The sequence below is a fragment of the Mauremys reevesii genome, linkage group 2 (assembly GCF_016161935.1).
Source record: "Mauremys reevesii isolate NIE-2019 linkage group 2, ASM1616193v1, whole genome shotgun sequence".
In the NCBI taxonomy this organism is placed as follows: Eukaryota; Metazoa; Chordata; order Testudines; family Geoemydidae; genus Mauremys; species Mauremys reevesii.
Window position 1 is genome coordinate 143,924,683 of NC_052624.1, and position 72,089 is coordinate 143,996,771.

The 72,089-nt window shown below is 42.3% G+C and overlaps 1 long non-coding RNA gene across 2 annotated transcripts; it reads left to right on the forward strand.

The window, feature by feature from the left end:
* The first annotated feature begins 27,333 nt into the window (after positions 1 to 27,333).
* Positions 27,334 to 55,494, forward strand: LOC120398943. Of its 2 annotated transcripts, XR_005594841.1 has the most exons (4): positions 27,334 to 27,428; positions 29,544 to 29,622; positions 34,443 to 34,560; positions 35,708 to 37,017. It is a non-coding gene; the product is annotated as an uncharacterized LOC120398943 (long non-coding RNA). The 2 variants fall into 2 exon arrangements; XR_005594840.1 differs by lacking the exons at positions 34,443 to 34,560; positions 35,708 to 37,017 and adding an exon at positions 54,887 to 55,494.
* The last annotated feature ends 16,595 nt before the right edge of the window (positions 55,495 to 72,089 follow it).

Here is a 72,089-nt window from a genome sequence, read left to right on the forward strand (position 1 = left end):
ACATTGCAGGACAGAGCACTTTTTCTCTCCAACGCTTCCTCTTGCCCACCTGCACATGAGGGATATGACCACAGCAGCTCAGTGAAGTGTTTCCTCTACTACCTATGACACCATTATCTGGCAAAAGAGAGTAAGGGGCAATTTATGTCCCTAAAAATTCCTTGTGCCGGCACAGGCAGGCCATCATATGACATTAACTGAGTACAATTAAGCATATGAGAAATACAAAAATAACCACATACATTAAATACGACTGGCTTCTGGTCAACAAGGTCAAAGTGTCCGATTCTGCCTGACCCTTTTGTGGTGTGCAGTCAAGGGAAAGGCTGTGCAAGGAATCTTTCCCATGGCACAGCTCCATAGGAACGGGGCAAAATGTTAGTCCTTGTACTCTTGGGAATCTATGGGCTGGTTCCTCCTTTATCCTCTGGGCATATGCAATGACCCAAAGGAGGTAAGAGAGGGAAGTGTTACTATGTCTTCACACACACACACCCATTCCCCTCCAACCCCTTCATTTTTTGACAACTGAACAGTTTTCGGGCTTGTTTTATTAGGTTTTCTTCTCCTTGTCTTTCTTCCTCCCTCCCTCCCACTCCTTTCCAGGGGAAGTGAGGGAGGAGAAAAAGAAGGAAAAATCCCATTTTTTTTGTTTTTTTTATTGAAAACCTGACCAGAGTTTACATTTTCCACGAAAATAATTGATTCTTTTAAAAAGCCATTTTTTGTCAAAATATTGTTCAAATGGTTCTCTCCACATAAACTTTATCTATTACTATGAACTGAATTCAGTGTAATTAGATAAACACCAGATGTCCAGTTGGGAGTATACCTAACATCTTTGAGCATTCCCAAAAGAATGAGTAATGAGATCTTCATATCTTCTCAAATTTTATTTTAGAAGTATTATCATAAGATTGTAGCACTTAAAATCAGTATATTTGTCTTTGGTTTAGATTATAGAGTAGCTGGGGATTTAAAAGCTGAGTGTTTTTATTTATAGCATCATGTTGTACATGTCACTTGTTATTTTCTTAATGAATAAAAATGAAGTTTGCACAATTATCTAGATTTACCAGTCTTGATTGGGCTAAATGGGGGGAAAAAATCAGATTCTAAAAGTGGCTGTTTTAAGAACTGTTTCATAAACTGTTAAAATCTTGAGCAAATGTTGTTTGAATATATTTTAGTCTCACCAATGATGCTGGAAGTTGGGATGTCCTGGCATGAATGTCTCTGTCAGCAATGGGATTTTCAATGACGATTAAGATCAAGGAGTTAATTCTTAAATACTGGTAACTGGAAATATTTTGCAATCAAATACATTCTTTTATACTTCAGGTAACAATCATTACATTTGTGCAAGTCTAATCTCAACAGAGCATCCTGCTAGTTAATTTAAATTTTAAAATGAATTCTTTAAGAGAAAACAAAAACTCAGGGGGCCAAATTCTGCTCTTAGTTACACCCTTGGAAATTCAGAGTATCCCATTCATTTCCACTGAATTTACACTGGGGTAACTAAGGGCAGAATTTGGCCTATTTCCCCCAACTCAGAAACTACCATAAGTTGGGAAAGAAAGCAGTCTCCTTGCCAGTTTGTGCAGTTACTGGAATTCCTATAACTGTCAAGTGACTTATGTTAATGGTTTGTTTGCTACCTTCCATCCCCCTCGAACTCCCCACCCCAATCTTCTGTTTCTTGCTGAATTCCTGAAGAAACTGAGATTAGAAAGGGGCCTGTAAAGACAAAAGGTAAAGGTACAGGAAGAGCAGGGGATATATTTCAGCATCGCTATTTGATGTTAGTTTGCATTTACTTTCACTTACTTCCATGAAGCAGAAACCTTTATTATTTGTTCAATTATCATTATTATTATTTTACTAATTTAAGCACATAATGCCTAATTCCTCACCCACTGATTGCAGGCACTGAGGGTGGGAGAGAGCATGAGGTTGGGGTCAATGTGTAATTCTAGTGCTGTTGCACTGCACCTTCATCTCCCTTTAATGAGGGCAGGCAAGGGAGCAATGCCACAGTAATAAAAACTTCTGTATTCTTTTTTTAAAAAAGATTATATTCTCTCAGCTCGCCAGTGAAAGTGGATGAGAACTGTTTTGTGCTCTTAGGTTTCTAACACAGAGTGGCGGGAAGCAAAGTGGGCAAAGACATGTGGAGGGAAAAGGCAGTAACTGTTGCTCAAGGAGGATTCAGTCAGAAGTGTACAGGGTATAAACACTCTTCCCCCTGGTGTTCCTGGTAAGTCAATACTCCCACCTGATCTGGGCTTCCAATTCCTTGTTGCTCCCTTTTGCCTTCCCCTCAGAACTCAGTGTAGTGGGGTTCCTTAAAGGGACCATGACCCGCTGTTCCACCTGCCACCCAGTCAAAGCCCCATTCTATTCACCACATGTGAATGTGAATCAGGAGAGCAGTGCTATCTGCTTAGACTTCTTTCTCTCTGACACTTTTGGCTAGACTTTACACCAGTCCCCTGGCATCCTGCTGCGTATTAAAAGAATCAGCACTCATATCCTCATGTCTGCCAGGGCTTATCGTGTGGTAGTTCTGCTTGAGTGAATCTGTGCAACATATGGAGAGGTGCATAGGGACACTTACTTGGTGCCAGGGATGGCCTTACCATGAGGTGTACTGAGGCGGCCGCCTCAGGTGCCAGACTGGTGGGGGTGGGAAACTAGGACCCAGAGTGTAGAAAATTGTGTCGTCTGCTGGTGCATATGTATTCTCTGTGCTCTAGATGCACAGAGATGGTGGAGTGCTGTGCTGGAGGAAGGAGGGCACAAGAGACATAACAGGCAGGCAGGAGAAAAGGTGAGAGGGAATAACAGAAAGCAGCAGGAGGGAGGGAGAGAGAGGAAGAGGAGCCTCTTATGTACCTCTCTAGCACCTCCAGGAGCCTGGACTGATTAACACCAGCTTCTTAGGGAGCTTCCTGTTTCCTGCTGCTTCCCAGAACCTACTTGAGGAGAACAGGCAGTCAACTGAAGTACTAGGAGTCAGTTAGGCCCTTAAGACACTGATATTTTCCCTCACTCAGGCTCTGCTACCAGCCTGCTTATTTGTCCCCTTCAACTGAGCATTGAGAGCCACTATAGCTGGCACAGAACAGCAGTCGTTAGTGAAAGAAGAAAATGCCCCTCTGGGGAAGCATTCAGAAAAAGAAAGAAAGCAAAGGAAGCTTTTCTATCTAAGCAGGAAGGAGCTCTTCTGAGATACATAGACACAAATGTTCACGGTGAGCCTTCCAGCCCCAGTGAGGATGTGAGTGGTGAGGAGATGCCTGATCTTCCAGTTAGTCAGAGTGCAGGTGACCTGGCAGCTGCTGCAGCATCCATATCTCCATCTCAAATGGATGTAACCATGCACATTCCTGAAGAAAAGTGTAGATCAGAGAAAAGTGTGGTGAAGGTGGAAGAAACAGTTGCTGCTGTTCCTTAAGTCTAGAATCCAGGACTGTGGACCCACTTGAGCAGTAGCCTGAGGGACTTCCTTGTACTGCATGGGCCACAGCAAGTAAAAAATTTCATGTTCCTCAAAGACAATGAAAATAGAAGTTTCTATCCAACATATTACTGGTGTGAAATCTCCAATGGTGACAAAGTGGAGAGGCCATGTACTCAAAAACTCACAATGCTGCATACTGGTTTTGTTGCAAACTCTTCCAGTCTAATGTTCCAGCCACATTGGGTTCTACAGGAACAACGGACTGGAAAAATCTGGCTAGAAATCTGGCATGTCATGAGAAGGCAGTAAATCACCAGAGAGCATTCCATAGATGGAAAGAGCTTGAGATGAGACTAAGCTTAAAGGCCATCATAGATGATCAGCACCAAGAGAAGATTGCATCAGAGTCTCTTTACTGGCAAAATGTTCTGAAAAGGCTCATTGCCATTGTGAGAATGCTTGCTACCCAAAACCTAGCACCGTGTGGCACTTCAGATCAGCTATATGTACCAAATAATGGAAACTTCCTTAAAATTGTGGAGCTGATCGCTGAGTTTGATGCTGCACTCCAGGAGCATCTCAGAAGAGTCACCACTCAAGAAATGTACACACACCACTACCTTGGAAAAACAATTCAAAATGAGATCATACAGTTACTGACAACAAAAGTCAAACAGAAGATTGTGACAGATCTGAAGTCAGAAAGATATTACTCTGTTATTCTGGACTGCACACCTGACATCAGCCATACGGAACAAATGACTTTAATGGTGCGTTTTGTAACAACAACAGAACCTAGTGAAAATGTCCCTACACTGGTGACTGTCAGAGAGCATTTTCTAGAATTTATTGACACTGATGATACTACAAGAGATCGTATGACAAATGTAATTCTTAAAAAAGCTGGAAGATGCGGGAATTGTGATAGTTGACATGAGAGGTCAGGGCTACAATAATGGTGCCAACATGAGAGGAAAAAAAAGAGGAGTGCAGACACGGATCCAAGAGTTAAACCCTTGAGCTTTTTTTGTCCCATGCAGTTCTCATTCATTGAACTTGGTGGTCAGTGATGCAGCATCAGCTTCTAGTGAGGCTGCTGATTTTTTTAATCTAATTCAAGCATCTATGTATTTTTCTCTGCATCAACTCATTGATGGCAAATTTTGAAGCAACATCTGGGAACATCCTCTCTGACACTGAAACCACTGAGTGCCACACGATGGGAAAGTCGAGTGGAGGCAATAAAGCCTATCAAACACCAAACTGAGAAGACAGATGATGCCATAGTTGCCATTATGGAGGATAATGCTATGACAGGAACTGTTCGTGGGAGAACAGCAGCAGAGGGAAATGGAATCACCAGAAACATAACTAACTTCACATTTCTGTGTGGCTTAGTGTTGTGGCATGACATACTGTTTGAACTAAATGTTGTAGGCAAGATACTCCAAGGTGTTGACCTTGATATATCTGGAGCAATGGAACAACTGGACAAAGCAAAGTCATACCTACAGTCTTACTGGTCAGATGAGGGATTTCAAAATGTTCTGAAGAGTGCACAGAAGTTGGCAGAGGAACTTCACACTGAAGCTATTTCCCCACTCATTCAAGAATATAGGAGTTATTGAAGAAGAAGACATTTTGATTACGAGGCATGGAATAATCCCATGAGACCCCAAACAACAATTCAAAGTTGAATTCTTTAACCAGGTGCTAGATTGTGCAATACAGTCAGTTGAAGAACATTTTGTGCAGATCAAGGAACACAGCAGTATATTTGGGATGTTGTATGATATTCCAAAACTCCTCACTATACCTGAAGAAGACCTATACCAACAATGCAGGGCACTAGAGACAGTGTTGACACATGATGACATATGCAATATTGATGCGAGTGATTTAGTTGCTGAACTGAAAGCCCTTTCAAGATACATCTCTACCTCGATATAACACTAATTTGGATATAAAGTGGTAAAGCAGTGCTTGGGAGGGGGCAGGGCTGTGCACTCCAGTGGATCAAAGCAAGTTCAATATAATGCAGTTTCACCTATAACATGGTAAGATTTTTTGGCTCCCGAGGACAGTGTTATATCGAGGTAGAGGTGTACATTTCAGCAGGATCAACTCCAAAGACTGTTCTGGAATATATATGCACAAATAAGATGACCACCCTTTTTCCAAATGCTTTTGTTGCTCTGCACATACTTTCTGTAACAGTTGCCAGTGGAGAACGCAGCTTCTCCAAGCTGAAGTTAATAAAAACACATCTACGCTCCACAATGACACAGGAGAGGCTGGTCAGCCTTGCAACCATCTCAATAGAGCATGAGCTGGCCCAGACTGTGGACCTTTGGCAGGAAGCAGTTCAAATCTTTGCAACCAAGAAGGCACGGAATGCACCACTTTGAATAATCAAACAGATAAAAATGCCAGTGTTTACTATGAAGACAAGAAAAGTTACATTTGTTGTTCAGGCGTTTGAAAGTTAAATGTTACTTAAAATTTTTGAACAAGGCATTTTAAGTTGTTAGTTCTCCTTTATTGGGGTAGGTAGAAGAGCAGTGTACCATGAGAGGAGTAGAACAGGAAGAAGGCAGAATTTGGTACCTTTCAAAGTTTTGGCCCAAGTGAGGGGCCATTGGGGCATCATTTGAGCTCCACGCCTCAGGTGCCAAAATGTTGTGGGCCGGCCCTGCTTGGTGCACTGCACCAAGGCTTAGGTTTTGTCCAAAATGAATGAATTTCACCAGAATGTATATTTTTGGTGCAGTGGGCCAGTTTGTGATCAATATTACACAAAGGTAAATCCAGAGCAACAGCACTAAAATCAATGGAGTTATTCTAGTTGTAGACTGGTGTAAGTGAGATCAGAATCTGGCTCCTTGCTGTAAGTTTTCCATTCCTTCTCCTTCATTATTCTCACACTGTGCTTTTCTTCTAGTTTTGTTTAAATAAATTCTTACATCAGCATCTCTCTTTCTCTCTAATGCTCTTTTCTAAAGACATTCATAGAAGAAGGCTGGGGGGGCTCTTTATAAACCAACCTGTTTCTAATACATTCATCCTCTTCAGGAATATTTCAGCTATCTCACAAAGAAATCACTGATATAAAGCAGATGTATATTTGTGAGTGTGCATATTATAGTACATTCACTGTCAAAGAAACACAACATAACTTTCAGTTCAATGCAGCTGAAATGACAAACACCCAGTGTTTTTAAATATACATCTGTCAATATAAGCTTATTGTGCAAATATAATTGAATCTAAATTTATTATGTAATCAGAGAAAATCATTTTGCTCTCTATGTGAGGGGGAGAAATCCCCAGAAAATTGGCTATAAAAATATTGCTCAGTAGGAACTGTATTTTTTATAGAGTGAAATATACAAAGCATAAGATTAAAGGAAAAAATGATTAGTTTTGATGGTGCTCTCTAATGACTGGTTTGTGTCTCAAAGTGTAATTGTTGTAATGCTGTAGAAAATTTCTGGATGTATCATCAGAAGTATCCTATGCCTAATAATGTGTCCTAAATATTATTTTTATCAAATTAAAATGTTTGTGTTGAGGGGTAAATTCCACCAGGTACTCCCTGAGTAAGGCATGTGCACCATCTAAGTCGGGCCTGAGGCCCTGAGACCTATTCTGCGGGTGTAAATCAGGCTTAGGCCCTGGTTCAGCAAGGTATGTAACCACATACCTAACACAAAGCATGTCAGTGGTCCTAGTGCAGTTGAGTCTTGTAATTTTATCACAAGTCACATGATATTTGATGTTCTTCTTACAGCCCGTAGCTCCTGGAGTCATGCGACTGTGCATGAGACTCTCAGCTGTCAAATTTTCTGAAAGGAATTTTCTAGCTCTCATGGTTGCAGAGAAAAATATTGAAAACAAGGTCCCTTTAAGTCTAAAAAACCGGAGGCATATAAGCAGAACCCCAAATGTATTGTTTTTAACATTTTTTGATGCTTATGTAAATCTCATGAGTTTGGGGGCCTCACTTTTGCATGCTCATTGTGGGTGATACTACTCACATGCTTAACATTAGACATGTAGTTAAGTATCTTAATAAATTGGGCCTTAAGTGGTGTATAGGCCTTGTTGCAGGTCCCTCCCATGAATCCAGTAAACCAGGACAGTTGTCCCCAATGCGTCCCAAGTAATGTGTGTTACTGTTAATTTTCCACTTTAGTTCCCTTCTGTGCATTGGAGAGATGTACTGCCAGTGCCCTGTAATTTATATGAAAAAATATGCATCAGTGGAATATAGATTTTCCATTAATATAATCCATACTAACATTGTTTGAACTAAGCTGCCTCTAACCTCCATGCAGCTGCTTTGCAATGTTTCTAGCCTCTAGAGGGAGACATTCTGATCTGATAACCAGAGAAAGAGTCAAGCTGAGAGTCATCAAAGCAAAGCAAAGAAGTTAACAATGATGGCAGTCATCATGCTGTAAAGGATACTGGATCAGAATGTTAATATGTAAAGTTTATTAAATGACGATTTTACAGTACTTTGTGGTTTCTGACCTCAAAGTGAAAAATTGCTCTGTTTCAGAATAAAAGTAATATAGGCTTGAAAAAGGTACTAACTAATAGATTATTTTGCACAACATTAAACCTCCAAATGCTTGCAGGAATATTTGATGCTACAGTACTTTTAAACAACTATGATACAATTAATTTCCCAAAGTACATGCACCAGCAGCTAATAAGCATAAATGTACTACTCAGGCGGATGTACTGATAAAAAAAACATTTTTTTACAGTGCATCCTAATGTAGAATGTACATTTATTTCACAGGAATGGCCCATAAATTCTGTTCATGAACCTTACTATTTCAACTACTGGTGATGTATCATTTTGAATTATCATAAAATCATAGATATTAGGGTTAAGAATGACCTCTTGGTTCCTCTAGCCTATCTCTCATCATCTCTGCAGGATTGTATTCACACATTTTTAGAGACTTTCTCTAGTGCACTGTGAAAACTTCCCGTGATTGCGATACTATGACCTCCGTTGGCAGGTGATTCCATTATCTAATTGACCTCACTGTTATAAAGGCTTTTTACTCTTTGGCCTCCATTTATACCTTTCTTAATTTTTGCCCATTACTTCTTGTTTTACCCATAAAGCCAAATGAAAATAGCCCCTTCCTTTTCTTTTGTATTAATTCCTCATAGATATTTATCATGTCACCCTTTGCTTTACTTTTCTCTAGTCTGTACCAATTCAGTGCTCTTAGCCTCTCTCCATAGGTCATGTTTTCTAAACCGTTCAGCATTTTTATTGCACTTCTCTCTACGTTAATGATGTCGTTTTTTTCATAGTACAGAGCCCAAAACTACACAAAGTGCTCCCGATGTGCCCTCACCAGCGTTTTATATTTTTATATAGAAAAATAATAATAATATTTCCCACCTCAAAGCACTTTTCAGCTGAGGATTTTGAAGCATTTACAAACATATATGAATTGGCCATGCCAAGACTTGAAGTAGGTATGTATTATTGTCTCCATGTTAAAGACAGAGAAACAAAAGCCCAGGGAAGGTTTCTTGATTTTCTCAGTTACACAGGGAATCTGTGATACTGACTACCAGTTGTGTATGTTAACCTCAAGAGCCATCCTTTTACCTCCTGAGTTCTGCCTTTGTTCATATATCACACTATAGAATTTTCCATATTGGGGGAAGCAATGTCACAACCCGTGTTCAATTCATGGGTTCTACCATATCCAGCTCCTATTCTAAAGTGCTACCTCCTAAACCATATCCTTATGTGAGGCACATGGATTCTTTCTTTTGAAGTGAAACATCTGGCTATGGAACACTTGCAGAGCAGCCACAAAGCTCCACTCCCTGTGCAGCTCTCCTGTTGGGGTGGTGATGGTGGAATGGATCTGCACAACTGTAGACCCTTGAGACTTGAACTTTCCTGGCACATGATTGTTCCCTAAGCCCTCTATTTGCTACTGCCCAATGGCCTTGTGTAAAATAGGTATCTCCTGTGCAGTTCTCCCACATCAAGCCCCCTTTTAGTGCAGTGGAACAACACTTGCTGCATTGCATGGAGATTCACTAGGGCTGTGAAAGAGGCCTGCACTGAGGGCTATTTTGATAGGATGGAATTTTAAAGCATTTTTTTAAAGCATTTTAAAGCATTTTTTTAAAGAATTTTAAAGGATTTTAAAGCATTTACAAACATATATGAATTGGCCATGCCAAGACTTGAAGTAGGTATGTATTATTGTCTCCATGTTAAAGACATGCTGCAAAACATCTGTTAGTCTATAAGGTGCCACAGGATTCTTTGCTGCTTCATGTTAAAGACAGAGAAACAAAAGCCCAGGGAAGGTTTCTTGATTTTCTCAGTCACACAGGGAATCTGTGATACTGACTACCAGTTGTGTATGTTAACCTCAAGAGCCATCCTTTTACCTCCTGAGTTCTGCCTTTGTTCATATATCACACTATAGAATTTTCCATATTGGGGGAAGCAATGTCACAACCCGTGTTCAGTTCATGGGTTCTACCATATCCAGCTCCTATTCTAAAGTGCTACCTCCTAAACCATATCCTCCCCAACAGGAGGGCTGCACAGGGAGTGGAGCTTTGTGGCTGCTCTGCAAGGATGGAATAGTGGCTGAACACAGACTGTGCTGCAAGAATGCATCCTTACCAGTAAATCTACCTATCTTAGGTTTAATACAGTGGTACCTGAGGACTGCTTCTGGGTATGAGTTTCATCCTCCCAATCTCTGCTTAGTTCTCTGCAGAAAGTACATTTACCTGGGCAGTGTGTGGGAGGAATGGGTGAATTTACGTTCTCTGCATTAATTTGCATGGTGAACTTTTACTAAGCCTCAGGGGACACTTTTTGGAGGCCTAAGATCCAAAATTATAGGTGAATCAAGGCCACAGTTTCACTTGTAATTACTACACTTGCATTTTTGTTTAATTGAAAGTGCCTAACTACCTTTTTCTTTTTTTGGAGTCACTCAGTTTCCTTGCACAGTCATAGTAATTGCTTATGCAATTGTATGGGTATATTTTTGAACATTACTCCTGGGGGGATTCTGCGCTGACGCAGATGCACAGAATTCATATGGCCCGCATTTTTCTGTGCCCCCTGTGCAGAAAAAATTAAAAAATCTGCTGTGGGACCCCACATGCCTCTTCCCCGGAAGCCCAGGCCGCGCATCTGTCCCAGCATGCTTGGAGCAGCCTCAGAGACAAGGGCTGGGCAGAGCATAGTGCGTGCCAGTGACTTACTTAGGGTGACCAGATGTCCCGATTTTATAGGGACAGTCCTGATATTTGGGGCTTTTTCTTATATAGGCTCCTGTTACCCCCCATCCCCTGTCCTGATTTTTCACACTTGCTATCTGGTCAGCCTAGACTTACTCCTGGGGGGATTCTGGGGGCTGCGCACCCCCAGGCCATCCTTAGCCATAGGCAGCATAGGCAGCTACGTAGGGCACCAGTATGTCTGGGGCACCACTCTGCCGGGAGCCTGGTGGACGGGAAGCAGTGAAGCATGTAAGAGCAGTGTTGGGTCCTAGAGAGAGCCGAATGGGCTGCCTGCAGCACGGTCTGAGAGAGGGGATTGGCTGCTGGGGTCTCTGGGAAGGGGTGGGGGAAGGAACTCACCTGTGAGTGTGACTCTGTCCCCGGCGTAAGGTGAGGCAGGCTGGGCAGCTCTAGCAGTATCCTTTATTGCTCCCTGTAACGTGCATTCTTCCTCCCCTATGAAGAAACCCCCGTTTCCCTCCTCCTCGCACCCCCCCATGGAGTACTCCTCTCTCCCCTCCAGCAGGGCTTGGTTGAGTAAAACTGCTGGGGGGGGGGCAGGGGTGCTGGCTGGCTGCATGCCGAGAAAGTGAAACTGAAAGTGACTCACTTCCTTGGTAGCCTGCCCAAGCAACAGGGACTGGATTGGAATGATCACACACAGCTGGCTGGGCTGGGGATAGGGTGACCAGGTAGCATGTGTGAAAAATCAGGACAGGGGTTTGGGGTAGGGTGACCATATGTCCCACTGTTATAAGGACAGTCGCAATTTTTGAGTCTTTTTCTTATATAGGTGCCTATTACCCCCGCTCCCTATCCTGATTTTTCACACTTGCTGTCTGGTCACCCTAGGTGGAGGGTAATTAGTGCCTATATACGACAAAGACCCAAATATCGGGAGTGGCCCCGTAAAATCAGGATATTTGGTCACCCTAGCTGGGGTGCGCGTCTCTCCCCCAGGTTGGCAGCGATACAGCTCATCCAGGGGGAGCTGCGCAGGGCAGGATGAACTGCTGTGGCTCCGTGGGTGTCCCGTCCCTGAGATCACATGCTGTGCTAACTTCACCATGGTCCGTGGTGCTGGTGGTGGTGCCCAGTGGTGTGTGATTGGACCTGAGGGTTTATTGCTACTGTTGCCACTCTGCACCCCAAAAGGTGGATTTGGGGGTCCTGCAGCTTTCCAGCTATCTCCTCCTCTACTGCAGCTGTTGGACCAGCAGGCTGGGGGTGAGCCAAGCATGAAAGCAGTACTGTTGCCATTTAGATTGTCATTTAAAAACTTTGCCAAAAATGCTTGCTAACAATCCTGAATCCAATTTCAATATTTAAAAAAAAATCAATATCTTAGCCAAAAACAGAAAATTAAGTTATTAACAATTATTTGTGACAAGTTTGGCTTGGGGCAGGGAGTGGGCTTGTTTTCATTAGAGAAACAAAAAAAAATTGACTAGCTTTCCTATAGCCCTGTTACTGCTAAATAGAGCCCTCCAACAATTGTAATATGCTCATCTCCTTACTAGTGTATAGAGCAGGGGTCGGCAACCTTTCAGAAGTGGTGTGCCAAGTCTTCATTTATTCACTTTTATTTAAGGGTTCGCGTGCCAGTAATGCATTTTAATGTTTTTAGAAGGTCTCTTTCTATAAGTCTATAATATATAACTAAACTATTGTTGTATGTAAAGTAAATAAGGTTTTAAAAATGTTTAAGAAGCTTCATTTAAAATTAAATTAAAATGCAGAGCCCCCTGGAGTGGTGGCCATGACCCAGGCAGTGTGAGTGCCAGTGAAAATCAGATCACGTGCCGCCTTTGGCACACGTGCCATAGGTTGCCTACCCCTGCTATAGAGTGACCATATGTTGTACTAAGATTCTCTTGCTTTTTTTTCCAGTGAGTCAGCATAGCTTTTGTCAGCCCAGAGTTTGGGCAGCCAATATCTTACATTTTCACAATGTTTTGTCCAACTTTCATAAAGTATATACATGGTTAGTATGAGTTAAAAAGGCCAGGGACACTTTCTTGTGAAGAATCTGTGCAGCAGATCATGCCGGGGCTGTGAAAATGTCAGGTTTTGATGGAACTTTAGAGACAGTGATTTATCATGTATTTCTGGCAGTGCCCAAAATGTGCTGCTATTGCTAACATCTTTCCAAACAAAAATAAGGCACAATAGGACTTCTGTAACATTTCTGTGCTACCTTAAACTAGATGAGATGATTCTGTGCTGACTTCATTTTGGTCACTTGGGGCTTTACGTAGGAATAAAACTAGGGTTATATTTTCCCACTGCTTGGAAACCCAGCTTATTAAACTGGATAATGCCATTGATCTATTTACAGTATAAGGTTGATATAGAGTTGTAACTAACATTAAGACTGATGCCCATTATACATTTAAAACTAAAAAGTGGCTTTGTAAAAATGACATGGGTTTCCAACTCTACTGTGTCTCAATCAGGGTGGAGCACCTTGCGAGGTGTCTTCACACTAGCTCAAGGTCACAGGTTCATGGCTATCTTATATTAGTTATTTTAAATAATATTTCTGATAATCTGACAATTTAAACAGTTATTTATTTAAAAAACACCCTTATAAGTTATGTCGTATCAAAAACAACTTTCCAGGTCACAAAAAAGAAAACGGAAAGATGAAATAGGATTAGCTATTGTGACAGACCCAGACCAGTGGGGTACAGGAGTCTGGTAGAGGGCAAATATACTGGTCACTGGTTGAGTAGTTTTCTGTTCCCTGAGTGACCAGAGCAGGGGCTGCACTAGAGTAATCAGGAACCTGCTAGAACCAATTAAGACAGGCAGGATAATTAAGACACCTGGAGCCAATTAAGAAACTGCTAGAATCAATTAGGACAGGCTAGCTAATCAGGGCACCTGAGTTTAAAAAGGACCTCACTTCAGTTTGTGACGTGAATGTGAGGAGCTGGGAGCAAGAGGTACGAGGAGCTGAGAGTGAGAAGACATATTGCTGGAAGACTGAGGAGTACAAGCATTATCAGGCACCAGGAGAAAGGTCCTGTGGTGAGGATAAAGAAGGTGTTGGGAGGAGGCCATGGGGAAGTAGCCCAGGGAGTTGTAGCTGTCATGCAGCTGTTACAGGAGGCACTCTAGACAGCTGTAGTCCAAAGGGCCCTGGGCTGGAACCCAGAGTAGAGGGCGTTGAGAAATTATTCCAGCCCAAAAATGGCAATGTTTTGGGCCTGGTACAACTACTGGGAAAATTTGACACAGTGATGAGTGAACATCTCCGAAGAGTAACTGAAAATGAAACACATGACCACTATTTGAGACCAAGAATTCAAAATGAACGGCTCATGCCAATGAGTGATAAAGGGAAAGACAAATTTGTTTCATTGGTTACTTTGGCAAAATATTTTGCCGTAATTCTAAATTGCACTCCGGACATAAGTCATTAAGAACAGATGTCGTTAGTAGTGAGATTTGTCAACATTAGTGATTCAGCACAGATTACAGCTAAGGAATCGTTTATCACATTTTTAGAAGTAGAAACCACTACAGGTTTTGGACTTCTTCAGGCTCTCCTTGATGAATTAAAATGAATGGGATTGTTTGTAATAAATATTAGAGGACAAGGCTATGATAATGGTGAGAGGATGCATTTCTGGCGTGCAAGCTAGATTGCTGGCAGAAAATCCATGAGCCTTTTTTGTTCCAGGTGCATGCCACAGCCTTAATTTGATTTTGTGAGATATGGCCAAGTCTTCTGTAGAAGCTATTTCTTTTTTTGGTTTGCTACAACACATTTACGTGCTCTTTTCAGCTTCCACTCAATGATGGCAAATTTTCAAAGCACATGTCAGTGGTATTACCATTAAGCCTCTATCTGAGACACGCTGGAACAGCAGAGTAGAAAGTGCAAAAACGTTGAGATATCAATCTGAGGACGTTTACAAAGCACTGGTTGCTATTTCGGAAGAAGCTAGAGATCTAAAAGCTAAAAGTGAAGCACAGCCTCTGAAATATCCAGCTTCAAGTTTCTAACATCCATTTTAATCTGGTATGACATTCTTGTTAAAATCTCAAGTGTAAGTAAAATAATGCAGAGTCCAATGATGCAGCTTGATTCAACACTCACCTTACTAAACAACACACAAGACTTTTTAGTGAAATACAGAGAAAATGGATTCAAAGAAACACAGGTTACAGCAAAAGAGCTTGCACAGGCACTTGGTGTAGAACCAAAATTTCCATATCTAAACGTGTCACGAATTTCAAGGTAAAAACGGCAAGCGGAATATGAAGGAGCAGATGAGCCCATAGATGATCCAGAAAATAAATTTGAGGTTGAATTTTTTAACGTTGTGATGGATAAAGCAATATCTGCTGTTGATGAAAGGTTTAATACCTTACGAGTACACCATGAACAGTTTGGATTTTTGTATGACATAACTAAATTTCAACAAAATAGGAAAACAAGAGCAGCAAATGAGAAAGTGCAAGAACCTAGAGAGACTCCTGAAGCATGGTGATAGTTTTGATTTAAATGGACTTGAACTGTATGAAGAATTGAGTACATTGTCGTCAATGTTGCCACATGCAAAATCGGTGATGGACATTGTACAGTTTATTCATACCAGCAAACTTGTTGACATATATCCTAATATGTACATTGCCACTCGTATTCTACTGACAATTCCTGTAACAGTAGCATCAGGAGAACAGAGTTTCTCAAAACTAAAGCTCATTTAAAAACTATCTCCGTTCTACAAGGAGTCAGGAATGCTCGAGTGGTCTTGCTATTCTTGCAATTGAACAAGACATCACTTTGTCTTTGTCATACAATGACATTATTACTGATTTTGCAGCCAAAAAAGCCAGAAAGATTGCTTTTAATTAAAAACAAATCCTTGTTTCAATACCTCTTCATAGAAATTTACAATAAAATGATGACAAATTTAAAAAATTATATTATTTGCATCATTCTGTCAATAAATCAGAATTGTTTCTATAGCACTACTTCTTTAGTGCAAATATAGTCCATCAGCATTACAGTGTGCTTAATTAAGTTAAACTGTTTTTAATAACGTACATGTGGCAAGTTTTCCAATACTGTAAGCTTATGTTTGTGTTGCTAAGAGCAAGTCGGGCACAGGGGCACCAGTTTAATAATCCCGCCTAGGGCACCATAAATCCTACGGACAGCCCTGGCTCTAGGGTGACCAGACGTCCCGATTTTTGCTTGTTTGTCCCACATCCCGACCGAACATGACAAACAAACAATTTTGCCCTCCGCTCCGGCGCACAGGCGGTGCCCGGAGGGGCTCTGGTCCTCTCTGCCCCGACTCCGCCCCCACCTTCCCCCATTGGATCCTCCCCAAATCTCCGCCCCATCACTGCCCCATTGGATCCCGAGCTGGGCCTGGGGAGGAGATGCCCAGGTGCAGCAGCCTGGGCACACAGGCCATGGCCAGCTGGGGCTGGGACCGCTGCAGTGCAGCGCGGAGGCTGCTCCAGCCCTGCAGCCTGCAGGGCAGTGCGGTGGGTCTGGAGGCAGCGCGGAGTGGGCAGGGCCTGGGTGGGCAGTGCAGCCTGGGGGGCTGGGCCACCGGAGACACGTGGCAGAGAGAGGCTGCGGGGACAAGACTTGTCCCAGGTGGGGCGTCTGGCAGACAGGGGCGAGGAGCTGGTCGGGGTCCCCCGAACCGATAAACTTCCCGGTCGCTGCCAGGGAGCCCCGCACCTCTCCTACTCGGCTGCGCTCCAGCGGCTCCTTCCCAGCGGGGTGGTGGCCACCCGGCCGGGAAGGAGCCACTGGAGCGCAGCCGAGCGGGAGAGGCACGGGGCTCCCCGGCAGCAGCGGGACACGCCACTTGTGCCCAAGGTGGGCCAGGGGGCGGGAGGCTCCGCGGGGAGGGCAGTGCGCACAGCTGGGGGCACTGTGTGCAATCCCGTGGCGCAGCCCCTGTGAAACTGGCCCCTGTGAAAACTTCCCTCCCCACACCCCCCGCGTCCTGATATTTCATCCCTGTGATCTGGTCACCCTACCTGGCTTCCTGCACATTTCCTGCCTTTCCCTGCAGAAAACGTTAGGGAAACTGTGTGGGGTGCAGCGGCAGTGGCAACCATGTGTGCAGTTTTTGGGGGGGGGGCAGGATTGCCCGACAAATAGAGGCAAGGCATGAGAGGGGGCACACAGGGTTACATGCCACTGCCCCGCCCCCCCAATTTCTGCAAACGCAAAGCTGCCCAGTCGGAGGCTGCATCTCCTCTCGGGCTCTGCTGATTCTGCAGCTGAACGCAGCCTCCAGGGGCCTAGTGCCAGTGGGGCTCCACTTCTGTGTGCTGGGATTCTTCCTGGTTTTTGTGCAACAGTGAGTTCTGGTGGTGGGGCTGGGTAACAGGGGATGGGAGGAAGATGTGGTGGGGAAGGAAAAGGAATGGAATAGGGCAGGTGGAGGGGAGAGGAGGGGGAAGGAGAAGAAAAGGGGATAGGGAAATCACGGGGCGGAGAGGGATCCTGGCATGCGGCATCCCCTCTGCAGCAGCTGGGGCTCCCCCATTAAGCAGGCCCATCGAAGCCTCACCCTGACAAGCCCTACCCCCCTACACCTGGACCCCTCCCGAACTCCCACATCCAGACCCCCCAGCCAATTCCCATCTCCCCAAATCCAGACCCCCCTGCTGAGCCCAACCACCATCACATGGATTCCCTGGAGAGTCCCAACAAGCCCCTGTGCATCCAGATCTCCCCCTGAGTTCCCCACACTCAGATTGCCCCACACAGAAACCTATCCCCTCACACTAAGCCCCTCCACACTTGGATCCTGCTGGGCTGAGCCTGCCTACCCACACCTGGTGCGCCTGGCACAGAGGGACAGGCCCCCAGGGGGTTTCTCGGGCAGGCCCAGGCCTTGTGCTGTGTCAGGGTCAGGTGCAGCCTCACTGCCCCATCCCTGTACTGGGAGATCTGGGGGTTTCAGGGTGAACTCCCACCTCAATGCAGCCAGTTGCCTGTGCTCCCCACTGCCATGCTGAAGAAACATTTATTTATTGACAAAAATTGAAGAATTTTAAAATATTGTGTGCTTGAGTTTTAATTTTTGGTGCATAATTCCCTCAGGAGTAGAAAATGTGCTTTTAGTGGGTAGACTTTGGACTTTCATTTTCTGTGTCTGCATCATTATGATAGCTAATACATGAACTTTGAGATAACCAAAATGACAGCTGAGGAGACTTTCTTTTTTGTCTCACTTCAGAGAGAATTTGTAAGGGCTTCCATTCTTAAATGTGAAGATTTTACAGTGTGTTTGAAGTGTGAAACCCAGTTCTAAGGATTTACAAATGGGGAGAAGCACATAGATGGCTTTATTCTTCACTGTGTTGCACCTTCTATAGTAATTTACACTAGTGCAAAGTAGGACCTATTAAAATCTGCTTATTATCACTTCAGAGGTACAAAGTAGCTTTAAAGATGGCTTCAGTGCCAAGTAGAGGATCCTCCTTCATTTGGGGATCTCATAGCAGTGCAGATTTATTGAGGTGGCTCCCATACAACCCTGCTACCAGTCCCTTGATGTAGAAGGACTGGATAAGAAAAGAGAGACTGTCTGGTGTGGCCCTGTGCTCCAGTGATCCCGGACTGCTTGGCAACCTACTGGGGATATTGGAATCTGGGCAAAATGTAGAGCAGTCCTGAGTCTGCTTTATGTTGTTCAAAGAACTGAATTGACCATCTCCAGGATCAGGGGATCAGAAACCTCACTTAAACCAACTTTTGATCTCCTTCCGCTTCTCAATAGCACTGAGCCTATCTCATCAACAGCTGAAGATCTATCCCAGAGTATGCAAACTGGATATAAAATGCTACCATTCTCACCTGGCAGCATTTTACACTCATTCTGCACAGGTGTAAATGATTGAGGAATCAAGCACTTAACAAACTTTAGCAAATGTGCACCCAATTCTCCCTAACTTGCACGGTCCTTTACACCTGGGCAAATTGGGTATAACAGGCAACCACCATGTGGATGCTATGTTTTTGTTTGGGTGTATTTTAGATCCACTTTGAATTTGCAAAGTATAAATTCATAGATTCATAGACTCTAGGACTGGAAGGGACCTCGAGAGGTCATCGAGTCCAGTCCCCTGCACTCATGGCAGGACCAAATACAGTCTAGACCATCCCTGATAGACATTTATCTAACCTACTCTTAAATATCTCCAGAGATGGAGATTCCACAACCTCTCTAGCCAATTTATTCCAGTGTTTAACTACCCTGACAGTTAGGAACTTTTTCCTAAATCTCCCTTGCTGCAGTTTAAGCCCATTGCTTCTTGTTCTATCATTAGAGGCTAAGGTGAACAAGTTTTCTCTCTCCTCCTGATGACACTCTTTTAGATACCTGAAAACTGCTATCACGTCCCCTCTCAATCTTCTCTTTTCCAAACTAAACAAACCCAATTCTTTCAGCCTTCCTTCGTAGGTCATGTTCTCAAGACCTTTAATCATTCTTGTTGCTCTTCTCTGGACCCTCTCCAATTTCTCCACATCTTTCTTGAAATGTGGTGCCCAGAACTGGACACAATACTCCAGTTGAGGCCTAACCAGCGCAGAGTAGAGCGGAAGAATGACTTCTCGTGTCTTGCTCACAACACACCTGTTAATGCATCCCAGAATCATGTTTGCTTTTTTTGCAACAGCATCACACTGTTGACTCATATTTAGCTTGTGGTCCACTATAACCCCTAGATCCCTTTCTGCCGTACTCCTTCCTAGACAGTCTTTTCCCATTCTGTATGTGTGAAACTGATTGTTCCTTCTTAAGTGGAGCACTTTGCATTTGTCTTTATTAAACTTCATCCGGTTTACCTCAGACCATTTCTTCAATTTATCCAGATCATTTTGAATTATGACCCTGTCCTCCAAAGCAGTTGCAATCCCTCCCAGTTTGGTATCATCTGCAAACTTAATAAGCTTACTTTCTATGCCAACATCTAAGTCGTTGATGAAGATATTAAACAGAGCCAGTTCCAAAACAGACCCCTGCGGAACCTCACCTGTTTTTCCTTTCCAGCAGGATTGGGAACCATTAATAACTACTCTCTGAGTATGGTTATCCAGCCAGTTATGCACCCACCTTATAGTAGCCCCATCTAAATAGTATTTGCCTACTTTATCGATAAGAATATCATGCAAGACCGTATCAAATGCCTTACTAAAGTCTAGGTATACCACATGCACCGCTTCTCCCTTATCCACAAGACTCGTTATCCTATCAAAGAAAGCTATCAGATTGGTTTGACACGATTTGTTCTTTACAAATCCATGCTGGCTATTCCCTATCACTTTACCACCTTCCAAGTATTTGCAGATGATTTCCTTAATTACTTGCTCCATTATCTTCCCTGGCACAGAAGTTAAACTAACTGGTCTGTAGTTTCCTGGGTTGTTTTTATTTCCCTTTTTATAGATGGGCACTATATTTGCCCTTTTCCAGTCTTCTGGAATCTCTCCCATCTCCCATGATTTTCCAAAGATAATAGCTAGAGGCTCAGATACCTCCTCTATTAGCTCCTTGAGTATTCTAGGATGCATTTCATCAGGCCCTGGTGACTTGCAGGCATCTAACTTTTCTAAGTGATTTTTAACTTGTTCTTTTTTTATTTTATCTTCTAAAACTACCCTCTTCCCATAAGCATTCACTATGTTAGCCATTCCTTCAGACTTCTCAGTGAAGACCAAAACAAAGAAGTCATTAAGCATCTCTGCCATTTCCAAGTTTCCTGTTACTGTTTCTCCCTCCTCACTGAGCAGTGGGCCTACCTTGTCCTTGGTGTTCCTCTTGCTTCTAATGTATTGATAAAAATTCATCTTGTTTCCCTTTATTCCCATAGCTAGTTTGAGCTCATTTTGTGCCTTTGCCTTTCTAATCTTGCCCTTGCATTCCTGTGTTGTTTGCCTATATTCATCCTTTGTAATCTGACTTAGTTTCCATTTTTTATATGACTCCTTTTTATTTTTTTAGATCATGCAAAATCTCGTGGTTAAGCCAAGCTGGTCTTTTGCCACATTTTCTATCTTTCCTACCCAGCGGAATAGCTTGCTTTTGGGCCCTTAATAGTGTCCCTTTGAAAAACTGCCAACTCTCCTCAGTTATTTTTCCCCTCAGTCTTGATTCCCATGGGACCTTACCTATGAGCTCTCTGAGCTTACCAAAATCTGCCTTCCTGAAATCCATTGTCTCTATTTTGCTGTACTCCCGTCTACCCTTCCTTAGAATTGCAAACTCTATGATTTCATGATCACTTTCACCCAAGCTGCCTTCTACTTTCAAATTCTCAACGAGTTCCTCCCTATTTGTTAAAATCAAATTTAGAACTGCTTCCCCCCAGTAGCTTTTTCAACCTTCTGAAATAAAAAGTTGTCTGCAATGCAGTCCAAGAACTTATTGGATAGTCTGTGCCCCGCTGTGTTATTTTCCAAACATATATCTGGACAGTTGAAGTCCCCCATCACCACCAAATCTTGGGCTTTGGATGATTTTGTTAGTTGTTTAAAAAAAGCCTCATCCACCTCTTCCACCGGGTTAGGTGGCCTGTAGTAGACTCCTAGCACGACATCGCCCTTGTTTTTTACCCCTTTTAGCCTAACCCAGAGACTCTCAACATTTCCGTCTCCTATGTCCATCTCCACCTCAGTCCAAGTGTGTACATTTTTAATATATAAGGCAACACCTCCTCCCTTTTTCCCCTGTCTATCCTTCCTGAGCAAGCTGTACCCATCCACACCAACATTCCAATCGTGTATTATCCCACCAAGTTTCAGTGATGCCAACAGTGTCATAGTTGTATTTATTTATTAGCACTTCCAGTTCTTCCTGCTTATTACCCATACTTCTCACATTTCTATATAGGCATCTAAGATACTGGTTTGATCTTGCCTCCCAGTTTTGCCCTGACCCTCCTTTCTCTCTTTATAGCCCATGCTCCCTCTTGTTTCCGACCCATCTCCCAGGTCTCCATGTTCCCCACTTACCTGTGGGCTTTGCTCACCTGTTCCCGTCGAACCTAGTTTAAAGCCCTCCTCACTAGGTTAGCCAGTCTGTGTGCAAATAGGGTCTTTCCCCTCCTCAAAAGGTGAACGCCATCTCTGCCTAGCAGTCCTTCCTCGAATAGCATCCCATGGTCGAGGAAGCCAAAGCCCTCCTGGCAACACCACCTTCGCAGCCAGGCATTCACCTCCATGATGCATCTGTCTCTGCCCGGGCCCCTACCTTTGACAGGAAGAATCAATGAGAATACCACCTGCGCTCCAAACTCCTTCACCCGTACTTCCAGAGCCCTGTAGTCACTCTTGATCCGCTCAGTGTCACACCTCGCAGTATCATTTGTGCCCACATGGATGAGTAGCATGGGGTAGTAGTCAGAGGGCTGGATAATCCACGACAATGCCTCTGTAACATCTCAGATATGGGCCCCCAGCAGGCAGCATACCTCCCAAGATGAAATGTCAGGGCGACAGATGGGCGCCTCCATCCCCCTCAGCAGAGAGTCTCCGACCACCACTGCCCTGCGTTTCCTATTCACAGTGGTGGCAACAGACCTCCCAGCCTCAAGGGTATGAGGCTTCGCCTCCTTTACTGTTGGGGGTTATTCCTTCTCTCCTCTATCAAGAAGAGCATAACGGTTACCTATTACCATGGCAGGAGGGTTCAGAGCAGGGTGGAGCACTGCCAGCTGCCAGAAGTAACCAGCTGCCAGTGTCCACCCTGAGCCATCTCCTCCTCTACCAGTGGTGTGTCAGCAGTCCTGTGTACTGGGACAGCTACCTCGGCTGTCTCCACATGGACACTGTCCAGGAATCGCTCGTGGATTTGGATGCTCCTCAACCTAGCCACCTCCTCCTGTAGTTCTCCCACCTGCTGCCTGAGAGATTCAACCAGTAGGCACCTTTCACATTGGATGCCCCGCCTCAGCCTGGATATCAGTAAGTGGAAATTGCAAGTTACAGTCCCTGCAACACCACACCAGGATCTGGGTAGAAGCATCCATGCTCAGGTGCTCTGTCCGGCTACAGGTGCAGGTGGAGGAGACAGAAGCAGTGCTGGCACAGGTGTTGCGGGTCTTCCTAACCATCGTAAGCCTCCCTCTGTCAAACTCCCTCTCAAACTCCCCTATCTGCAGCTTCCTGTCCGCTCTGTTCCCCTGATCGCTCTGCCTCTGACTTTTAAAGCCTGCTTGCCTAGGTCAGTCCCACCCCCTTGTGAGTCACACTGGGGAAGGCCAATCAAAGGCAATCAAGGGAACAATCAAGGGAACAAGGTCAGGCACTCAGTTCCAACTGCCACAGCAGCTGTAAATGAAACTGAAGTCACCTGAAATCAGAATCACAATTAAAATTCAAACAGTCAAGCACACTCGATGACTATGTAAACTGCAAGGGCATAAAGAATCAAACCAATATAGACATTTTTAATTGTTTGGATGATTTGATCAATTTGAAGCCATTCTAGTTGATGTGGCCATAGTGTGTATTTCAGAACTGTAAAATTTCAGCTATCTTTCTCCAAGGGGAATATAATTTTATTTAAAAGAAAAGGGTATTTTTCCCCCTCTGTTGAACAAGAGCTGTGTCATGTGCCTGGGATTTCTCTATTTCTGTTTCAAATTCTTCAGCAGTGCTGAGTTATTTAAAAAATAATCAAAGACTTTTAAAAAAGTCATTGAACTTGTGTAATCAAAGGGATTCATTTGGGAGATTTTGTGCTCTCTCTGACTCTGTTTCTCTCTATTTTCTCTGACACCATACATCAGACCCCAAAATGAACATTGAACTGTCAAGACTGAAATAATATGAACACTTTTATACAAACACATTTTCTCTTTCCTCAGTCTGGTAGCGTTAATGGAAAATCCCTAAGTGGATTTTCAGTCACTTCCATTAAATAGATGCGTTAATTCTTTGAATAGACATCAGACAGCATTTAAAGCTGAAATGTAAGAAACCAGGAGAAAGTATATGTATTTTTTTTATTTCTTACCAGCTTTTCTTCTTACGTAGTTAAGTAACTGGGTGAAAACTATTTAGATTAGTTGGAAGTATATGCGGGGAGATTATAAGATCACAGTCATGCCATGATTCAAAAAAATCATGTTGCTGATATTACTGCAGGTGGAAATTTTGTAGAATAAGTCTTTGATAATATAGGGCAGGAGGGTGCTGCAGTTATTAATGATACTTCTGAAGATGAGATCAGCAGTGTTAATGCTGCATCTGTTTCCCAAAATATGAAAATTATTGCCATTCTGGAAAAAGCCTGGCAGGGATAATAGTACTTGCTACTGTGCTTGCATAAAGCTGGCGTAATAATGGAATAATGTAATTGAAAATAAATATTTGATGAAAACATTGCCAAAACTCACTTTGAATTATTTCACCAGCTCTACTCTTGCTAAAGATAAAATTGGAAATACTGTGACAATTTCTTGCTCCTTACATGATGCCATGTTACTTCTATTAGTGTTCTATGTACTAATAATTCCTATTGCAAATCACGCAAGATTCTCTCAGGGTCTCAACCTCTGGTGGTGGTTCGGGCTGATTACACAGGCTAGATCAGGGATCTCAAACTCAAATCACCATGAGGGCCACATGAGGACTAGTACATTGGCCCGAGGGCCACATCACTGACACCTTTTCATATAAAGATACAAAAGCCCCCCGTCTTCCCCCAGCTCCGCCCCCACTCCACCCCTTCCATGAGTCCCCTTCCCTGCCTCCCCTCTTCCCACCCCTTCCCTGCCCCCATTCAAGCCCCTTTTCCAAAGTTCCCACCCCAACTCCGCCCCCTCCCAGCCCCTATTCCAACCCCTTCCCCAAATCCCCGCCCCATCCCTGTTCTGCACCTCCTCCTCTGAGCACACGGCTCCCCGCTCCTCCCCCTCCCTTCTGGAAAGCGCTAAGCACCACCAAACAGCTGTTTGGAGGCAGGAAGTGCCTGAAGGTAGGCAGAGGAGTGGGGACATGGCGTGCTGTGAGGGGAGGGGCGGCGGGTAAGGAGAGCTTGGCAGCCACAGGAAATAACTCAGCAAATAGTCAACTGTGTGTTGCTGATGGTAATTTTGGTTTGATTTAGGGTTTCCCTGGCACAGGTTGATACATGACTTCTGTCTTTTTTCAGATTGATTGTCAGGCAGTCTCGGCAAATCTGTCCACAATCTATTGTATCTCTTCCAGAGTATGTGCCTCTAAAGCATAGGTGCCAACTCCTTGGGTGCTCTGGGGCTGGAGCACCCACAGGGAAAAATTAGCAGGTGCTCTGCACCCACTGGCAGCCAAGCTCCCTCTCCTCGTCTCCTTCTCACCCCCAAGAGCATCCCCGCTCCTCCCCTCTCTCCCAGAGCTTCCTCCCCCCGTCCCCCCACTGCCTAATAGCTGTTTGGTGACGCTTAGGACTTTCCATGAGGGAGGGGGAGGAGTGGGGACACGGTGTGCTCAGGGGAAGAGGAGGAGAAGAGGAAGGGCAGGGACAGGGACATGGGGGAAGAGGGTGGAATGGACATGGGGCAAAGGTGGTGCAGGGGCAGGAAGGGCATGGGACTAGGGGCGGGAAAATGCAGGGTGGGACAGGGACTTTGGGGAAGGCATGTAATGGGGTGAGGCGAGGGCAGTGCAGGGGCGGTGAGGTGGGGCAGGGCGGGACGGGGGGTTGAGCACCCACAGGGCAGGGGGAAGTCAGTGCCTATGCTCTAGAATACAGTCATCAGCATCAGCGGCTCATAAATAGTTGTCTCAAAGGCAGGGGTGAGCTGCAGCCGGTTCGCACGGGTTCGCGCGAACCCGTTGTTAAATTTAGCAGCCATTTTAGAACCGGTTGTTAAGGGCTGCTAAATTTAACAAAAGTTCCGGCCCAAACTCACTTCCCGCTCCTCTCCTGCTCCGCCCCCTTCTCCTCCCCCTCCCCTGCTTCCCGCGAATCAGATGTTCGCGGGAAGCCTGAACAAGCAGCATGGAGGCAGGTAAGCTGGGGCGCGGAGGGGGAGGGGACGTGCGGCTGGCTCAGCAGCTCCCGGTCCCAGACCGCGGCTCCCTCCAGCCCAGCGCCGGCCGGGAGTCGGGCCGCGGCTGCGGCCGAGCGGCTGGGCCCCGGTGCCGGCCCGGGAGTCTGGTCGAGCGGCTGCCGCCGAGCGGCTGGGCCCCGGTGCCGGCCCGGGGAGTCGGGCCGAGCAGCTGCCGCTGAGCGGTGCCTGCTCTGGTCCGGCCGGGCTCAGGGAGTTGGGCCCCGCGGTGCCGGTCGTGGTCCTGGCAGAGTGGACCCGGTCCCCAGGCAGTGTGGTAAGGGGGCAGGGAGGGGGTGGGTTGTGGGGGGGTGGATAGGGTCAGGGCATTCAGAGGGCAGGGAACAGGGGATTGAATGGGGGCAAGGGTCCCGGGAGCAGTCAGGAAAGAGCAGGGTTGGATGAGGTGGTGGGGGCACTCAGGGACAGCGAGCAGGGGTCGTTGTAGGGGGTAGGGGTTCTGGGGGGCCATGGAGACTGAGAGGAGGGGTTGGGTGGTGGCAAGGGGCAGTCAGGGGACAGAGAAGGGGGGGATGGGTCAGGGGTCTCGGAGTGTGTATATCAAGGAACATGAGGGGTTGGATGGGGCACGACCCCCCCCCCCGGAGGGGGGGGGGAAGGAGGGAACCCGTTGTTAAAATTTTGGAGGGAGGAGGGAACCGGTTGTTAAAAATTTGGCAGCTCATCACTGCTCAAAGGCCTTCGTGGAAGCACACAGCCTGTTCAAATTCAATAATTCTCCACAGGATCGGAAACGTATCCTGATACCAGCATTCAGGTCTCTTTTAGCATCATCAAGCATTGTGGCATAGAAGAGATTAAACAAGAGTGAATGTATTACACAGCCCTGGTTAATACCCTTTCTGATAGGAAATGGGTCAGACAGAACACAATCTATTCAGGCTCATCCGAGCAGTCCATCACGAAATAGCCTCAGAATGCTGATGATTTTTTTTCTGGCCAAAAATCAATTACTCAATAATTGCCAATTCCCAGGTCTACTAATAGTGTCAAATGCTTTAGTCAGGTCAGTAAAAACAGAGTAAAGGTCATGTCAATGTTCTCTGCATTTCTTCTGCAGCTGAAGAGTTACAAATATCATGTCTGTTGTTCCTCTCATTGGCCTAAAACCACATTGTGACTCTGGTAGCACGTGATTAGCAATATTGTGTAGCAGATGATCAAAGAGTACTCTTGTCAGAACCTTTCAGGGCTGGTGGGTAACAAGATACCACAATAGTTACCACAGTTGGACTTTTCCTCTTGCTTATGATGACTATGGTGTCTTCGAAGTGTTGCAGTACATCTTCAGTATTCCATATATTGAGAAATAGTCCATGCAGTTGCCTCATCAGGATCTCACCTCCATCCTTGACTATTTCTGCCTTCAGATCCAGAAGCCTGCAGTTCTCCATGGCATTGATTGCAGTGCTGACTTCATCATGGGATGGGGCTGCATCTTGCCTGATCCATGACTCTTATTAGTGGATGCAAGCCACAAACATCTGTTAAGAACCAGACTAACACGGCTACCCCTCTGATTCTTATTAGTGCTTCATCTATGACGTTGGACAGTGTGTACAAAAGATCACTGAGAAGCTATCACCATCTAGGAAAGATTTCTCCATTATCAGTGAGTACTATAACTAGACTCAAATACAATGTATAATTGTTGTATCAATTTCATAGAATACTTAACTCTTTTTACAGTGTGATCATTGGTGTCTTTGGCAGATACAGAAGAAAAAACAGTGGTGATGGTGCTAGCAAAGGGCTAATTCTGGTTTCAGAAATGTCTTCAGCATTGTCTGCCACATCCCTAACATGTTTCTAGCTGACTTTAGGGCAATGCTTTATGGATGATGTTCTGAGGTGCTGAAGGGTCTCTTCCTCTGCTTATGCTTTTCTGATATATTGTAGATGACATAGCAAGGATCAATATCTTGATCAAACAAGGATTCACTTCTTATACCTTAATCTAAGTCTCATGGGGTAGAGGTGGAAGTTGTTTTCTGTAGATAGTGATCTCCAGATGAAGATGTGAAATTGTAGCAGAAGCAGAGAAAATTCTCTTATGCCCAGTCCTCCAGAACACCTTGAGTGTAACTGATGTTGCTGCTTGTTGATGCTTGCAGACCTGATTGTTTACGTGAGTGCATGTGACTTGCTCTTCCCCACCGACTGCAGGATTGAGTGTTAACAGAGTGTTTTTTTTACCTTTTTTTATCACATTAATTGCAGAATTGAATGTTCTTAATTAGGTTTTCTTACTCTCAAGTGGTTAGGTAAGGGTTAACAAATGTTTTAGCAATTGCCATAGTTCATTGCGTGTTTAAGCACTGGAATAAATTACCTAGGGAGGTTGTGGAATCTCCATCATTGGAGATTTTTAAGAGCAGGTTAGACAAACATCTGTCAGGAATGGTCTAGATAATACTTAGTCCTGCCACGAGTGCAGGGAACTGGACTAGATGACCTCTTGAGGTCCCTTCCAGTCCTAGGATTCTATGATTGTTGCTAGTTTGAATGTAATGTTAAAGCGTGGCGCACCTGGGAAATATTTCACTGCAACTGTCATAAGAAGATTATAAATAGTTAAATGGGAGTGAGATGGATGAAGAAAAATCAGCCTGAGGAAGGAAAGTCACATGGTGACTCTATCTCAGCCCACTGAAGTCCCCAGTCAGTATACAGTAGGACTTGTGTTAACTGTTAGAAATAGCTAGCTTAGAGTCAGGGAAATGATTTTATGATTGTCTTTTGGTGTTAAATAAAGATTTGAAGGAAGATCTAGATGAGGGGTCTCAAACACGTGCTTTGTCAGTAACTATGACAACACAGTTACAGAATTCTACCTTGTTAGTATACTGTCAAATGATGCTACTATAGACAAGGAATTGACAAGTCATATCGACAAAGCCAGTTCATCATTTGGCTGACTGCCAGGCAGAGTTTGGTAGCAACATGTTATTAAGCTTCCAATAAAGTTAAAAGTCTATAAAGAGGTTGTCCTGTGCAAATTGTGATGTGTATGAGACCTGGACCTGCTATAGGTATCATATTAAGGTTCTAGATGAGTTCCATTTATGACAGCTATATGCCATACTTTGCATGAAATAGCAATATAAAATTACCAATAATGAGGTTCTGGAACATAGTCACTCCACACACATCGAAGCATTGCTTGTCTCATAACAGTTAGGCTGAGCTTGTCATGTGTTGAGGATAGTGGACACCAGAATGCCAAAACAGTTGCTGTATGGTGAACTAAAAGTGAGCAACCACATATGATGTTGCCAAAAGAAACAATTCAAGGACACCCTTGAAACAGAGCTATATTGATGACAGCTGGGAGTTTATAATTGGAGATATACCAATCTCCTAGAACTGGAAGGAACCTTAAAAGGTCATTGAGTCCAGCCCCAAATACTGATTTTACCCCAGATCCCTAAATGGACCCCTTGAGGATTGAACTCACAACCCTGGGTTTAGCAGGCCAATACTCAAACCACTGAGCCGTCCATCCCCCCTACTTGGTAGCAATAGATAGATCACACTGGAAAGCAGTAGTCAACTGGGGAGTTACCCAGTTCAAGATTAACCACCATTATGGATCTTGAGGCACAGAGGCTGAGTTGTAAACAGCAGCAGACTCAGCAGACACACAGACTGTAATCCCCTCCTCGGCATCAAGCTACCTGTACACTTCATGCAGAAAGGACTAATGCTTGCCCTTTTTTCTTTTTAGCCTCAGCCATATTCACAAGATGCAGTACCATCGTCAGCATCATCTTCATTCACAAAGAACAACAGCAGCTGCTCATATGGTATTTGGAACATTACTTTTATTTTCTTATACAGGAAGTCTGTGGAATTCCCCCAGCCAGGAATAAACCTACTCTGGTTCAGAAAATGATTGACAAGTGGGAGGGTAAAGCTAAGTTAACAATGATCAGATCCACACAGTGTGAGCTTGCCACACAAATGGATCCGCTGTTCAATGCTCTACAGCTTCCCCATGGCTTGAAAGAAGGTACTTTATAACTAAAGCAGGGCAAAGAGTAGATTTTTTTTTCTGGCGGTTCTGAAAAAACAAGCAAATGAACAAAATAGTTCATGGTGAACCAAATCCATTTTTTGTCAGAATTTTCCACAAAATGAAGACTCCCACTTTGGGTTGAAAGAAGCATTTCAATTGACCCAAAATGTTTTATTTTCAGGCATTTTTAAAAGGCTAGATACATAAAATGGCTGAAGAAGGAGCCCCTCTTCCCTGTTTTATGAATCTAGTTCTTCCACAAATATATATATTTAGCAGCAACTATTTGGTGAGTGTTTTCTCAAATTTGAAAACAGTTCTGGTTTCACCAAAACTGCAGTTGTTGGCTTGACTTGATCTGTAAGAGTAGGAACTATGGGTATGCAGGAAGGACAGGAGAATAACGGGCACAGTAGAATCTTCTAAGGAATAAGTCACTGTACTAGCAATGGCATCGGCTTCTGCCACTTACAGGTCTGTGTTGCAGTCAGTGTTTTCTAGCAACCATTCTCTGACCACAGATTTTATTAGATACTGGTCTATAAAGAAAACTAGTGCATATGGGGTAGATTTGACATCTCTGTCTATTCTTTTTGCATCTGATGTAAAGGAGCATGTCAGGATAGCAGGGAGGAATGGCCAGAGTGTACTTTAGTCCTTAGGGACTATTGTCAGCTGGTAAAGGTTAGAGCAGCTCACAGGCTGTTCTACCGGCAGCACAACTAGGAACTGACCAGAAAATCAGGGAAGCTGTAGCCAACCTCCTCATACCTGTTCCTTCTGGTGCTTTGCCAGACATATACTCAGTAAAATAGTGTGGCCATTTTTTTCCATACATCAGCCTACCCCAAGGCTAAGCAATCTTTTCCAACAGAGATACACTTTGCCTTGATGAACCCCTGTAAGACACTGAAAATCATTCATTTCCATACTATCGTTTAAATGCAGTAAATAATAATAAAGTCATGCTGGCCTGATCTTGCCTGTTTAGCTTTTGTATTTCTAAGTTGTCCACCAACAGGTGCACATTGTGAATTTATCTTTAGCACAATAGGAGATATAACAGACCTGAGATCTAGATGACTAACCAGATATTGTAGAGAATCTAACATGTTTTCAGGTGAATCTCACCAAGTTTATGTCCCAAGTGTAGCCCTGCTGAAAACACACTCTGATTATTTTTTGTGTGTTTCTAAAATGCCCATTCCCACGGTATCTCGAAGCTTTTACATACATTTTTCATGGACAAAGAATGCTCCCTCCCAGGAGCCATAGCTCACCACCTTCTCATCTCTTCCTTTGTATCCTCATTGAATCAGATGGTGCTGTTTAGAATACATTATATAGTCTGGCAGCAGTAAACTGCTCTTAAAAGCCCATTCATTGCTTGCACTATGTGGTGCCCAGGTTCAATTTTATGTCTTCCTTTCCTTTACTGGATACCTGTATTTTCCAAATAGAGATAACAACTGGTGATAGCAGCTTGTTTTGTTCACTCTATCCAGCTGATTATATGCTGTCTGTCAGGAGTTAGCAACTGTTTGTCTTCTCGCTTTGCCCCATGTGGCACCCAGCCAATGCCAATCAGTGATGGGGAGTAGGCTGGGTCATACCCCAAAGTCTGTGCTAGTCTCTGGAGTAACACGCAGCAAGTCAAAATGGGATTATGAACCTCTCCCCTTCTAATCAGGCACTCTAATGGCCCACACCATTTACAGACATTTAAAAAAATCCCCAGGTTTATACTGACTTGAAAAAAGAAAATTTGTATTCAATATTTGCATTTTGACTGAGTGCACTTGGGGAATGCTTTTTTAATCATCTGATCCTATGGCCACAAAACCTTAGCATTATTGAAAAGTACAGTAGCAATGAGGAGAAAAGAGAGAGATTGCCTAAGGTACCTCAAAGAAAGGAGATAATGTTACAAATTTATACATGAAATTAACTATAAATATATAAAATTCTTCCAACACAGAAGCTTGCAAGTATCCTCAGCAGCACTGGAGCTAAAGGTGGAATTTAAGATTCAACTTTTATTGTCTTTGCTTTTGTGGGTACAAAATCCTTAACTGCTCCTTAATGTGGTTTTATAATGATTTAGTAATCCTCCCCAAAAGGAAAAACAGTTATGCTAATGCATAACAGTCAAATGTCTCCAAATGTTTTCACTGTTGTGGTAAGTAATTAGTCTTCTGTAGTCATAGCTAATTATACATACATGTAGCTACCAGAAAGAATTACTTTATCTGGCTTATAGTAATTAGGGGAGAACCCTGAACAAACAAAGCAAATTCACGAAAGGATTTTTTTCAGTTTGTAGATGTGTGAAATGTTACAAATAATTATTGATAAAATTAATTAATTTTGTTGAATCCTGAAAGCGAAGGACTTTTCACGAGCTGTGGTGCTATTGACTTTTGTGATTTAATTTAATTGATCTTTGTTGACTTAGTAGTTATTGGTGTTGTAGGTGTAAAAAGGACCACCTTTGTGCAAATGTGTGTGTGAGTAGCTTACAAACTCACAAAGCAAAATGGATGGGCTGTGAGAGCAACTGGCTGTTGGCTCAACAGAATGGTTATGAGGGTATATATCCTTAACAAGCCTAAGGATTTGGTTTAACAACATCTCTCACTTAAGAACTATAAAATGTTTAATGAGACATAAATTAATTAAACACTTTTTAAATCCAGGGGGTTTATAGACAAATAGTGTTATATAATAAAAACTATGTAGCAACGGTGAACAGAGAGGCAGAATTCAGGCTGCACAGACAACCTGAATTCTGGAATTTTCAAACACAAAGTGCTTGACTTCATAATCTTAATAACATACTTTTAACAGTTTTTCTGGTAATTGTTTGTTTTTCTGTGCAATTGCTTAGATTTTTTAAAAATATTAAACGAATTCTGTTCTGTGCAGCTATGATGTCCCACATCTTTCCCCATGAGCACCAGGTGTGTAACCTAAACCATCAGCACTGTAGCACAGATGTGTGCCATTTGAGCTAGAGGGCTATAATTACTGTAGCTGGCAGCAGGAGTAAGCTGATATCCTCAGTGGACCAGCCACTAGAGGAAGATACAACTGACAAAGTAGGTCACATATGTATGACCATTTTACAGAAAGCGTAAATAAGTACCATTCGGAAAGTTCTTTCTGAGAGGCAGTGTGGCTGAGCCTACCATATACATTCGTGTTCTATTCCTATTTGTGTAACCTCTTAAAAGGGTAGGAGTCCTTGTTCCATAGTGAAGGTTGTGAAAGGTACAATGAACGTACAATAACTATGGATAACTAGCTTGAAAATGTCACTCTTAAACAGGGCCGGCTCTAACATTTTTGCCGCCCCAAGCGAAAACAAAGAGCGCCGCCCTACCCGCCGAGCGTCGCGTCGCCCCAGTCCCCACCTCCCCGAGCGTCGCGTCGCCCAAGTCCCCGCCCCCCCGAGCGTCGCGCCGCCCAAGTCCCCTGCCCCCCCAAGCGTCGCATCGCACCGCCCAAGTCCCTGCCCACCCGAGCACCATGCCACTGAAGCCCACCCCCGCCGAGCGCCTTGCCGCCCAAGTCTCCGCCCCCCCAGCACAGCACCACACCTCCCAAGCCCTGCCTCCCCTCAGCACCGCCCGGCCGAACCAAAAAAAACAAAAACAAACCCCGAGTGCCACCCCCTCCCAAGGTGCCACCCCAAGCACGTGCTTGGTAGGCTGGTGTCTGGAGCCGGCCCTGCTCTTAAAGCTCCAATTCTGCAAATTCTTTAAGCATTTGAGTTGTTCCATTGACGTCAATGGGATTGTTCACACACTTAAGGCTAAGTGCATGCAGACATGTTTACAGGATTGGGGCCTAATATTCCAACAAGAATAGGTTAACTGAAAATAACTAAAAGGAATAACCAGAGTATATGTCCCTATAAAATTGTGAAACCTTTTAAACCTTTTCTCACTATCATTCTTCAATGCTTGGCTGAGACAGACAAACACAGATTTAGTGAAACATGGTTGGCAAAAACAGATGTTTCCTAAGCAATATAACAATGTTAATGCAGCCCAAATCCCTGCTTCTTAAGTTACTGTACTGCTTCACCTTTTAGAGATGGAGGTTTTATAAGAGGCATGTTTTTTTTTTTTTACTTAAAAATCAAGTTCACAGAAGAACAGGGAAAAAAATCCAACCCAAACCTATTGTATCTAACAATCAGAAGTCAGTGGTGATTATTGTTCATGAATGCCCAAATATACTTCTGGTAGCTGAACTGATGTCTTCCATAAGTAGCCTAATACATAAGTGTTTTATTAGTCAATATGCTATTGTGACTTTCCTTCCTAATACATTCACATTTCATAAGCAGCATTAAAAACTTTTTCCCCTCAAAAGAGCAAACAGTAACTTTTCTTCTTCTTAACTACAGATGATTAAATACAGAAGCAATTTTATAAATAAATTGGTTGCCAAAAGATATTTTGGAGTTTAGTTTTAGTCTCCCTGAAAACCCTAGTTTCAAAGAGAATTAATGTTTCTGATGAGTAGAATCTCTAAAAGATTCCTAAGGCCTGTCTGAACCACGGGAGGCTACCCTTCTTCACCCTACAACTCTTTTCTCAGGTCTTTGTATGCAAAGAAGCCTGCATTTATTATCAATGGAATTAAGAGTGAAGTTGGAAGCAAGAGTGCAGTAGCCTGATATTCAGGGCAGCCTCACAGCGGAAAGCTTTATAGAGAGGTAATACTATATTTGGTGTGTTGCCACACTGTGGGCTTAATCTTAAGGAGCACCAGAGCAGTGCATGATTTATCTGAGGTAAAACGTGTGGGGTGGCTTTATGTCACTTTTCAACATTTCCCTGGTCCTGAGGGTTGTGTGATGAAACATGGACTATCAGGGTTAGAAGGGACCTCAGGAGGTCATCTAGTCCAACCCCCTGCTCAAAGCAGGACCAATCCCCGGATGTCAATTCACCACATAGAAAAAAACTTAGAACAGGTTCATGGCTGCTTTAAAGAGTATATCTATGTGGTAATGAGACGTATGATTGCAGCTTAGGAATGGTGCATCTGTGCTAGCTTTAATCTAGCTAGCCTGGCTAAAACAGCAGTGAATCTATGGCAGTATGGGCTTCAGTGCAGGCTGTACAAACACTCTGGGGACCCTAGGAATGTGCTCAGGTTGCTAGCCAGTGCTGAAGCACATGCTGCCATTGCTTCACTGCTATTTTTTAGGCAAGCTAGCCTGGTATGACAACCTGAAATCACATTTCCAGTAGCAGTATATCCTACTAGCAAGTACCGGTAACAGTTTCCACATGAGCAATTATTCAGGCCAGGGATAGTGGGAGGGCAGTGCTTTCTTATGCACTTGCTGACTCAGGGCAGGAAGGAGGAAATGGCATAGATCTAGTTATGCTGGCTCTATGCCAGCCCATTTAGAGCAGTTGAAGATTTCCTTGTGTTGCCAGAGCAGCACAAAGAGGCATTAGAGTGGATCAAAATATGGACCATCATGTTCTCTTCCAACTCAGATCAGCTTATTTTATGTGTTAGGCACCCTTTGTATATAGATTGAAAAATGAGCCATTTAACAGGGATGTGCATAGAACAGCTTAATAAACCAATTCACATTTGTTTTACTGAGCTGGATGGCACCTAGCTCTTTTATTAAGGTTACATGTCTAGCCCAGTGTAATGTACAGAAAAAACAAGAATTTATCCACTGAAGTCATCTTGTTGCTTTTTTATGTTGAGGCTGCGTTTTAGTGCATTTATATATTGTTTTGAATAAAATTGATTTTTTTTCTCTCTCCCCTACTTCCAGATCTCCTAGTTCCCAGTACTGTGATTTCACCCAAAGATTTTTTTTTCCTTTCATGCAGATCAGGGGACTGATACTCCACTTCATTACACCACTATTATACACATGTCCATGAGAGAAATATCAGCCCCATGCATCTAAAACTTAAGCTACCTCCGGGCAGATCTTCAGCTGAAGTCTATGGAGCTCTGACAGTTCATACCAGCTGAATACGTACTACTTTGTTTTTCCACCTCTGTTGTCTACGTGCCCCTCATACGCTTCAGTCTTGTCATAAATGTTGACTGGAGACTTTGCCGATGAACTTATACTACAATTTCCCATTCTGTGCCTACACCCTCCCGACAAGACGTGCACATATATAATCAACCTGGCCATTCTCGTGTCCTCATTCTGTTCCTATCATCTGCATTCTGAGCTAACCAAAGTTTATCTGAAGAACATTCTTAGTTGTTGACTAAGTTGGCTAACTATAATAGATTAACCTTGTCCTAACCTACCTCATCTTGAATGACAATTTCAAGATTGAACTCTGCACAGCCAGAGAAATGGCAAGATTCAACTAAATGAAACCTTAAATGGAAAAAAAAATATTCTGACTACATCATTCAGATACTTATTACTTATAAAAGAAAAAAAAGTAGGTCTAGACAAATTAAAAAACAAACAAACAAGCAGAGCCCAACAACTCTGAAATGCCAAAGCCTGAGGAGTTTGGCTGCTATTAAAAGGAATATCAAATAGGAGGAAGAACCAAGAAAATATTCAAGGCCAAAGAGCAGCTGTTCAATGCTACTGGAATTGAGGCTTTTAAAAACGTTGTCCGACATCCAAGATTAGACCTCTGACACATATGTCTATAGACTACAACCAAACTGTTAGTTTAGAGAAAGAGAAACAAATCTGCTTTTCATCTGCATTGCATTGATAGTTCATCTCATGGTATTGACAGATATTTGAGAAAGACAACCAATAAATGCGAAATAGCAAATAACAATAATAAATAAATGTAATTAATTGACTAGCATGGCAAAGAAAGCACAGGATCCAGTACCATGTCCTCAGGCAAGAGCCAAAGGGCAACTCTCATTGGTAATAAATATAATTGACTGTCATATGTGGAAGGTAAACAAAGCAAGCAGAGGATTCAAGAAGCCTACAAGGTGTTGAATGTGCCCCTGGCATTTAAAGCTACCCAGGACAAAACACTAGAAAATAAACTGTTGCTAACTCTGTAACTGATGTCACCTATTATGCATATTTTATAATTCTCTCTCTATCTTTCTCCACGGTATACTGCAGATTTTCCAAGTCTTTACAGGACTAAGGAAGAAAATCGTAATAAATGGTATAAAAAGGAAATGAAAATACATTAACTGGAACAATAGGGGGATAGAGTAGATGCCCACAACATTAATATTGGCTACTGCTTTTGCCCCTGCAGTTTTGCATCACAGTTCACGGTGGACAGAAATGATAGTGTTTAGACTTGCAAACCAGGTAGATATGTATGCATCCAAGGTGAAATACATCCCTGTGGAGAGGCCCAGCAACCACTTTATGTGCCATTTAAATCCCAGTATTGCCTATTTTGTGGGCTTAAGTGGGATTTCAGTGGGACATAAGTCTCATGCTGGCCCTCTGCAAAAGGGTGAATTTCATTTACAGAGAATTTCACCTACAGTTAATGTTGAGCACAAAATGACAGATACAAAGCACAGGGTTAAGCCCCTTTTAAAAAATGTCACATAATAGATATGTGCTATCTATGATCCTACAACTCATTTCATCCCTGGTACATACTCTATATTGCCAGTAGATCAATCTTGGACTTAAATAACAATATTCTATTTTTTTTTTCTGTTGAAAGGTAGATTATTCTATTCGCTGGAATCCTTGGCCACTTTTTTGCCATTTAAACTTCTTTTTGATAATAGAAATGAGAACTAAAATGGCTGTTATCTAAAAGAAAATGATGGAAAACATCCTTGACCCTGGAAAATCAGAATCTTGCTCTACACTACTGAGCAAGGAAAGAAGCATTTGTGGCTTCATTTAAGGGAAGTCAAATATAGGGGCATAGAGCCAAGAATGTCTCTAAGGGCTTGATGATAATGAGACAAATAATCAGAACAATGATTACAATAATATATATCAAGTAACATTCCAGGAAATATATATAAGATCCATTACTAATAGCAATTAGGACTCAAAATGATAACAATCCAGTGTGCCATCATTACAGGCCTTGCCAATAACTCTCCTATAAGAAATAAATAGCTACTTATAGGTTATCCTGATTCCCTTCTCTGTGAAAAGACTTCATGGAACCAGAGGTGGATTAAGAGTTTTTGGGGTCCGAGGCACAAAGAACATTATGCCCCCACCACACTCTGGAGGGTAGGGAACCCCAGAACAGGGGCCATGGCCCCATCCACATTTTACATGAGTGTAGCCCTGGGCAGGCGCAGAGGGGCAGTGGCATTGGCAGGCATTGCTCTTCACGGCCAGGGAGCTGATAATGTCATCACCTCCCCTGCTATGAAGTGCAGCCCCTGCTAGCAGTGCCAGCCTCTTCCCAGTGGGGGAGGACTACGGTGGACCTTAGTCCCCTTGTCACCATGAGGCCCTTCCCCCCTGCTCCTCCTCTCCCCCTGAGGCCCCTAAGAGATATCCAGGGAGCCTGGGCCACTGTGGGGAGCCACAAACCTTCCATCTGCTCTGGGCGGTGCACCCTGGGGGGTGGAAACATGGGCCAGGGACTGCTCTCAGGCCCCCTGCTCAGGAAAAGTGGAGGGGCCAGGGATCCTCACAGTGGCCTGGCTCCCTGGGTGGCTCTTACCTCGACCTGGCTCCAGCTTCCAGCCTGACTAGGGAGTGTGGCCTGGGGGAATAGGAGGAGCAGGGGACAGGGCCCTGTAGGAAAGAGGAAGTGCAGGACAGGGTCATGGTTCCAGCGCTGGTGGTTCTCTCTCCTTCTACACAGCATCTGGCACTTCTGGGGCCCCCAAATTGGCCAGGGCCCCTGGACACAGGCCCCAAGGGCTCTTGCATTAATTTGTCACTGCATGGAACTATTGTCTTCTATCTCCCTGCCTTTGCAGCACTATTATTATGCAGTGAGATAATATGGTGTAGACTCTCAGTCCTTGGTCTGACTTGAATCTTTGCTATGAGATGACAGAGAATGTTCTCTGAATTAGGATATACCTGTAGGTAGCCTGTTATCATTTCAGCTAGTAGGCTATCACTGCAAGAGGACAACAAGTAATGTCTTTATGTTATCACACCATGACATTACTTGGTGCCAGGGGAAACAATGATCAAGCTGCCATTATAAATGATCCTGAACAAATTTGTATTCTGCTGAGAAGGTGGGTTATCTTCTTTTTTGAGACTCTGCAAATGTATGTACTTCTTCAAAGATCCTTCCTGATGCTGCACAAAAAATGCATTTGTGGGTAATATAACTTTTATGAGCTGCAGAAACACACCAAATTAGATGCATTCAAGAAAACAGCACCCAATGCAATTTACTTGTTTGCACAATTTAGTGCTACATCCAACAAGTATTCTTAAGGATTGCATATTTCTGATTCATTTGCCTTGTTATTGAAGCAAAAAGTCTAAATATTATTTGACCATTATCAATCTTCTATTAAAAGTTTACTTTTATTAAAATTGTTCAGCTCAGAATTTGATCATTATTTAAGGGGTCTAGTATTATCTTAGAGATCAATTTAACTTCTTCCTGTCAAACAGCAACTAACTAGGGGTGAACAAAATGGGTTGGATATAGTAAGAAACCTCTAGAAGGGAGAATTTTATCCAGATTGAAAACTTTAAGGCCATGATACATCATTTTAGTCCATCTTACTTAGCAAAGCACTACCTCTTTATACACCCCATCATGCAGTCTTCCCCTCTATTACCTCCCGTCCATCTCTTCTTCCTCTGCCTATCTCAATGTTGCATACACACAGACCCACTCACCCACCCACCATTTCTGCACTCCACAGCAGATCAATCAATTATGGGGCAGATACTCGTGTGGTCTAAATTGCCATAGTTCCATTGAAGTTAATGGAGCTATGACAGTTTACATCAGGTGAACATCTGCTTTTATGAAAAAAAGGTTAAACCTTGCTTTCTCTAACCAAACAAAATAGAGTATCCTGCCACTTTAAAGCACATCCATCTCTGTGCAGAGCTTTTCAGCACCCTAGCTTAAGGTAGAGAATCCAAACTAGAACTTTTCTCAGCCTGATCCAAAAATACCACCAGGAAGCAGATGATGGCACAAAGACATGAGGAGGCTGAAGGGAAAAACTCAGACTTGCAGATGGAAGCAGGACCAAAGAATTCTGAGGGGAGACTGCTGGGTGAGGAAAGTGGACAGTGGAAGCATGTGACTAAGAGAACAAGGCAGAGGAAAAGATGGGCTAGTGAAGGAGAAACAGAGCTCAGGAACAGGTTTGCAGAGTTGGAAAATGAAGAAGGGGCACAGCAGGTGGTCACTGAAGGTGAGAGGGCAAGGAAAAAGAAAAGAGCAGCTAGTCCTATAGGAAGAGGGGAAGAGTCAATGGAGATAACACCAAATATGAGTCCCAGGAGGATACGGGATGGCTTGTGGAGGATTGCAAGGGACAATAAAAATCAAGAAAACTTGCAGCCAGAGGGAACAGGGGATAGTCCAGAGAATCACACCATCACCAGGAAAAGGCAGGTCTACGTGATTGGGGACTCCCTACTGAGAAGAATAAACAGGCTTGTAACTAGAGCTGATCCGGAGAACAGAAGGGTGTGCTGTCTGCCGGATGCTAAGATACAGGATGTGGCCCTGAGGCTGAAAAGGATCCTCACGGGAGCGGGAAAGAATCTGCTGATTGTCCTTCATATGGGAACAAATGATAAAGCTAGATTCTCGCTGGAACTTATCAAGGGAGACTATGCCAGGCTGGAGAAGATGCTTAAGGAAATCGAGGCTCAGGTGATCTTCAGTGGGATTCTGCCTGTTCCTAGAGAAGGGCAACAAAGGTGTGACAAGATTATGGTGATCAACAGATGGCTCAGGCAGTGGTTCTATAAGGAGGGCTTTGGGATGTACGGCCACTGGAAAGCATTCATGGACAGAGGACTGTTCTCTCGGGACGGACTTCACCTGAGTAAAGAGGGAAATAGACTTTTAGGATGGAGGCTGGCACAACTGATTAAGAGAGCTTTAACTAGGAATTTGGGGGAGATGGTTGGGAGATGTCCAGGTAATCTCCACGCCAGAATTTAACATTGAGAGAGAAGAAAACAAAGTAAGAAAGGATACAGCTGTGGGCATGAGAATGGACATAAGGAGGAAAGGTACTGTAGATACCAGTCTAATGGTGATACTGGTGATAGAATGTCTGTGCCTAATCAAGTAAAGAATGTCATTGAAGCCAAATGGCAAAAATTAAGATGTTTGTACACTACTGCGAGGAGCCTAGGTAACAAAATGGGGGAATTAGAGCTACTGGTGCAGGAAGTGAAACCAGATATTAAAGAGATAACAGAAACATGGTGGAATATTAGTCGTGACTGGAGTATAGGTATTGAAGGGTATGTGCTGTTTAGGAAAGACAGAAATAAAGGCAAAGGTGGTGGAGTAGCATTGTATATCAATGATGAGGTTAACTGTAAAGAAATAAGTGATAGAACGGGTAAGACAGAGTCTGTCTGGGCAAAAATCACATTGGGAAAGAAAGCTACTAGAGCCTCCCCTGAGATAGTGCTTGAGGTGTGCTACAGACCACCGGGGTCTGATATGGATATGGATAGAGACCTCTTTAATGTTTTTAATCAAGTAAATACTAATGGGAATTGTGTGATCATGAGAGACTTTAACTTCACAGATATAGACTGGAGGACAAGTGCTAGTAATAATAATAGGGCTCAGATTTTCCTGGATGCAATAGCTGATGGATTCCTTCACCAAGTAGTTGAAGAATAAACAAGAGGGGATGCCATCTTAGATTTGGTTTTGGTGAGTAGTGAGGACCTCATAGAAGAAATGGTTGTAGGGGACAACCTTGGTTTGAGTGATCATGAGCTAATTCAGTTCAAACTAGATGGAAGGCTAAACAAAAATAGATCTGGGACTAGGGTTTTTTATTTCAAAAGGGCTAAATATAAAGAATTAAGGAAATAGGGAAGTGGATTGGACTGAAGAACTTGTGGATCTAAAGGTGGAGGAGGCCTGGAATTACTTCAAGTCAAAGTTGCAGAAACTATCAGAAGCCTGCATCCCAAGAAAGGGGAAAAAATTCATAGGCAGGAGTTGTAGACCAAGCTGGATTAGCAAGCATCTCAGAGAGGTGGTTAAGGAAAAGCAGAAAGCCTACAAGGAGTGGAAGATGGGAGGGATTAGCAAGGAAAGCTATCTTATTGAGGACAGAACATGTAGGGATAAAGTGAGAAAGGCCAAAAGCCATGTAGAGTTGGACCTTGCAAAGGGAATTAAAACCAACAGTAAAAGGTTCTATAGCCATATAAATAAGAAGAAAACAAAGAAAGAAGAAGTGGGACCGCTAAACACTGAGGATGGAGTGGAGGTTAAGGATAATCTAGGCATTGACCAATATCTAAACAAATAATTTGCCTCAGTCTTTAGTCTGAGACTAATGAGGGGCTTAGGGATAATGGTAGGATGACAAATGGGAATGAGGATATGGAGGTAGATATTACCACATCCAAGGTAGAAGCCAAACTCGAACATCTTAATGGAACTAAATCAGGGGACCCAGATTATCTTCATCGAAGAATATTAAAGGAACTGGCACATGAAATTGCAAGCCCATTAGCAAGAATTTTTAATGAATCAGTAAACTCAGGGGTTGTATTGTACAACTGGAGAATTGATAACATAGTTCCTATTTTTAAGAAAGGGGGGAAAAAGTGATCTGAGTAACTATAGGCCTGTTAGTTTGACATCTGTAGTATGCAAGGACTTGGAAAAAATTTTGAAGGAGAAAGTTATTAAGGACATTGAGGTCAATGGTAATTGGGACAAAATACAACATGGTTTTACAATAGGTAGATCATGCCAAATCAACCTGATCTCCTTCTTTGAGAAGGTAAGACTTTTTAGACAAAGGAAACTCAGTGGATCTAATTTACCTCGATTTCAGTAAGGCATTTGATACGGTTCCACATGGGAAATTATTAGCTAAATTGGAAAAGATGGGGATCAATATGAAAATTGAAAGGTGGATAAGGAACTTGTTAAAGGGGAGACTACAACGGGTCATACTGAAAGGTGAACTGTCAGGCTGGAAGGAGGTTACTAGTGGAGTTCTGCAGGGATCGGTTTTGGGACCAATCTTATTTAATCTTTTTGTTACTGACCTTGGCACAAAAAGTGGGAGTGTGCTAATAAAGTTTGCGGATGACACAAAGCTGGGAGGTATTGCCAATACAGAGAATGACCAGGATATCATACAGGAAGATCTGGATGACCTTGTAAACTGGAGTAATAGTAATAGGATGAAATTTAATAGTGAAAAGTGCAAGGTCATGCATTTAGGGATTAATAACAAGAATTTTAGTTATAAATTGGGGACACATCAGTTGGAAGTAACAGAGGAGGAGAAGGACCTCGGAGTATTGGTTGATCACAGGATGACTATGAGCCGCCAATGTGATATGGCTGTGAAAAAAGCTAATGTGGTTTTGGGATGCATCAGGCGAGGTATTTCCAGTAAAGATAAGAAGGTGTTAGTACTATTATACAAGGCACTGGTGAAACCTTATCTGGAATATTGTGTGCAGTTCTGGTCTCCCGTGTTTAAGAAGGATGAATTCAAACTGGAACAGGTACAGAGAAGGGCTACTAGGATGATCCGAGGAATGGAAAACCTGTCTTATGAAAGGAGACTCAAAGAGCTTGGCTTGTTTAGCCTAACCAAAAGAAGGCTGAGGGGAGATATGATTGCTCTTTATAAATATATCAGAGGGATAAATATCAGGGAGGGAGAGGAATTATTTAAGCATAGTACCAATGTGGACACAAGAACAAATGGATATAAACTGCCTATCAGGAAGTTTAAACTTGAAATTAGATGAAGGTTTCTAACCATTAGAGGAACAAAGTTCTGGAACAGCCTTCCAAGGGGAGTAGTGGGGGCAAAAGACATATCTGGCTTCAAAACGAAGCTTGATAAGTTTATGGAAGGGATGGTATGGTGGGATAGCCTAATTTTGGCAATTAAATCATCTTTGATTATTAGCAGGTAAATATGCCCAGTGGTATGATGGGATGCTAGATGGGGTGGGATCTGAGTTACTACAGACAATTCTTTCCTGGGTGCTGGCTGGTGAGTCTTTCCCACATGCTCAGGGTTTACCTGATCACCATATTTGGGGTCGGGAAGGAATTTTCCTCCAGGGAAGATTGGCAGAGGCCCTGGTGGTTTTTCGCCTTCCTCTGCAGCATGGGGCACGGGTCACTTGCTGGAGGATTCTTTGCACCTTGAGGTTTTTAAACCACAATTTGAGGACTTCAATAACTCAGGCATAGGTTAGGGGGTTGTTACAGGAGTGGGTGGGTGAGATTCTGTGGCCTGCATTGTGCAGGAGGTCAGACTAGATGATCATAATGGTCCCTTCTGACCTTAAAGTCTATGAGTCTATGAATGTCCACTTTTATGAAAAAACGTTTAAACCTTGCTTTCTCTAACCAAACAAAATAGAGTATCCTGCCACTTTAAAGCACACCCATCTCTGTGCAGAGCTTTTCAGCACCCTAGCTTAAGGTAGAGAATCCAAACTAGAACTTTTCTCAGCCTGATTCAAAAATACCACCAAGAAACAGATGGCTCAGTTTTGCTTCAGTCAGGGCCATAACTACTGATATGATAAGAATTTTGTCAGACACAATTCTCCAAATAACCTGAGACCATGGAGATTGACAGGCTTCAAGGTGCCAGAAAGCTCCTGGAGAATTTTAGGCTATCATCTTCTCAGAAGCTGAGAAGAAGAGAAAAGACTAAGAAAAATTACGTAGAATCCACTAGCACGGACATAAAACCCTTCAGCACCCCCCGAGTTACTGGAAAAACCTTCTGTCATAGGTTTCACCCCCACTCTAAACTTTAGGGTACAGATGTGGGGACCTGAATGAACACCTCTAAGCTTAACTACCAGCTTAGATCTGGTCTCGCTGCCACCATCCAGATTTCTGAGTTATCTGGAAAACTCTGTCTTCCCCCCAAAACCTTCCCCTCCCTGGGTAGCCTTGAGAGACTCCTCCACCAAGTCCCTGGTGAACACTGATCCAAATCCCTTGGATCTTAAAACAAGGAAGAATTACTCCTTCCCCCTCCCTTTTTCCCCCCACCAATCCCTGGTGAGTCCGGTTCTTAAAAAGAAGGCTTTTAATTAAAGAAAAGAAAGGTAAAAGAAAAAAACCTCTGGGAGACAGCATACAAGCTGATCTTACAGACAACAGATTTAAAACACAGTATGTTGCCCTGGGCAAAAACCTTAGTACACACAAGAATACCCAAATTTAATTACTCCCCTAATTGCACAAAGACAAGTTACAAAAGAAAATAAACATAAACCTATTTATTCCTTTCTAAAACTTACTACTCTGATAAGAGGCTGGTTCCTTGATCTTTTTCACTCTAAACAAAGGAAACTTCCCTCCTTCCTTTTGAAACATCTTGTTCCCCCATTGGTTCCTCTGATCAGGGGTCAGCTAGGCTAGGTGAACTTCTTAACCCTTTACAGGTAAAAGAGGCATTCACCCTTAACTATCTGTTTATGACACCTGCCCTTTGTCAGTGAGGGACAAGATATAAGTCCACTCCTAAGGACAAAGAGTCCAAAAGGATGGATGTAATCGAGAGAAGGATTTATACCTCCACTTCTCTGCAAATGTGCATCATGAACCAGCAAACATTGCTCTCTACGTATGACTTTGTGAATTGGGCAGTGGGCATGCCTGAGTTCACGGACGTGCTGCCAGAACCTTCCAGGGAAGGGTATATAGAATTCATTGTGGAAGTCTGTATGGTAGCCAAGACCTCATTGCAGTCAGCTCTGGATGCGGCAAATGCTGGGACCAGAATTATGGCATCAGCTGTGACCATGAGGCGAGCCTCAGGGCTCCAGAATTCAGACATTGCACTCATTGTGCAACAGACCATTGAGGACTTACTGTTTGATGGCTGGGTTTTGTTTTCAGAAATAAATTAAATAAATAAATAAATAATCTAAAAAGAAGAAACCCTGCACTCTTTTAAATACTGCTGAGCTACTTCACATATTTTGAGACTATACACTACAGCTGTCATAACTATAAAGGAAAGGGTAATCCTCCTGTATACAATACTATAAAATCCCTCCTGTCCAGAGTTCACCAAAATCCTTTTACCTATAAAAGGTTAAGAAGCTCAGGAAACCTAGCTGACACCTGACCCAAAGGACCAATAAGGGGACAAAATACTTTCAAATCTTGTAGGGGATGGGGGGAAGGCTTTTGTTTGTGCTCTTTGTTTTGGTGGTGTTCGCTCTTGGGACTAAGAGGGACCGGACATCAATCTATGTTCTCCAAATCTTTCTGAACAAGTCTCTCATATTTCAAACTTGTAAGTAACAGCCAGGCAAGGCGTATTAGTTTATCTTTGTTTTCTCAACTTGTGCGTGTTCCCTTTGCTAGAGGGAGGTATCCCTGTTTTGTTGTAACTTTGAAACTAAGGCTCGAGGGGGTTCCTCTGGGCTCTTTGAATCTGATTACCTGTAAAGTTATTTTCCATCCTGATTTTACAGAAATGATTTTTACCTTTTATTTTTAATAAAATCCTTCTTTTAAGAACCTGACTGATTTTTCCATTGTCCCAAGACCCAGGGGTTCAGGTCTTTGATCACTTTGAACCAATTGGTTAGGATATTATTCTCAAGCCTCCCCAGGAAAGGGGATGTAAGGGCGTGGGGGGATATTTTGGGGGAAGAGGAACTCCAAGTGGTCCTTTCCCTGTTTCTTGTTAAATCACTTGGTGGTGGCAGCATTCCAGGTTTTAACCTAAGCTGATAGAAATAAGCTTAGGGGGCTTTCATGCAGGTCCCTACATCTATACTCTAGAGTTCAGAGTGGGGAAGGAACCCTGGCAATAGCTGTGAAGAGAGACCACTACAGTGATCGGTAGCAACAGCATCAGTACCACCCACACATTTTTTGGGACAGTCCTCCCTTCCTGTAAGGCAAGGGAACTACTCCCAGAAGGACCACAGATCCCAGAGGAGAATGTCCTCTGTTTCTGGGTTTAACAAGCCAGCTCCAGCAAGCTCCCATTTTGACTTGTGTCCAAGTCAGTGAGCAGCGGTGACCTATCCTTCTCTGTGCCCTCTGTTTGGGGACAGACAGATTCATTTCTATATTGTTTTGGACTCAGTTACCATCTGGAGACCGGTCCTAAGCACCATCAGATCAGGTTATGCCAGGGGTCGGCAACCTTTCAGAAGTGCTGTGCTGAGTGTTCATTTATTCACTCTAATGTAAGGTTTTGCATGCCAGTAATACATTTTAACAGTTTTAGAAGGTCTCTTTCTATAAGTCTATAATATATATCTAAACTATTGTTCTATGTAAGGTTTTTTAAATGTTTAAGAAGCTTCATTTAAAATTAAATTAAAATGCAGAGCCCCCCGGACCAGTGGCCAGGACCTGGGCAGTGTGTGTGCCACTGAAAATCAGCTTGCGTGCTGCCTTCGGCATGCATGCCATAGGTTGCCTACCCCTGGGTTATGCCATACTTTTCCTCTCCATCTCTCCTCCGCTACCTTTACCCTGTCTCTCTTCAGGATTGCCAAACAAGACATTGCTCTTTGAGCAAGTTCATTCTCTACTGACTCTAGGGCTGTAGAAAAAGTTCCCCTGCAGCATTGGGGACAGGGGTTCTTTTTTCGGTATTTCCTGGTTCCCAAGCCCAAGGGAGAGATGAGAACTATCCTTGACTACCTCAGTCTTAACAAATATGCTAGACATATGAGATTCTGGATGGTCACACTGAAAACTATCCTCTGTGTCTTAAATCACAATGACGGGTTTGCTGTCCTGGTCTTTCAGGACTCTTCTTTCCACATAGAAATCCTTCCAAGTCACAAGAGTTCCTCAGGTTTGTCATGGCTGGCCAGCACTACCAGTACACTGAGCTACCTTCTGGCCTGTCTTCTGCTTCCATGTTTTTTACCAAGTGCATGATTGTGATAATAGCATACTTCAGGAAGAGAGGAGTTCATATTTTCCCTGTATATAGATGATTGGTTACTGAAAGTCCAGAGAAGAAGTCATTTGTCATGTCCACTTCACACTATGCCTACTCAATCATCTAGGTCTCATCCTAAACTGCGGAAAGTCATTATTGGGTCCAAGTTCATTGGTGCCCAGCTAGACTCTATTATTTAAAGAGCATTTCTACTGATGGAGTGATTCGACGTAATTCACCACCTATGTCTGGAGATGAAGTCTCAACTTTCAACTACAGCCCGAGTATGCTTGAGATTGCTTGCCCATATGGTTGCATGCATGCATAGAGTCCAATATCCTGTCTGTGCTTATGCCCTCTTCACATGTGGCTGAGGTCAGTCTACCATCCAAATTGTCATCCCTTGGACAGACTGGTTTGACTTCTTCTGCCAATCCTGGGATGACTTATGGTGTTGGATGGTTCAGGGCAATGTCTGCAAGGGTATTCCCTTTAGTCAGTCCCCACCAGCCAGGCCTATTGTCACTGATACCTCCTTAACAGGTTGAGGAGTGCAACTGGGATCACTGAAAGTTCAAGGCCTGTGGTCAGAACAAGAAGTTTCTCTGCATATCAGTGTGCTGGAGCTTCATGACATCTACAATGCCTGTCAGGCACTTCAGGATTACATCAGGGTTTCAGCAGTGCAAATCCTTATTGACATTGCCACCATGATATATTACATGAACAGACAGTGGGGAGCACACTCCAACGTGCTGTTCAGTATTGCATCAGGCCACTGTGGACGATCGTTTACCTGGGATCCAGAATCACCTGGCAGATCACCTTAGCAGAAATTTCTCCCTGAATCACAGTGGTTTCTGAAGCGTAGCATTAAGTGGTCCATTTTTGCTGTTTGGGGCATCCTGACAATCGACCAGTTCATCATGAGAAAAAACAGAAAATGCCAGCTGTTTCATTCCTGAGTGGTTCTCAATCTGGGGTCCTTGACCAATGCTTTTCACCTGAGCTGGGAATTGTCACTCCTGTTTGATTTTCCTTCAATTCTGATCATCTTGCAGGTCTTTCTCAAGCCAAAATTGTACCATGCCAGGCTCATTATCATTTTTCCAGTGTGGCCCAGACAATGCTGTTCTCCAACCTTTTTATGTTATTGGTTTGACTTCCCATATCCCTTTCTCTTCACCACAACCTCCTGACTCATCATCACAGTTAGACTTTTCATCCAGCACTGAGCTCCCTGCATCTCACAGTGTGGATGCTGGATGGTTAGATAAGGAGGAAGAGGAGGAACAATGTTTGACCAGCAAGTCATGCTCAATAGTAGGACTCCCTCCACGAGGGGAACCTATTCGGCCAACTGGAGGCAGTTGTTGATATGGTTGTTAGCCCAGGAAGTTCATCCAAAGCTGGCTGGTATCCTTGGAGTACTAGTTACATCTTCAGTCTTCAGGCCCCATGCTTAGTTCACTGAGAGTACCCCTGGCAGTGATTTTGACATTTAATCTGCCCATCCATGGGAAGTTGGTGTTTTCCAATCCTTCCTGTCTTGTGTCCAGCAGGGAGTTCAGCACAAAGGAAGGAAAAGAGATGACTAGGAGGAGATGCTGCAGAGAAAACCTCACTGCCTCCTCCAATTGCATAGGACTGTGGACAAGACTAGAAGTAGCTGAGGTGAGAGTTTCAAACCCATCAGTGGGATAGTTAGCAACCGAGCAGGGGGAGGGAGGAAAAAAAACAAACCCTTCCCTTACAAAGTCTCTATTTAGCAGTGTATACTATTTTAGTTTCCCTTTTCCTCCTTTCTGTGTAAGCTTTTCCTTGTCCCCTCAGAGCCCCTCCTTCAGTATTGTAATGGCTTTTTTCTATGAAACAGCTGTAATGAGCCTTAACTAGCCCTTCTATACCTACCTAATGGAGGGGTATCACGCTGTATCTCTGTAAATTCCCCACTTGTATCTCTTCCTTTCCCACCCCTACCCCCACAACAAACAAACTCTCCAAAGTAAAGGGTATATCTCAGTATAGCCTATACAACCCAATACATTTGGATTTTCTAGGCCAAGTCATTTTTCATATATTATGAGCCAAAAAGTTATGAGCCAAATTTCAACCTCAGATAATTTTTCAAAACACAGTAATTTTAAAATTCCTTTTCTAGTTTTCACTGAAATTTCCAGCAAAATGCTACCATGAAATGAGCTGCAGTATGTGAATTTTCATATTATTTTTGGGGGGAAGCTGGTGTGGGATATGGGGAGTTGGTATTTGGACAGTATCAGTCAGGGATTTTTTTACACTTAGAGATGCAACTCTTCTAGTACTATCTATTACTTTATGTACCCCAGTCAGAGTGCATGAGTTACACGTAATCCACAAGAAAAGGTAACATGTTGGAATGCTAACAAGAAATGTTGGTATCAAGGGACAATGTTGTAATAGTATCAGGAGACCCACTGAAAGGTGATTGTGGGCTAAACTTTTCTTAGATTCTTTAGAATAAAATGGTGATTAATTCCACATCCATATCACTATTCTTCATTTATTATGGGCACAGAAGGATGGAGGGAGTCCTACTATTGAGCAAGACTTGGTCAAACATTGTTCCTCCTCTTCCTCCTTATCTAACCATCCAGCATCCACACTGTGAGATGCAGGGAGCTCAGTGCTGGATGAAAAGTCTAACTGTGATGATGAGTCAGGAGGTTGTGGTGAAGAGAAAGGGATATGGGAGGCCAAACCAATAACAGAGGTCAAACAGTTGAACCCACTAGACTACTGAGTAAAAGACAAATAAGTGGTATCTAACCTGAAACCAAAAGGCCAGGTCATAAAAGCTGTTATCTTGGTGTCCCAATGCACTCAAAGTGGGACTGAAATTCTAACTGTAGGCAAAAAAGTGGCACAACTCCATTAGGTTGTGAATATTCCGCTTCAGAAATATGTAGCACATTTTGCAAAAGATTTAAAGCATGTTATTCATTTCCAGCACCATGGAATTACTTTTCTTTCTATTACATTACATACTGACAGCATCTTAATATAAATCTTTTACCCCCTCAAGATTAAACTTCTTCTTCTGAATGATTCTCACTTACTAATTTGGTCAAGGTTACAATCAAACTTGGCTCCTTTGGCACAAATGAGGACTAAATGAAAGTAGAAAGCTGAAAAATGCTGCACTTCCTAGAAGAATCTTTCATGGGGGAAAAACATAATTTCATTTTAAATGGGTTTAATCACAGTTAAATAATGCTGGGCCACCAGAATATTTGTTTAATTGAATAGAGACATAAGATTTAGCAGAGGTAATTTGTCGGGCAATGAAAATTCAGATGTGATTAAATTTTACACAAACACAGAGAGAGAGAGAGAGAAAATCTCTACCCTCTATCTTCTTCAGAGAATGCATATTATTTATCCTCTTGGCATTGGCATTAGATGTATTATCATGTGAAATGTCAGTAATATATGCTGTTTGGATCATTTCACCAAGAGAAGCTTGGCTGTAAGAACAGTATGATGACTCTTATTCTCAATTCTCTGCCTTACATGGATACTGCACAACTTGGAGATAAAATTTGCTAATTTTAGACTACTATTGATTTTTTTAAAGGTCTAATCCCTACAAAATAACAATGTCCCAGTGCTGGAATGAAAAGTGAAATTTGTCACAAATGAACAAATTGGGGGCTATATTGTCTTTTCCTTCCCCCACAAAATGGAAAACAATTAGATTGTCTTTATGAGGATCTGGTCTGAAAGAGTAATTAAACTGTTTCAGAAAAGTAATAAATATAAAATCTTATTTAATTAACAGCTATCAACTTTCTCCAGAAAGATTATTGATAATAACTTACACTAAGTTTGCATGCTCCTGAAAGTTTTGATGTTTTTATTTGGCTTAGCGGACTGGAAATGGGACATACATACATCTTAGTTTTCTTCTGAAGTCTGCCAATTCACCTCAGGGCAACAATCCTACTGAGGAATTCACCTCTATGGACCTCTGCCCTCACGTTCAGTCCCATTAGTAGGATGGGGGCCCAGGTTAATATTGAAAGCATGTTGTCACCATCTGGCTAATAGCTTTAGTGAAGTTAATTTGGTGATTTTATAGTCCATTCCCTAATGGACAGGTTTCACATCACAGAAATTACTACTGAAGTAAATACTTCTTGTGATTGTTTGGATTCTCATCAGGGAGAACAAGGCATTAAGACTGAATTCCTCTACTCAGTTCCAAAAGTAGCCTCTCTAGGTGACTGAAATACAATGGCAGGACATCGTGAAGGAGCTTGCACTGCCCCTACATATAAATTGAGAATTTCAGTGTCCAAAGTGCTCAATCTAGCACCTTTCATGAGTGCTAAAAATAAGTAGAATTCCATACTGTGTTTTGTGCTGTAATGGAGTACACTAGTAATTTTGTCCTCTGTTACGTGACTCAGTTACCTTACATAATGGCAAAAGTTCCCAAGTACAGCTCCTAAGTACACTTTTCACATCAGTATAACTGTATTGGCAATATGTACATGGAGACATTTAAGATTGAGGATGCTAGCTGACTACGGATGACTACAGAGGCACCAGGGGAGGAAGGAGATCTGGCTGCTCTGTGAGGAGGAGAGAGGCCACTAGCCACTTTAGGCCATAGCTGGTGCTCCAGCTCTGACGTAGGTCCCCTGTCCATTGAGGCCAAGGACCAGTATACTGTATTGGCAACAGGACAAAAGGAGCAGACCCCCAATTGCTAAGGAGGAGAAGCCACCTTCTCCCAAGAGAGGATGATGGCCATCACACCCAAGAGGAAAGGATGTAGGGTGGATGGTAGTTAGGGATGCCTTTCTGAGGGGGACAGAGATATCCATCTGCCAACTTGACGTAATGTCCTAGGAGGTATACTGTCTGCCTGGAGCTTGCATCCAAGACATTACAGAAAGGTTTCCAAGGCTCATCCATCCCTCTGATCACTATCCCATGTGGCTCATGCATATGGATGCTAATGATACTGCTGCATCTCTCGCAATTTGTAGAGACAACTAGTGCCTTGCCTGCTGTTTAGATTGGGCACTGAGTCCTCAGGTTTGATCCAGAGTGGAAAAGGGGAGTATAGGGAAAAGATTTTCTTTTTTTCTAAAATAGCATATAGCCAGACATATTGGATATCTGTCTACATCTCTCGTGGTTACTGGAAACTATCATCACAAACCATTTATAAATAAAACTGTCACCATATATTCCTAATTATGCAAAATTCTTTCCAATAAGCTCCAGCAAGAGTCTTTCTGGGTAAAACTTTGCAGACTAATTGTTTAAAGGTAACCTATATGTTGTCACCTACACAGTTGTTTTTGTACACCACTTGTGAAAGCAAATGATGTCATTCATACACATAAAAAGCCTTATTTGGGGGTAACAAATCAATTGCTAACAGTCAATGTGCTTTTGAATTCTGTGCTTGTGTGCAGAAGTGAATATGTGTACACAAGTAATTTGCATGTACTGAATTGTGCATTCACCATGAAGGTCAGGATGACTCATTTGAAAATGTCTCCTATTATTATTAAATTCCTGTCCATATATTGTTGTTTTTGCCTAATAATGACATGGTAGATAAGAAGAGAAGGAGAGTAATCAGAGAGCAGCCTAATATTTGATCCCTGAAGTTCAATATTTCTTAAATACACTAACTTCCTTTAAGGAGCGGATTTCTGGTTCTTTAATTACAAATTGAAAGGACATGTCTGGATAATGACTTGTTAGCAGACAATTAAAATGATAACTTCTACCACCTTGTGCTTTGACCGCCATCAGACCTCCGTTTTAAGCAGTGTGAGGCCTGGCCACTACTGGGAAGGGAGAGTTAAAATGAACACTTAAATGTTGTAGGAAGTGGTATTGAAGTTAAGCTTATAAAGTACAAAATAATTTGTTGGGATGAAAGGTTCTGTATTAAATGTGAGATTGTTACCGTTGTTATAATCTCTGAGCTAAGGAAGACTAATTGAATAAAAGACTATTTAGATTCAGTAAAGATTCACCACCACTCACTCTCTAAGCCAGTGCAGAAACCTTGTTACCTCCCCTCTTTCTTTTTCCTTTGTGAATTATTTTGCTAATCCAAGTCTTAGCTAGATTAATTTCATTAACTAAAAAATTTTCCCCATGGCCATATAAAGGGAGTATCTGGACCTATTGTATACTGTGCTTGGCACTGCATGAGAGAGAAACATTCTAATGAACCTATTTCTTTTCTTACTCCTGTCACACTGTCTAGAGTGGCTCACTACTGTGAGTGCTCACCTCAGGGCACACTGTCAAAAACAGGGCAGACACCTCAACCGGTGGTTCTATAATTAGATTTCACCAAGCCAGTGACAAATGTGAACTCCTGGATCACTGTAACAGTCTTACCATGGAGTCACAGACAGTCCCCTTAGACTCTCTACTCTTATCTTACCACCAATAAAAACTGGATTTAGTGACAAATGGTCACTTACACCAAAAATCACACCATATTTAGACTGCTTCCAGGCAGGGCCACCCAGAGGATTCCGGGGGCACGGGGTCTTCGGCGGCGGGGGGCCCTTCCGTTCCGGGACCCGCCACCGAAGTGCCCCGAAGACCCACGGCGGGGGCCCCCCAGCCGCCGAATTACCGCCGAAGCCGGACCCGCCGCCGAAGCGCAGCCCGGTCTTCGGTGGTAATTCGGGCGGCCCTGCTTCCAGGCCCAAAAGACTAGTCACTTACACCAGATCAATTGATACCATAGATCTTACACCAAAGATAATACCTCTAGCCAATCCTGTAATAAACTTTCTAAAGGTTTATTAACTAGAAAAAAAGGAATAAGAGAGTTATTTACAGGTAAAAGAAAGCAAGCATATAACATATAACATAAGCATATAAGCATATAAGCATATAACATAAATGAATTATCATGTAAATCCTAACAGTGACAGAATTGTAGTGATCTGTCAATTCAAAATGTTTTTCAGGGTGGACCCCGGAAGCCACAGGATCTCCGCATTTAGAGTCTCAGGCCCTGTCAGAGTTCAAACAGCTAAAAAGATTGAAAAATTTCTTGTGACTTTGTTTTATTTTGTTCAGTCAGCTTCTGGGACACAGGATGAGCTTCCTTGGAAGTAGCATTTTTCCTGTGCAATAAGACCATTAACAAGTCCTTTGCATTGCAATGTTCCTAGATGATCCATCTGATTTAGATAGTAATTCTGGATGGGCTTGGGGTACAATCTCATGTCTGAGTTCACAAGTTCAGAGCAAACATTTTCAAAGTTATAAAGCAAAAATTACACATTTTCTTATAGCATGGAATACCTACGTTACAACTGAGATTGATGCATGCAGCAATTTACAAGCATTTCACAGAGTCTAAACACTAAATACATTCTTCTAAGACTAATACCTATTTTGAGCAAAACTAACATACAATTAACTGTTCTGGTCTCCAGCTATAAGTTTGTCAGTTCTCGGCTAGTGCCTGCAGCCTGGGCAAGAGCTGGTATCTGGCCTGCCAGCATCACAACTGCAGCAGAAAGCTGTTGTTCATTTGTTTTTTTAAAATACCTGAAATCGTGCCACTTCAGTCAGCTATAGTGTTAAAGTTAACACACTGTTAAGCATCAGGGGTGAATCTGTAGTTAATTCTGGGGGTCCAGAGCCCTCTGGCAGTCACTCAACCTGGTCACCTTATCCAGTTGAACCCTCTGCTCAGAGAGTTCCTAGAACCCTGGTGCTAGTTTCTGGGTAGCTATAAATTATAAATTAGGCTTTGTTTTAGGTGTGGCTTCTCAACTGATTCTTACAAATAACTTAAATGGGAGATTCATTCAAACATTGGTTTAAAGAGGTTTTAACTCAACCTATAACATGATTTCACACAGCTCATAACAGTATGCAGGTTAATGATGGCCTGGATACCAATGGTTATTTCTTTGATAAGTTCAGTAGCAATTGTTTCAACATTTTTATAAACACCCAGAGTAAATATAAGGACTGTTTAAGAAATCGAGGAAGTAAATAAATGTTCTTTCATTGCAATAAAAATAGTTATGTGAGACTTATGTTATTCTAAAGTGTTCACTGACCTTCTGCTGAACATGATTGGGCAGGTCACTAGGTGCAGAATTACGTTCACCTGCCATTCTGCAAGCCTGTGCATGCACCTAAGAGCCTCACAATATTTTTTTTTCTGTACGAATATACATTCAAAATTCACCGGGTTGTGAGTGCTGTCAAATTGTTATATTTTTCTTTTTCAGATTTCTTTTCTAATGATTGTTCTACAAATTGTCCAACTGTTAAAATGACTGTGTGGAAACAGAAACATGGCTGGAGCACTTGGACATATGGTTACATCTGATGAATTACTTGAGCACTGGACCATACTGTATACATACAGAGATTTTTGAACATGTTGTCACAGCAAATGCTGTTACGGAGACAAAAGTACTGAGTTTGCTCTGGGGAAGCATATTGCTGATTTAAGAGTGTAATGGCCCCTGACAAACCTATTCATAAGTGTTACATACAGTTGACACAGTAGCAGTAGTTCAGGAACATTTTCCCTAATTGCTTTTGGTGGTTGTTGACAGGTTTTGTTTTCTCAAACAAAATCAAGAAAAAATAAGTCTATTATCTGAGTACATAGTAGACAAGAAGCCAATCATTTTGGCTTCTGCTGAAGATTTTAAACTATATTTTTTATACTGTAAAATATAAATATATTTTTTCTGTACTGGTAGGTAGGATATGTGAGTTTAAAATTACTGTAAATGAAGGTAGTTTCCTGTTAAGCTCTTGGAAGTTGACAATATAGTCTCTACAATTGGCTGAATTGCAAAAAAAAATATTATCTGTGGAATTATGCCTTTTTATTCTGTTATTCTGTTTGTCAAATGATCTTCATTTCTACAAATGCATTTGCTATTCATAACTATTTGCTGAATAGTCTGGATCAGCAATTATTCAGCCTGTGGGTATTTGTGAACTGCTGTCTGATTATTTCCTATTCATAATTTGTGGTGTGCAACTGGTCATGCAAGATACATATCTTTGTTTGGATGCCCCTTGATTTGAGAATTGAATGACTGACACCTTTTAAGCAAAGAAATAACAAGTAACAAATAATAACAACACCCTTGTAGACGTAAGAGACAGTTGCCAGGATTTGCAGGTCTGTGGTGACCTACTTGGGAACAGTTAAGACATGACTTCTCTGAATCACGGACTTCCGACCATCCTTGAGTACATTACTGTAGTTCTGAATAGCATCCTGGCTGAGTTTATTACTATTATAATAGTCTTCAGTTCTGAACCTCAGAATGCTGTATATAGTAGATTTGTTTGATGACATCCTGCCATCCTTCAAAACACAGAGGGTCAGCATTGTGAACTGCTCCCTAGACTGCCTCCTTCCCTCCTTGAGTCTGCTGGAGTTCAGCAGAAGAAGTATTCTGGGGCACTAGAGCTGGTACAGAGGCAAACACCCTCCACACAGAAGTCCTTGTGCTTTGCTGGGTACCCAAGATCTTCAGGACTTGAGGACCCTTGCTTCTTTCTTGGGGAGTGTGTGGGGGCAAACATTAGCTAACATTTTTCACCTGTGACAATTACCTGCAATCCCAAATGCAAGCTTTGCAGGAAACAGATTTTAGCCACACGTTTGGATAAAGATCATATAAGTGTTGCATGAATTGCTCAACCATGCAATTAATGAGAGCTAACGGGCCTCAATTTGTTTCCAAACAGCTCTGTTTTCCTGTTAACATAAGTGGCATTCTGTAACCCTGCTACAAATGCCTGACTGAAAGGTTTGAACACATTTTAAAAAAGCAGACAAAAGGGATATTAAAAGGAAGAGTTTGGGATGTTTTAAACTTTCCCTTAAGATAAATGATACTAGATGCAAGCAGTTGTCACAGTGTCAATCTCTTACAAATGGCTGGGAGAGTTCTCAAAATATGAAATAGATTCTGGGAGGATGTGACACTGTCCACCAGAGGATGATGGCTTTTTGGTTTGTTTGTCATGAATTTCCATACAATAAACAATTAGTCAGTCTCTCTCTCTCTCTCTCTCTCTCTCTCTTCCTGTTCTTCAATCTAATGCAAGCTTTGTTCCTGGAATGAATATAGAGAGGTAATATGATAGAGAAATAAGCAGCCTTTTTCACCAAAAGAAAAACAATTCAAATACATTAGCACTGAGTGGCCTGCGCTTATTTATGATTATTTGAATTATATCACTACATGGTGGAGACAGAGGGTGGCACAGAGAGATGGTTCCCCAAATTACAAGCTGAAAGGTTTTGTTAACTTAAGGGGAGCCTTTATTTTATAAATGACTTGATGTCCTCAGCTCATGACACTGCCCTGCAAAAAATTAATTAAATGCCATCATCTTCTGGAGATTGGTCTTGTGATAAAGACACTAGACTGGGACTCAAGTGACATGGATTAAATTCCTGGCTCTGCCACAAATTCCTTTGTGATCTTGGGCAAGTCTTTTGCCTTAGTTCCCCATCTAAGATAGTGACACTTCCTTTGTCTGTCTTGTGTATTTAGACTGTAAGCTCTTTGGGACAGGGACTGTCTCTTACTACATATGTATACGGCTTAACAGATGGGGTCTTCTAGGCACTAATGTAGTATAATTAATAACAATATGCTAACTTCAAGATTTACTGTTGTTTATTACCAAGGAAGTGAGTCAATTGTTGCTTCATGAAGCTGAAAGAAATTCAGAGCACTATATTTTTCTTTTTTAGCTCTTCAAATTCTGCTCATGATTAACTTCATTTACAAAAGGTAATAGAAGTATTACAAAAATGTTCAATTTCTTAAGAAAATTCAAGAAACATTAAACATAAAATCACTAAGTTTTTTTTTAACACATCTTTTTATCTTTGACTCTTTGATCTCTTTTGTCAATTGAATGCTAAGCCAAGATCTGGAAAGTAACTTCACTTTGTTTAATGCAGTACTTTTCTCTAAGCTACTTTTTCATTAGTAATTTGTGAGAGTGCACAATTCAGAGATATTTAATTCCTCCGTGACATTGTGAAAGATTCCTTGAAAATTAACAGAAGCCATCATAACTTTCATAATTAAGAAAGGGATCAAGGAAGGAATTTACAGCCCCCTACAGGATTTGAGGATAGGAAAAGTCTTTGGTGCCAAAGGTATCATATAGAACAATATTAAAACAACAATTTTTCCAAGTCTTCAGGGATGTTTAAAGAGAAGGGCAAGAGAAATCAGTCAGAGAAAATAATAGTGGCAGATGACAGCAGAGAGGCAAGCAATATAATATTGTATACCTAAAAGATTATTACTAAATACACTACTGATGGCAAACATCTCAGGCTAGATTAAATTATGTATTGATTTAGATTTTCACTAGTCTGCAAAACAAACAAAAAAATCATCTAACATGTCCAGTGACAGCATAAAGTAGGGTATGTCTACACTACCTGCTGGATCGGCGGGTAGCGATCAATCTATTGGGGATTGATTTATCGTGTGTAGTGTAGATGTGATAAATCGATCTCCGATCCCTCTCCCGTCGACTGCTGAACTCCAGCAGTGCGAGAGGCGGAAGCAAAGTCGACAGGGGAGCCGCGGCCATCGATCCCGCGCCGTGAGGATGCAAAGTAAGAAATTTTAATTTGATCTAAGATATGTCGACTTCAGCTATGCTATTCACGATCAACCCCGCCCCCCCACAGTGTAGACCAGGCCTTAGACAGGAATGAATTAACCTTCTCAGCTAATCCCTATCAGAATTACATACCACCTCTACCCTATCCTATCCGGTTCCATACAGGTGTGGGAGAAAAGATGGTCCTGGCATTTAAACTTTTCAATTTCACAGTCTGCAATTATAAGCAAAGCAAATGGGATATTAGATTGTACACTTACTAAAACAGTGGTTCTCAACTTTCTAGACTACTGAACCTTTCACGAGTATGATTTGTCTTGTGTACCCCAAGTTTCACCTCACTTAAAAACTACTTGCTTACAAAACCACACATAAAAATACAAGCATCACAGCACACTGTTACTGAAAAATTGCTCACTTTCTTATTTTTACCATACCATTATAAAATAAATTGATTGGAATATGAATTCCACACTTAACATTTCAGTGTGATACTTGAGCCTATTTTTCACTTATGAGCCTTGTCTGAAGCCAAAGCCCTGCCGCCCAGGGCTGAAGCACGTAACTTAGCTTCACAGGGCCTCCTGTAGTGTGGGACCACAGGCTTGTCACCCCCTAATGCTGGTCCTGCACTTGCCACCTCTCTAAACCCATCCCATGAAACACTCATCTAGATGAGTTGATGTAACCCCTGGAAGACCTCTAAGTACTCTCAGGGACTCTGGTTGAGAACCACTGTACTAAAGAACAAATCCAAAGAAATTATCATGGCACTGTCCACGTGAATCCAGCAATTGTACCATTTAGGATGTCATTTCATAGAAAGAATGCAGTAGAGTAATAAAAGATCCAGAATTGTGGTAGGATAACAAAGAAAATCTTCCAATCTTCCTTGGAAAATCCTAGCCAAGATAAATAGCTGAATATGAGAGATCCGCAGAGAAGATGGATGCTACAACACTCCAAAGAGACTCAAGAAGAGGAGCACGTCAACCACAGCTATGATAAACATGCCATAAAGCTTTCCCATAGAAATGTGATTTTAAATATAGGGTAAGTAGTTTGCCAAAGGTAGTGACAGGAGCTACACTTCATTTTTAGAACAAAGAACAAAAGCATGATACAAATTAAATCCCCAAGAATGGTGGACAGAAATAGATGTGTTGCTGACACATCTTCCATTATTAAATATTACCAAGACGCTAGTTATAGAAACAAGTAATTTCTTTCCTTTCCTCTAAAATAAGGACTGAAGGCAAACATCTCAGGCAAGATAAAATTATTTATTGATTTATATTTTCACTAGTTTGCATTTTCAGTAGTCTTCCATTGAAGTCAATCGCAAAACTTCCAAGGATTCTAATGGAAATTGGATTGGCCCCAAAGTAGGACAATTTCTACTCTAGTATCAGGAGTAAGGCCCTCAGCTGTGCCTCAGCTCAGTAATTCTGATGCCCTGATGAGCCAAGTAGGCTGCCTGATGGACCATTCTGCCTGATTGACTGACTAAACCAGCAGGCCAATTCTTACCTAGCAGCATCAGTAGCTCGCTGGCTGCTCAAAACACACATACCTGGACTTTCTGCTTCCCTGTGCTCATCTCTTTAAATCCTGCTTCTTCTTTGTTCCTCCACCACTCCAACCTTGTTCCCATCCTGTTCCAGCCCTGCCCCTGCCTTCCCTGACTCTTGGTAATTTAGTTCTGACCCTTGAATCTAAAGGCATGTCTACACTTGCCATTTAAAGCAGAGAAAGTCCTTTTTTTGTGCAAAAACCATGGGAGCAGCTACGTTTGCCAATGACTTTTTGCAATGAAACTCAGAAGTTTCACCGCAAAAAGAAAACCACCTCCACGAGAGGCATACAGCTCTTATTGGTGATGCTTTTGCAGTGATGTGCAAGTGAAGACACGTTCTTCCTGTTTACAGAGCTTTTAGCCTCCGGAGGATATCCCACAGTGCCTAAGTGACCACTCTAGCCAGCAGCTCTGCTGCTCTGTTGCCAGGTAAACAGACATCCACCCCTCACCCTGTAAAGCCCCAGGAACTTTGAAACTCCCCTTCCTGGTTTCTTGGGAAGTGCTCACTTATCTGGCCAGGTGACAATGCCTGCTCCATGGAGCAAATGATCGCCGGCTTGGAGCAATGCTGAGCTACTGGAGTTGATCAGTATTTGGGAAGAGGAGGCTGTGCAGGGACCCAGGATGCCCCGTGATCACCCTCCTCCCCTTCCCACAAGACCCATCCTCAAACTAGAGAGAGCTGCACTCTGGGATAGCTGCCCTAGAGTGCTGCTCTCATCCACAATGGAAGTGCTGCTAATGTAAACACTCTCTGATAACTGAGGAATTAAGTGAGTACACAAACCAGCGCTTTACTTTCCCAGGCCAATGGTTCCCTATCACTGGTGAAACTTACAGCGTAAAAACTCTGCAAGTGTAGACATACCCTAACTCTTGCTCTGCCTCAACCCTTGGCTCTGGCATTCAGACTCTGACTTCAGTCCCGACCTTCAGCTCCAGTTCCTGACTCTGACTATGTCTCTGGCATTCAAACTCCAAACACTAGGCCTGACTCCCGCTCCGACCACTTGGCCTGACCGCCCAAAACCTGGTCCTCTGACATCTAGTTACTCTTGTGCAAACCTGGAGTGATTTTGGTACAACTGAGGTCAAACCTAGCCAAGTGGCCCCTAGATATGAGCCTGTAAACTTTCCTGCTTCTTGCATCAATATGAGACATGCATTGTTTTCTATTCTTTTGTTCACACTAGTGATTAATAAATCATCAATATACAGTAGTTGTGTAAAGCTTGTTGGAATTGGAAAACAAATTAGTGTCTGACCTGATTAAAAAGAAATGCATTGCACTAGAAAATAAATAGCTTCGACTCGTTAATATGTTCAGTTAAAAAAAATATACCCCAGTCTAAGACTAAACACATTTCTCTTAGCAAGAAGTCTCTCTCAAATGTGGTGAGAGAATGGATATAAGTGACCTAACATTAGCACATCAGCAGCTGATTTTACTTTATCAGTGATTAAATTATTGAACAGCCGTAATGTCTATTCATTTTTTTTATTTTTATTTTATTTTATTTCACAAAAGAAGTCCCAGTATGCTCATGGCAACACAGATTTAATAATTTACTTTTAAATTATAAAGAAGCTGAAATGGAGAATTTTGTACCTTCCCCCATCTATTTAAAAAAAACAACAACTGTGAATTCTTAGGACAAGACTTTCAGATTTGAGTGCCTGACGTTAGGGTGCTCAATCTGAGATGCTTTTAAATGGCCTCATCATTTTCTGACAATCAGATCCCTTTAGATCTCTCAGGTTTAGCACCCATAAAACAAGATGCCCCAAATCACTAGTTATTCTTGGATTTAGTTCTTATAGAGCCACTGTGGGCCAAATATAACCTTAGTGTAAGGATTAACACCATTGAAATTAATGTAGTTGCCTCTTCTTACACTAAGGTTGGCTTTGTTTCAGTAGAAACTGCTCAGCTATACAGTAGGACTCAGCCTAGTACTTGCATTTTCTTTAATTTTCTTTTCATTCTAATCTTTTCCATTAAAGATGCAAGGGATCAGTTTATTGTTGACCTACAAACAAAATTAGAAGGGATAATGTGCCAGGAAGTATGTAACTGAGGGGTAACACTTTTATAAATGGCCATCAGAAGAAAGGAATCACTGAGAATATATTGGGTCTCTTCTGCTTTTGTGCACTAAGGCTAATGGAGAGTGAAATTTGTTTCTTTGGGGATTTTCAGTGAACTGATCACTATCATTGACTTAATCTCCATGATTTTGACTTTTCTTTTCTTATTTCTTTGACACGGAGTAATGTTCATACACATTTTTCAAAATAGTCTCCCAGGTAGAATTTGTGTCATATCACAGTAGATGGAGGAAAAAAGGAAAATTGTGAGTAGAATACAACATCTGAAAGTACCCCTGATGTGACAATAAGCAGTGCTATTCCATAGGTTTGTAGCCAGAGAGGGAGGAGGAGAGGGAACAGAAATATGCTGGGTGGGAGAGGGGCAGGGAAACAGTATAATAAGTCCTCACATAAGGTTGTAATTATGTTCCTGAAAAATGCAACTTTAAGTGAAACAATGTTAAATGAATCCAATTGTCCCATAAGATTTAATGTAAATGCGGGGGGTTAGGTTCCAAGGAAATTTGGGGGGGGCAGACAAAAGGCATTATATACTGTATGGTACTGTACTGTACTGTGGTTGGGAAGTGCCCCAGCTTACCCCACACAGGCACAGTCCGCTGCAGGCAAGGACACTAGGAAGCACCTTTGCAGCAGCAGCAGCAGCTTCCCCAGAGAAGAACAGGCTTGGACTTTGCTGAAAATGCTCCAGGCTCCACCTCCTTTCCGGAGCATGCCACATTTCTCTTCTTTGTGTTTGGCAGCGCTTAGGACTTTCTTGGAGGGAGGGGGAGGAGCCGAGACTCAGCACTTCCCCGCTCCTGCCCCTCCCTCCCAGAAAGTCCTAAGTGCGAAGTGCTGGGAGGGAGGGGGAGGCGCAGGGAAGCCCCGCATCTCCACTCCTCTCCCTCCCTCCCAGAAAATCCTAAGCACCGCTAAACAGTTGTTTGGTGGTGGGGGAAACACTGGGAGGGATGGGGAGGAGGCAGAGAAGCGGAACTTGTGCGGTGCTCCCTTGTAAAGTCGCTGCTCTTCCACAGAATCTTACAAGCAGGCAGCCAAACAACATTATAAGGGACCATTGCACAACTTTAAATGATCATGTTCCCTAATTGAGCAGGGAGGTAACATTGAAACAACAGTACATAGGACGACGTTAAATGAGGAGTTACTGTTCATACTGAAAATGCACTAGTAACTGGGGAGGAAATAAATGTTCTGAGTTAAAATAAAACACAACTTATAGCAATTTAAAATGTTTGAAAGAGTTAATATTGTAAACTAAATTCATACAATAAAAATGGTGTTCTCTGCTATAAAAGCTAAACTATTTTAGTGGATGATTTTGACAGTAATTCTGCAAGGTTGAGCAACAAAAAATACTCAGACATATGCTATTTTTGCCTTGCATATTCTTCATGAAAGTATTTCTTTTTCTTAGTGGAAGATATAAGGTAGTGGAGTTGCCATTCATTAAAGGGTTTCAGAATTTTCAAAAGTCCCTATGTTTTAATAGTTTATATAGTAACCTTGTTGAAGGCAACAATATGTCATGGCACCTTAACATAACCAAGGAATAACATCCCTGGTCAACTGTAAACTATTCACAACGTCCATGGGGAACACATTTTAAATTTTGTATTGGTATTTTTCCTACATCATAACTGAAATACTTCTGGTATCTCCTTTGTTGGCATAGTATTTCTGAATGGAGTTAGCTGGAATCTTGCACACAATAATTTTTCAGCAAAAAATGCATATTTGTTGATACCAAATTTGTGTCAATTTCATCTGTTTTGAAAAAAAAATCTCAAAAATTATAAGTGGCCAGTTTTGACCAAAAAAAAAACATTTTGACTTTTGGTTTGAAATAATTTTGTTTCAAAATTTCTTTTAATTTTATTTTCTAAAATTCCATTTTTTAAAAAAAAGCTCAATCAGAACAGAATACTTTGTCTCAGCCTACCTGCCCTAGAGCCCAGAACTAATGGCAACCCCTGAAATACCCCAGCTACTTAAACACATCTTTGGCCCAGATCTCCCTCTTAAAGGTGTGAAGCTTCTGGTTACAGTTTAACGCTCCTAGGGCAAATGATAGTTGTGAAGCAGTCAACGCACACACTTTGCACAATCTAACACCTTTGTGTAAAGGGCAGATCATACAAATCAATTCACATTTGACATTGCAGTGTCCCTCACTTCCTAACTCTCTCTTCTGTTGTGAGTCCTGGGCGAACCATCTGGGTTCATAGAGGCAGGCAGGGTATCCCCTGGCTTATACAGACTGTTACAGAGTGTGTGGTCTCTCACGGACTGCAGAAAATGCTTAGCCCTTTTAACACCTTCAGCTCCCTGTGTCAGGTGACACCCTTGCCAGCTTCCCCAGTCAGGTGACTTTATTGCCAAGGTGACTTCTCCACTGCTAACCAGTTTCCCTGTGCAGAGACTGTCTTTTGTCTAGAGTATATAGATTCCCAACGAGTGGGTATGTTTAGAGTCCAAAAATTGTTATTCTTTTGCCACCAACCTTTGGAATTTTCAACCCAACATAGAGGCAAACAGACCACAGAAAAGGCAAAAGTCTGCACATTCAAAATGGAGTTTGCAGCCTGAAACAGAAACAGAGGGTTCATAATATCACACATAATTCATGCATACATAATTTGTATAGACATATTCCCAATTCATGACAATACCTAGCTTTCAAACTGAGCCCAAACTGCTGTTTTGACATTCAACAAAATAACATATTTTTATTTTCATTACTGTGTTCCAGAAACAAGACATTGAAAACTCTATGAGAAAATGTTATGATACTTCCAGCCCAATCAGTGATAGGAAGTTGTGACACTGAGTCAGCAATGGTTAAACAATCAGCAGGCTAAGTGACCCAAAATCAACCTTTATGGATATATTAGAAAAGTATTGAAATGGTAACGAGAGCCATTCTTTGTAGATAGTTATCAAAGCACTGTTAAATAGACAAGACTTCTGTATTGTTAGAGAATTACAGGGAGACACTAGTTGTATTTGTCTGTGTTTACCTATATCTGTTAGAAGTTTAACAAGGTGATCTAATTAGCTTGTAGATGCTAAACTTCTGTTCTTGTCTATGGTATTTTATTACTATATTCTATTGATTCAGCGATCGAAAGGGGATATTAAGATTTAGATTAAACTTGTGGAGTAATAATATCATTCTCTTTATTTCTCTTTGAAGTTTGTAGTAAATTACCTATGAAGCATTTGAATGGCTAATTGTCTTATGCTATCAATGCAACTAGTTATCAATGTATGCCTACGAAATAGATTTGCTTGAAAGTAACAATGTATATTACCTATTCTTCCTTGGTAGGAGGTCCTGCTGTGATAAGAGACTTCTCAGCCTCCTTAGGAACTATAAAAAAAAGTTCCCTGGCCTGATCCCTTTAATCTCAGATCTGCTTAAACTTTATCAGGGGAAATTCAGGCTGCAAGACTGAGGTCCCCAGGTATGTCCTGGATTATCTGTGATATTTCTCATGGAAGACTTTGAACAAACTCTGCACATCGACTGCTTATACTATAACCCAAGGGTAGTCAATTATTTTTTGTCAAGATCCAGATTTCTTGGTCAAGGTATAGTCAAAGTCCAGATTCGAGAGGAAATATACATATAAAACTAATGATAATGGGTAAATGAAAAGATTTTGGGGTCCGTTCAAACATATCTGGTGGTCCGCATTTGGCCCATGGTCCACTTATTGACTACCCTTTCTATAACCTGTTAAACTGATTCTGGAAGGAATTTTAAAAAAAATCAGCAGCTCACAATGTCTGCTATGAAACTGCCCCAGGAACTTTATTCATATCTGAATATATGATGATCTTTTAACTACAGTAATTCTTTCTTTCCTTTCTAAAATAAATTTTAGATCAGTTAATAGGAATTAGCTGTAAGCGTCAATTTGGGTCAGACCTGAAATATTCATTGGTGAGTAATATGTCTGATCTCTTGGGATTGGTATAACTTTATATATAGTGAATAAGATTTTAAGTAATCCTCAATATATAAGACTTGGCTGTCTGTGTGGGAGCCCCAGGCTGGATTGCTTAAGGGGAACTGTATTTTAACTTCTGGGTAACTAGTAAATTATTATAGAAACTGTTTTGTTGCTGGCTTGGTGAATCTAATTATTAGAAGAAAACCACCAGTTTGGGGAATCATCTGCCCTATTCTTTGCAGTTTGCCCCGATTGCGCATTCTTAGTATAGCCCCTCCAGCGACCACGGTCACCGAAATATTGGAAAACTCATAAGAAAGATTGTTCTCAAGAAATTTCTTCTCCAATTATTGATAACTAAGTGTTTCATTTAATTCAGATAAGTTTCAACTATGCATCCTAATTTTTGATTGCCTGTTGAAACTTTGCTTGAAATTAGACCATGCTGACTATTTCATAGAATTATAAAGCTCTAAGAGCCATAGACCTCCTAATTTCTGGATCATCACTTAACCCCAGTTGTAGATAGCTGTATTGTTGAAAATCATAATGAGAAGATGGAAAAGTATCTTTAGGTGGTGTCTTCAGTCAAATACAAATGATTGGACTCAATGCAGGGGTGATTCTGTGAAATCCTGTTGCCAGTGTTATAGATAATGTCAGACTAGATGATTTGCCCTTAATATCTATGAATTTGAATGAATCTTGAATTTCATCTGCAAGTAAAGCAGATGTAATTCTTGGACTTTCCTGCTATGGTCTCTATGGGTATCAGTCACCATGGTAATTTTACATCTTAGAATTTTGAGCATCCTATCTTCCCTCAAAATCTGCTTTAACTTTAGGATCTCTAGTGGCTGGGATCCTCACTTTACATTGACAGCCATTCTACAAAATGGAGTTCCAATCCTGAAAAGTCCTTACTCACATGAGCAGTCCTACTGATGTGTCTGACGTGTATTACATGACATGAGTAAATGCTGTAGAAGAGACAACCTTTTCGTGCAAAATTCTACAAAACAATAGTTGTGAATATCATACAGATTTTTGACCTGATCACAAGAGTTTTAAAGCAATAACCTCAATATATTTTATTTAATATCAAATGTATAAAACTAGTCTTTTTTTTAAAATACCTGATGGCTTTTCTAAAATTCACACCTAAGACTGAGCTTCAGAAAATATACAAACGAAATCCTGAATAAAGAGCAAAACCAAACAAAAAAGGGCTTACATGTGGTATTTATTTCTGATGTTAAAGCAAATGTGGACAAAATATTGGGAGATCACTACAAACAAAATAATGTAAAGTGTGGATTGATTTTGCACATAATCAACATGGATGATATTTACCAATTTGGATTAAATTCAAGCCATTCCACTGCACTGAAATGATCAGTTCCAAAGCTATGTATTTGTTCCACTTTTTTTCCTTTCTTCTGTTCTATTACAAGCGCTGTTTACAGTTGTGCTCTTTTCATAGCTGAGGCATTTTCAGAAAGTGAACACCTTCAATATATTGTCTGTTACAAAAGCATTCTAAGTGATATGACACTTTTCAAAACACTGGGCCTAAGAGGTTCTTTTAATGGAGTTGAAAGTGAAGGTATTATATTCACATATCAAGTTAACCTTCTAACTAAGTCAAGTATAAATAATCATGACAATGTTCAAATGCCTTTAAGTTATATATTTAAAATGTAAATACTTGATATCTGGTTAATTCATGGCCTTTTGGTATCAGCAGTAAAAAGAGGCAGAGAGTTTCTATCAGGCGCTTTATATCAATTACATTGTCCATAGTTTTCACTACAAAACATACATCAAAACAATTGTTTTAAAGGACATTTATTGCTATACTTAAATTTCACTTAGAGTGAAATTAAATCCTGTGCAGAGGACCAACACCTCTTAAATCCTTGGAACAGGGCATCAGTGATGTATGGCCCCATTTATTTGGACCCATGAGGTGAATTTAACTTATACATTTCTGTGAAGTTGTGACAACTACAATATTTGCCATTACTAAGTTATAAAACTAGCCATGTTTCTTCTTCCTAGTCTATACTGTGAGGACATATGGTTAACATTTTAAAGCAGCAACAATGGCTGGATATGGGTATCTCTAAACTCACTTTAAAGGGACATATTTCCAGAAGTCTGTACTAATATTACATCCAGAAAATGTGTGAATTAACATGAAAATGGATAGCCTTTACATGCAAACATGGTTAATTGCACAATAAATTGGGTACTTGTTTATGTGCCCGTGTACCTAATTTGTACATACATTTATCCTTTTGTTCACATAGTATCCTAACCTGCAGAATATTCCTCTAGCACAGTGGTTCCCAAACTTGTTCCTCCCCTTGTGCACGGAAAGCCCCTGGTGGGCCGGGCCGGTTTGTTTACCTGCCGCGTCCGCAGGTTCGGCCAATCGCAGCTCCCACTGGCCGCGGTTCACTGCTCCAGGCCAATGGGGGCTACTGGAAGCAGCACGGGCTGAGGGACGTACTGGCCACCACTTCCAGCAGCTCCCATTGGCCTGGAGCAGCGAACCGCAGCCAGTGGGAGCCGCAATCGGCTGAACGTGCAGATGCGGCAGATAAACAAACCGGCCCAGCCCGGCCCACCAGGGGCTTTCCCTGCACAAGCGGTGGAACAAGTTTGGGAACCACTGCTCTAGCATTATTCCTTACAACTGCCGGGAGTCCCATTGCACTCAACAGAACTCATTCTAGCAGTAAGGAAACACCACTACCTGATCCCATTGCATGATTAGGGCCATTCTTGGTACATGAAATTAAAAATCTGATTTTTTAAAATATGGTCTGATTAAAACATTGTTTCTCCCGGTCATGTACACATACTTGTGCTCTCTCATTGAGCTACTGTTAATATAAATAACAGTGTAGCTGCAGTGGCGTGGGTAGCAGCCATGCCGAGTACAAACCTACCTGAAACACAGCATGAGTATCACACCCTAGTTCATAGCGTAGATATAGCCTGAGGGTATGTCTAGACTGCAGTTTGAGCCCAGGGTTAGTGGGACTTGAGTTAGCTGAACCCACGTTAGAAATCCCCAGGGCTTGAGCATCTACACTGATTGTTAACTCTCCATTAGGGATTTTCTAACCAGGGCTTGAATCTGGGGCTCTGGCATCCACACTGCAGTTCACACACATCCAAGTTAAACCAACTATATCACAGACTCCCTACTGTCCTCCTGTAATGTGACTGTTCTAGCCCTTTGACCAAGGTGCATGGTGGGAAAACTTTAGTGCCCATCCTGCGCATTACGGGAAGTTTGAACAGCCCCCCCCCCCAACACGGCCTGCTGAGCAACATGGAGAAGACAGTTTTCAAATAGTTTTCTCCTGTTTCTGCTCTCACTCTTGTCAGGAAACAAGCAGAGCTTCCTTGAGGTGCTGATGGACATTTTAGTGGTATTTTCTGATGCACCGAAGGCATCTGGCACAGCTTATAATGGAGCAAGATGAGGAAGCAGAGGAGGAGGAGTAGCCATGCATGGCAGACTTGCACTAATGCTGCTCAGGACACTCAGTACAGTTGCTGATGCCCCCTACATAGACTGCTGCTTCTGGGTCAGGGCCACAAGCACAGACTGTGGGACCAAATCGTCATGCAGATCTGGGATAATCCAGAACTTTCGCACAAACACAGTTATATTTCTGGAGTTTTATGAACAGCTTACTCAGAGCCTCTATCTTAAAGAGATATGCCTGAGGCCATCCTTCCCAGCCCAGAAGCAAGTTGTTCTCACCATCTGCAAGCTGCCTACCACAGACTACTACACATTCATTGCCAACTAGTTTGGTGTTGGATGCCAGCGTCATCAATGCTGTCCACATTACTGTGGCTTGCTGTGGTCTTCAAAAGCTTTGTGAAACCAGAGGTGAGCATTTCCCCCTACGTGGACCTATGACAGTGAGGTGTTGCTGAATAGGCACACTCAGCCAGAAAGTGCACCTGCCACAGCGGAACTGGATACACCTGGGCAACAGAAACTAGGGATGCTTTGTGCTCCCACATTATGGACTTGGATGGCTCAGTGGAAGAGGGGGAATAGTACATTTATGAATGTGCTTTTGGGGCAGATGAGGCTAACTGAAGGGGGGGTGGTACAATGCTTGGGGAGGAGTGGGGGATTGATTGCTATAAAATGTACTTATGTGTGACATGATTTATGAAATGGGGGTGAGGATAATTCACCGTATGGATTCATATAAGGAAGTGATTGAAATGTGAGTTCTGTACCCAATTGCATAGGGGAATAGTGTTTGCTTACTAATTCCTAATTGTTCTTGATCATGTATTTAGCGTTATTATTTCAAATACTGATTGTATGATGAGATGTAGTGATAGCAATAAACCTTCTTGACTATATAAAAAGCTGCCAATACAAGACCAAAAGACCAGTTACAACACAACCTTTCCAAAACACACACACAACGTGCATGAACAAATGAAAACCCCCTATGGCTTCATGGTCCCTGGCTGCCATTCTCCTTTCCCTTCTTTCCCTGTTTTGCACACACTTGGCACCAGAAGCATCCACAAGAGAGAGGGTGCTGAATGGGGCTAAGTTGCCCTGCCCAGCTGCTCATGGGACCTGATTGCATGAGTCATCCAGCCATAGAATTTTCTGAGTTGTTTCTGGACTGAGGGTATGTCACAGGGGAATCAGGCAATGATGTGGGAGAGGCAGCAGGAGCCAGTACTCTTGAGGCCAAGATTGAGCTGAGCCGTTCAAACAGTTCTCTCTGCTGATCTTTAGCCTCCTCCCTTAGCTGCCATTTCTATTTCAGGAAGTATGTAGCAAATGCCTGCTCCTGTGCTGAAATC